This window comes from Camelus ferus, chromosome 29 (assembly GCF_009834535.1).
Source record: "Camelus ferus isolate YT-003-E chromosome 29, BCGSAC_Cfer_1.0, whole genome shotgun sequence".
NCBI classification, from domain to species: Eukaryota; Metazoa; Chordata; class Mammalia; order Artiodactyla; family Camelidae; genus Camelus; species Camelus ferus.
Window position 1 is genome coordinate 4,206,572 of NC_045724.1, and position 72,089 is coordinate 4,278,660.

Below are 72,089 nucleotides of genomic sequence, written 5' to 3' on the forward strand. Positions count from 1 at the left end.
CTAAGCCAAAACACTGAAGGTTTGCTCACTGGCACAGTGGGAAAGGTGGTGAAAATGCTTGGGTGCAACCCAAAAAAGTGCTTCTGGAACTCTAAAAGATCAGCTGAGAAAATAAATGGTGGAATATGTCAGCCTGGCAGCTCTATCTCTACCCCAAGGAAGGCATCAGATACTGTGTCTTCACAAATTCATTCCATTCCACAGTTAATGAACCGTTTATTGGCTGGATGGTGTCCATCCTTGGCGCTGTCATGGCGCGTGTTCCGCAAGTTATACCCAGAAGACGCAGACTTTGCACTCGGCTCGCAGCCTGATGGATGTATGCTCTGAAGTGAAAAGCCCCAATGTGGTTGTTGGAGGCAGCATATAGTCAGTGGCCTCTTTGGTGATGCATTTCCAGAGGGCTGGAAAAAATCCAGTGGATTTCCACGTGGTTGAGTCAGTGAATTTTTAATAACCTCAGCTAACATTTATCAAGCACTTGCCATGAGCCAGGCATGGTGATAGAAGTTTTACCTGGACAATCTGTATCTTTTTTTTTTTAATTGAAGTATAGTCAGTGTACAATGTAGCGTCAGTTTCTGATGTACAGCATAGTGTTTCGGTCATACATATACATACATATATTTGTTTCCATATTCTTTTTCATTAAAGTTTATTACAAGATATTGAGCATGATTGCATGATTTCCATTTACTTCTGACATTAACCCTCTGTTATTTAGTATCACCATTTAACACATGAAGGAACAGATTTGAGTCACTAAGCAACTTGTTCAGGTCACATCATTGGAAAAACATCTCTCAGTCGGACGCTAAAGGCTGTACTTCCTGCTCTAAACTTCTTTCGTTTTTATGTGTTTCTGGTATCTTACCTATCAAACCCTCTGGATAACAATGATGCCCATCAAATATCCTTTTCCTCAAGGCTGCTAGTTACATTTTCACATCACAGCAGGCTAAGATAAGCTAAGAAAATGCTCTCAGGAGTAGTTAATTTCCCCCAGTGAGGTAAGTAAGACAAGCAAAAATGCCAGTCTGAAATTGATTTGTTATCTCCTCTTCTGGTTGCATAAGGGCTTTCTAGATTTCAAAGCAAAGGGGAAAATGCTTGTTCTTTATCTATGTAGTATTTACTTCCCAGAGTGATCGGGACACACATGAATTCTTGGGAGCATCATCCAAAAATGCAGTATAGATGGTGTCCCGATACTTAGGAGAAAGAGAGGAAAGATGGTGCATTAAATCGTTCATAGATGCTGGTAGCTGCAGCCTGGTCTGGGTTGGGCTAATACTGAAGGCTTTTCATTTTGTGTCTCTTTCGGGGTTTATAGCTTCTTACTAACCCTACCTGATCTTTTTGATTGTCTTCTAAGCATGATAGTATTTCTTTTACATGGATTATCTTACAAAAATCTTATGTGACGCTAGTAGTGGAACCTTCAATTTACAGATGAGGAAAACGAGATTTAAACAGATTAAATAACTTGGCTCAATACATAAACAAAAAGCCAGGCATTGAATCTAGACAGTCACATTCCAGAAGCCATTATAATCAACCACAACATTTGCTGCCTTTAAATCCAACCCACATTCATGCCACAGTCTTGTCTAAGGCCCTATCCATCTTTTAGCCAGGTTGTAATTATCTGTTTTGTGGAAAATATGCCTATTTTCAAATGACAGGGGAGAAGTGAATAATGAAACAATGGCTAAGATAAAAGGAATTTACATTTGACTTTTTAAAAAAACTGTGATAAAATCCACATAAAATTGATCATTTTAATCATTTTCAAGTTTCCAGTTCTGTAGTATTAAGCACATTCAAATGGTTGTGTAACCATCACCGACATCCACCTTCAGAACTCTTTTCATTACATTTGACTTTTAAACACATTTATTCATTCATTCAGCAATATCTGTGGGAGGTCTAGCTGAGCCTCTGCTTTGAGGCAGGCCTTGTGCTGGCAAAGCCTGGCCCCCTTCACATTCTCAAATTCCCCCGCAAGGCTGCCCAGCCCAACCTGGTGAACCCTGTTCCTCATATTTGGCTCCCCCCAAACCTAGCAGTTTAGAGAAAAGGCAGGGCTGGGGCTGGGAGTTGACCAAGGCAGGGAACAGGCCCTGGGTCATCATGAAAGGGAGCAGGACCCTGTGGGCCCCCCTCCCCCAACCCCAGCCTCTTGTCTATAGAAAAGCTGAAGTCTCCCAGCCTCCCTGAGTCATAGAAGAGCAGGCTCACACAGTTGACCAGGACAAGCCTGCAGGCATTGGGGGATGTCAGTGACTCTGACCCCTATCTCAACGATTAACTGAGATTATTTCTTCATTTCCTTATAAAGCTTTCATGGCTGAACAAAATCTTTGGAAGTGGTTTTTTGAGGGGGATGCTGGGTGCACCAGATTGCAGGCATTCTGTTTAAAAGCAGCTTTCCTTTTTGTTACCAAGGCTGTTGCCCCCCAGGATCATATCTTGACCCTCCTTCAGACAGAAACCAGTTACTTTTATCTGTCTCAGGAGGCAGCTGCAGAGAAGAAACAAGAACTGGTTACAGCCCAGTCTAATATGGTCGAAGATCTGACTTCCAGTGGACCTTGAGCCTCATTATGTGCTCATTATATATTAGCATCCTAAACGACACACCCACCAGCTCCATGACAGTTGACAGTTGCCATGACAACCACCAGCAGAGCCCATACAAGGACTGAAAAACTTGAACAAGGCTGATTGGTTCCATCACACACGGAATGAGGACATGATAGTGGAAGCCTCCCATAAAAGTCCATGTGGTCCAGCCCAGGCCAGAGCTGTCCTTACCGCCCACCTTGGCTGACAGCTCCCCTCTTGAGCCCCTCTTCCTTGTTTGAGCACTTATCTTCTCCTCTCCCCACTCAAGCACTTTCCTTCCATTTCCCCTTCTGAGCAATAAATCAGCTGTTCACTTCGTCCCTCTGCCTCTGCTGTGTGAATTCTTCTACAGCCAGCGGCAAGAACCCACACTTTAGTGGCCTTCCTAATTTGGGGCCCCTCCATCGGCTAACAGTCAGGTAGCATCCTTCATGCAGTTAAGTGGAGGCATGAACATAAAGCTTTCTGTGTTGTTTGCTGTGGGAACTTGGATATATTTCCTGGTCTCCCTGAGCCCTCAAGCCTCCATTTGTAAAAGAAGAATAACTTTGACTTTACTGTGTTGAGGGCATGAAGGATAATACCTGTGTGATAGAAGAGTTAAAAATAGTGATGAGAAAAATAAATATGTGTGATTTTCTTGTCACTTATATGGAGAGTGGATCTGGAAACTTTGCTGGCCTTTAGCATGGTTATCTGTCATACAGTATTAAGAGAGAGATATCTGTGTGTGTATGCTGATGGGCACGCATATTCACATGTGCATTATGTGTGCATACACATATGAGTGTGTGTGTGTGTGTGTGTATGAGGAGGGAGGAGGGATGATGGCACTAAATTGTTCTATGTTAGAAAGAGGAGAAGGGGAGGGTATAGCTCAGTGGTAGGGTGCCTGCTTAGTATCACGAGGTCCTGGGTTCAAGCCCTGTGCCTCCATTAAAAAATAATAATAATAAACTAAAATAAATAAACCTAATTACCTCCCCCCCTCAAAAAATTAAACAAACAAAATAAAAATTGGGGAGTGGGAAGGAATAAATTGGGAGTTCAAGGTTTGCAGATGACTGACTACTATATATAAAATAGATACACAACAAGTTTCTTCTGTACAGCACAGGGAGCTATATTCAATATCTGGTACTAATGTATAATGAAAAAGATTATGAAAAGGAATATATGTATGTATATGTAGAACTGAAATACTATGCTGTACTCCAGAAATTGACACAACATTATAAACTTACTATACTTCAATAAAAAAAGAAAAAAATACTTAAAAAAAAAAAAGGAAAAAGAAATAGAGAAGAAAATGAGACCCAAGGGAAGCTGCAGGGACTGGGGACCACAGCCCAGGGAGATGCAGAGTACTTGAGGACAGAGGTCATGAAATGCTATGCACCGTGTGATGTAAACCTCAGTTCTTTTCTCTTTATAACTTCAGTTTGCATTGTCCAGCAAGACTTGACTTTTCTCCCTATTTTTGAGGGTATTCACATCGGGAGTGACATGGGAAGAGATGTAGCAGGAAATCCTGCTTCATTATTGGCTCCTGAAAAAACTAGGTGGCCCAGCAAGAGAGCTATAAATAAAGGACCTCACACATCAGAAACACACATGGACCTTAATTGTCATTGAATATGATTTTATCTCATGTATAGAAAACAGATGCTATGTAAGAATGTTGTATAATTTAACATAAATCCATTTAGAGAGATTATCTCTATTCATTCATTTTTAAAGTGCCTTTTTCACGAGTCAGCTGCAAAGTGTGCAATCCACAATATCTGCTATATGTTCAAAAGAAAAAGAAAAATATTCTGTGTGTTTAACAAAAACGTTTTTGGAATTCTCTATATATGCACTGGTCTCAGGGCTGAAAGGCATCATTCCTCCTGCCAGAACTTGCTGAGAAGATATGTCAGACAACAAAGAATGCAGACTTGAAAGCTTTTACAGAGGAGAAACTCAGGTGGGGTGAAAGGAGGGAGAGAAAGACGACGCTCTGGTAGCTGAGCATTGGAGAGCCCTGCTTGGGGAGGGCATGCTGGCTTCTGCCAAAGGAGCCAGAATCCTTCTTCTAAGAGGAGGTCCAGGAACAATACCCTGTCTAAAAACATCCAAAGACCAAAGGTGTGCAGAGGAAATTTTCCGATGCCTGGGGCTGCCGGCTTAGATGGCAGAAGCCGGAAGTTCCTGCCCGGGTGGAGGCAAGTGTGCTGGGGGGCAGGACCCACTCTCTCCACCTGATGCAATCGGAGGCCACCATCTGCCGAGCGCTGGGGATGTCTTCCTAAACCTCCTTCCAGGCATCTCTCCTTGTGAAACAAGTCCTCGACATCGGAGCCACCATGCTGCTCTGCATCCATCAGGTAACCTCATGAAGTGATTCTCTCCCAAATCCCACAGAGGGACCCCCCCAACCCCAGGCTGTCACACATAGGAAGGGAGTGGTATGATTACTTGTGGCACATGAACCTTTCAGTATCAGAGCCTTCAGAGGTCTCCTAATAATTCCTTCAAACCAATTATTAAAAATATATATATGACAAATGTTATGCAGTACATCAGAAATTGACACAAATTGTAACACAGTTGTAAACTGACTATACTTCAATTAAAAAAAAAACCTAGGTGAAATGTAATGATGCTACTTTTTGTGGACATATTTAAGCACTATTTATCTCTTATAGGGAAGGTAGTTTATTTCAGGATTTAATAACATTTTAAATATAATCACATAAAAAACAAACCTTTCAAAAAGTGAAAAATATTAGAAAGCTAATCAGTGCTATTAATCTTCCCATGCAAACAGTCTCTTAAGCAACAGCCCTTCTGTAGCTGGGAATTTGCATACAACGATACTACCAGAGTTTAAGAACTGGCTTGGTCAAGAGATGGCACATGATCCAACTGAAAGTGGAGCAGATAATATACAACTAAATAAAGAATTTAAATCAAGCTTACTACTCTGTGTAATATACATCCATGGTACCACCGCAGGTGGACAGGCAGATACAAAGGTCTTCTATAGTCACCTGCCCCTCACCACCGGGACAGAAGCACTTCTTAGTACAAAAAAAATGGTGAATCTAGCGATCCAGGGTGATGCTGTTCATCTTTGGTTATAGGAACTCACTCTTGTTTGTCCTTTGGTTTTCTCTTAAATAGTACTTACTCTGATAATATGAAGAGTAAGTTTAAATTTGAAGACAAGTTGATGAAAGCTTCCCTTTTAATATATACTGACTGCTACTTAATTTTCAGTACTGTACTTCAAACTCAAAGTTTATATATTAAAGAAAGTTAAGTATTCCATGTATCTGAAACTTTCTAGTGGCTTAATCAGCATTAGTCTATCAGCAGGTGGCCAAGGGAAGGCCAGGCTCTTTTACCACGGTAAGGTCACATCTTCACAATTTTGGGGATGTAAGCATCTTTGGAGAGCCACTATTCTGCCTGCTACAGTATCATTTATGTTACCCGCCCCCACTCTAATTCAGGGTGAATAATTAAGTTAGGATCCTGTTATCTAACTGCAGGAGAAAAATTCAAATATACTTTTAAAAATTTAAACATACTAATTCCAATTATGATATCCATTAAGGTATCAAGGTGAACAGTATTTAAAATTAACACTTCTCCTTGAAGAAATGAATATAATCAAAATCCTCAGTATTTAATTTTCAATTGTTCTTTCCTGCCTCCCAAAATCACATTATCAGTCCTTCTCCAACTGGGGCCACCTGAGTCCCTGCAGAAATACCTGATAACCAGAGAGAACAGTAAGTTGCAGAATAAACATTCCCCCAGTGCTAATTTTACTAATTGTAATAAGCCAGTTAAACAGTTTGTACTAAAAAAAATAAACGTGGCTATAATAAAGAGTAGAAGAGAAATTTTGAATAAATTTAATAAAACATGAGACTTTAAAGAAGCAATGGTTAGCTTCAAACTGTGCCTAAGGATATCCTTCTCTGTTTTAAGGAATATTTTGATGGAACATTTGACAAGCACTGGTATAAATTAGAATAATTTGTGGCACATTACAAATGCAACAAAACTTCTTTGTTTCTCAAGAAAAAAATTGGTATCTTCTGATTAAATGTAATTCCAGCTGAGACTGATACAAAATGTTTTCACTGCAGAATTTGGAGATCATCTCTTATGTACCAAGCACACAATAATCCATCTATATATAGAACCCAATTGTTGACATTTTTCTCTTGACTAAGAAAAGTCGACAGTCATACACACAAAAAAAATATTTAAAAAGTGTTATTTTTTAACTTCTACTTTATTTTTTTTTTTAATTCTTGTTTTTTTGGGGGGGGTGGTAATTAGGTCGGTCATTTATTTATTTATTTTACTGGAGGTACTGGGGATTGAACCCAGGACCTTGTGCATGCTAAGCTCTACCACTGAACTGTACCCTTCCCTCTAAAAAGTGTTATTTTTGACCACCTCTTGTACCCAAGACACTACCTCATATGATTATGAATATTTTGGGTGTTATCCTCTTTGCACACCCAGGATCAGAGAGGTTGAGAAGAGCTGGGATTTAAGACAAATCATCAGACTCCGAAGCTTGTGATCTTTCTCCTACACAAAACTCAGCTTAATTCTTTAGGAAGCAGGTGAGAGCAAGATTAGAGAGTTTTCTATCTCAAGTAACAAAGAGTTTTTATTCCCTGAAGTGAGGAACCTGAGCCATGTATTAAACTCGGCTTCCCAGGATAACTCATGAGCTGAGCATCCCATGGTTGGGGCCAGGAGCTAAATCCAAAGCAGCCATACTAGTGGGAGACTGGAATTTCATCCATCCATTCTCCTTCCTGGCTGTAATAGGCAGAGTGTACCCTCCAAAGGTTCAAATGACTCTTTTACTTCTGGGTACCACTTGGGTTCACTTTTTGAATTAAATGGATTTTTATTTATTGTCTGTCCAAGGAGCATGTGTTGATTCAGGACGCCCACCCTTCCCTCCTCCTGCTTTTGATGTCTTCAGTTCCTCTCTCTTTTGCGGGATTAATCCTCGTGGGGATCACATGAGTGAGTGCTCAGAAGGCACTTAAAACAGTGCTTGGCAAACAATACATGACCTGGGTTTTTCCCATTACGGAGACTCCTTCAGTTATGAGTAAGCCAACGATGATGGCTTATTATTAATAATGAATTAATGTGAATGATAAAAGGAGAAATTTGCTCCTCCGTTCTTACCCACTGCCCAGCATCAAATAAAATCACCCCAAATAGAATTCCAGATTTTTATTAGAGAATATATCTAAAATACAATATTTATGAAGTTATGATTTGTTATCTGAATGGAAATATACTCTGTATCACAACTATAACAATTTTTAAGATAGTACTTCATTTACAGCTCTGTAAATTCAAAAGTCTCTAAATTATAGCACAATTCCTATTTAAGATAACATTGCTGCAAATAGATAAAAATTAAAAAATTTTTCTTTCATATACTATTTTGGAATCATGGACATTTTCTTTATCAGGTTTACATTAGATAGCATCATGACTGTTTCACCTGATTTATTCTGCACAGTTCAGTCTGTCTCATTATATGGATTTGCACTCATTTTATTTTCCTGTGTTATAAAAACAGCCTTTTGGTGTGAGTGCACCTCACTCCACGTGCTGTGAACAAAATCAAGGCTATTCTCTTACTCCTTATACTATATTCCCTGTTACAGAAAGGCCACTCCCAAAACAGCAAAGCCCCAATCCCAGCAATTCTTCAAGCATCTCAGTTGGTCTAGGTTTTCACATTTTAGTAGTAATCATGTCAAGTGAGAGATGAAGGGCCTAGAAAATCAGACTCAAAGCAGCCAGGGTCCAATTCACCAAGGTAGATTTGCGCTTAGCTAAAGGGAAACCCAAACACTCCTCATCGGACCCTGGCTCTGGGACCCTCCTACTGGAAGGACGCTCTGACTTGTCTGCCTTTCAATGGCTGAGTCGGGCGCCAGTTGTCCACCATCGGGTCCTCGGGTTCGCCCCCCGCGCTGAAGCTAAGGGTACGGAATTTCGCCACCTAAAAGACAAAAATCAAAGATTGAAAGACTGAAAGGAAACATGTCACAATGGTATTCAATTATGTGCTTGTGTTGTCTCTTGAAATAGATTCCCCAACATTCACAGTACCACATATCAATGTCCAAAATGTAACTTGATTCCCAATAGATAAATAATTACATAGAGATTATATGTGTATACTTTTATCTAACAAATCCATTTCTGTCAAATACATACAAAATCTTGCTGTCATTTGGAAGGAAATTTTCAGTGAGTTTGTTTTTCCTCTTAATTCTTACAATCACACATCAAAAAGCCTGTCAAATACTTCTGAGAAGTAAAATAACAATAACAATTTTAAATCCAAATTAAAGTTTTGTTTTCTGCCCCAGAGAAGATAAACTACAGCATCTGGATGATCAGACCCTGTGATCCAGGATCTGTAAGCACCGGGCCAAATGATCATCTAACATCTCTGCTTAAATCTACAGAAACAGACATGAATTTGCCCCGGCTGGGATTTCAAATCCTTATCGTTAGTTAATTTTTATTCCCTGATAAATTTGTGTCAGTTCCCGGAGCAATGATGGGACAAAGGCAACTGGTCTCCTTCTCTGAGGTTGTTTTTACAAAGGAGCACATCTCTTTCCTTAAGTAAACTTGATGTAAGTGAAGAAGGGTGGTTTGGGAAGCAGTGTAGCTCCCCATCAATCAATAGGCTTGAACCTGATCTCTTTGGTCCAGTAATATCCCCTCGGTCATTCCCCAGGAAATCTGCTTCCATGGCAGTCAACTGCCGCAGTGCACTGATCACTTAACGACACCACTGCAGGAAATGTACCTGTGTAGGAAACGTATGTGTGTCTGCTCTAAGCTGCTAAGGCCACCTGGAGTGACTTTTAATAGCTACTTTTCTCCAAAGGATGACCCTCATCTTTGTCAGAATTCCGAAATGCATTCTGACATAAATAAAACTGCAGTAAGCTCTTAGGTGAGGGAGCAGGAGGCTGGGAATTATCACCAACACCTATGTACCCTTGAATGCAAAATCTCTTTGTTCTGGGCCTCAGTTTTCTCATAGCTTACAAAAAAAAAAAAAAAAGCATTTATTAGGTGACAGACACCTTTCTCATGTAATCCTCAATTTTATCCAATCTCAGAGTGAAAAAAAGAAAAAAACTGCCTAAGGTTACAGTTAATAACCACGAATACGTATTGAGTGCAGATTATTTGCTAAGCACTGTTGCAGGGGGTGAGTTCCGCAGCTAGAAGCAGCAGGAGGAGGATCAAACCCCTCTGTCTGACTCCAAAGGCCAAGCCTTTCTGCCTGGTCTGAAGGAATGCCCCATCTTTAGAAAACAGACCTGCTCACTGCTAACAGCGATGGGTTCTTTGAGCACAATCCAGATCACGCTTTCCTGGAGAGGAGGGGTGGTCAGTGAGCCCGGGTAGGTCCAGTAAGAGGCCAGGTTTTGAGGAAGGAGGCCACGAGGATCAAAGTTAGTGAAGTCAGCACTCTGACCCTGCAACGAGGCAAATACACAGGTTAAAAACGACACAAGATCAGAGGAGGCGGGAGGGAGAGGGCTGGGAAACAGAAATACTCCCCTGTGCTAGCCAGAGAACTTTTTTTTTTCCCCAGAGAAATTCCACGTTCACCAGAAAACAGAATAAAAAGAAATTAAAGAGAAGACATCGGACAGGGAAATTGAGCTCAGCAGAAATGAGCAAGAGAAACCGACTTAATTTCACATGTCCATTTTCTCCTCCTGCCCCCTAGAAAGAGCCCTTATAGTTTTCATCAAGTCATTAACTGCTCACATCCAGTGTTTGAAGTGAAACTGCTGCCCCTGAGATGATGCAGTTTTCGGTTGAGATAACGACAAAGACAATGTCCCTGATGAGGAGCCATTGTCTTGCTCTCCTATTTGACGGCTCGGTCAGAACGGAAGAACTGAATTCAGTTCTGGACGTTATGCTTTCAGAGGAACAAAAGCAGCAGGAATGAGTTACTGGGAGAGGAACAGGAGCTCTGCTGCAAAGAGAAAACTGTCATGGAAGCCTAGTTAAAGGGGACGTAAGATAATTAGCCTTGGGGAAGGTGAAAGGCCGACAGAGGATAGGGTCAAGTGGGAGGAAGGTTAGGGTGCGGTTTTTGAGGTATAATTGACATACAACATTATATTAATTTCAGGTATACAATGCAATAATTCAGTATTTAAACATATTGTGAAATGATCACCCACAGTAAGTCTAGTTAACACCTGTCAACTTATATAGTTGCAGATTTTTTTCTTGTGATAAGAACTTTTAGATCTACTTTCTTAGCAACTTTCAAATATGCAATCAGCATTATTAGCTGTAGGTCACCATGCTGTACATTGCATCCTCAAGACTCATTCATTTCTTAACTGGAAATGTGTACTTTCTGACCCTTTTCACCCATCTTGCCCTCTCCCTCCCACCTCTGGCAGCCACCAATCTGTTCTCTGTATCTTTGAGCTGTTTGTTTTGTTCTGTTTGTTTAGATTCCACAGATGAGTTCATACAGTATCTGTCTTCCTTTGTCTGACTTATCTCACTTAGCCTAACACCCTCAAGGTCCATCCATGTTGTGACAAATGATTTCGTTCTTTTTTATGGCTGAATCCATTGTGTGTATGTGTATATATACACACACACCATATTTTCTTTATCCAGTCATTTGTTATTGGACACTTGGGCTATGTCCATGTCTTGGATATTGTAAATAATGCTGCAGTGAACACAGGGGTACAGGTATCTTTTTGAATTAGCATTGTCACAGCAGGTTTATCCTATATGAATTAAGGGGGTCAAGCTAGGGGGTAACAGGTGAGCATTTCAGAAGACAGATGCTGCTTCAATTTGAGCATGAGCTTTATGAAGCCAGGCTGCCACTGGTCATGATAGTGTTGGACCAGATGCTCTATGACTTCAACACCACTATGCTGCGGAGAGGATATTTATATACGGGATGGATGAATTCAAAGAGGTCACAATATAAATCTCCATGAAGCAGGGCCTTATTTGTGGTCTCCACCACTGTATTTACTAGATTAACAATGTGACTGGCAGGCAGTCAGCACTCAAGAAATATCTGCCCTATGAATGAGCGAATAATTTGACCAGATGATCTTTCAGCCTCCTTGTAATCATGAGACTGTCTGACTCTTGCATACGGATGTTCAAATGATGGGGTGCAAGATGAAATTAATACAGGTCTTAAAATTATGCAAGCATTAGGATCAACTCTTGGACAAAGATAAGATAAATAAACACATAAGCAACATTTTCGCTTTATTAACTACTCATCCCAGCACCACGCGTCAACCGAGGCTATTCAATTGGAGCAAAAGAATTTTCCAAAACCGGTGGGGTATGGAAAATAGATACCGTACTGAGATGGCAGAAAGGTTCAACTGTACCTTTGTTTTAATGGCACCCAGCGCATCAACGACTTTCTGGAGGCCTGGTTTAGCATCGCCAATCTATAGAAAGACACGAGGAAAAAGATACTGTATTCCAGTTTTGATTTGGGCCCCTCTATCATAAAGTTTCTCCAAATCGTAAACCAAAACCCCCCACCGGCTCCACGCCACCCATCAATCTTAGTTTGATTCCACCGGCACCACACTTTCCTACTTTCATTGACCACCTCCTGCTTCTGCCTCTATAATTCCCCGTCACCAGGGACCCATCCCCCCAACTGCCAAGGCAAAGAGCCCCGGTCAAGTGCTTATCTCACTCTTCTTGCAGGATTTTACACTATCATCTTCCTTCCTTTTAAAAATTCTCCCCTCCTGTGGCTTTCCTTCTGTCCTCCAGCCTCCCAAATCTCCCTTGACTCCTGTATTCCTTTTAAGTCATTTAATTAGCATCCTTCCCACAGCTTTAGACGCCTTACATTTGGCAGTTTCTTAGGGTTGCTTGCTCAGCAGCTTTGCCCTCTCCTTCTTGGTGCTTTCCTTGGATGATTTCATAGACACCTGTAGCTTCCACCTTGACACGTGATTTCTGGACCCGTGAATCTGCTGCCCAGACCTTTCTCCACTGGGTTTACAACCGCCCAGAGGGCAGTTCAACCCTAATATCCTACTGCTGTTGCCTGAATCCTTCAATACAGAGTCAACTGCTCTTCCCGCCTCTAAAATTTGGTCTTAATTCAGCATTGTCTACCGTGATACAGTGCTATCTGGCTTAAAGGTGAACGGAAAAAAACAAAAACAAAAACAAGAAGCTTAGCATTCATCCAAAGCATACCTCCTTCTCATTTCACATCACACGTGTATACATCCTTTACCTCGACATCGCCATGGTACCTAATAAGCACCTCTCAGACTGTCCTTTTGACCTGCATCTCTACTGCTACTAACAGATCGAAATGGAAAGTAAGGCTAAAAATACTTCAGAGTCAAAGGCATTTCCTAGGCTCTTTGCCGAATGTCCTGTTTGTGATGAGTGTTCTGTCTGGTTAATCTTTCTTGAAAATATGGGGGGTGGGTGGGAAATGAGGCCATCAACTAACCTTCAAAAAAATACCCAAAACAGCCAGTCCATCAGGTTGTTGTACAGCTTTTCCAAAATCCCCATATTTGGTGTTCCAGTGAACAAAGTGAAGCTAAAGCAGGAGAGACAGAATCGCAAACAATGAATGATTTACATGATAAAAGCCTATGGAACTATCTAAGCATCTTTTCTTCGCAGCTAGAGGTTACAAAAGAAAGGGGGAAAGTGGATCATTTTTAACCTAAACTTAAAAAAAAATTTTCTAATTATCCACTCCTTGGCATAAAAGCAAGTGGTATTATCAATAACTCTAAGACAAAGAGTTGCATCTTTTTGAGAGAAGGCACAAAATTTATTTCTAGATGGACATTAAAACAGGACCTTCCAATCTGAATCCATTAACTTTTTGCAAATGGTATCCTTGGAGGTCACAGAGAAACTTTTGCAGCATTACTCTTAATATCACAAGTAAAGATTACAAGAAGCAAATGTGAAGGTCTTTGGTAAAAGAGGTGATTCCTGTGGTTGGAGCTGAATTTACAAAATTAAGTTTTTGGAAGAAAGAAAGTGTAACTTACCTCTGCAGCGTATTTCTTTTTATCCACGGAGTGCTCAGAACCTTGTCCATCAGACGAACCCCAGTGGAAGTGAAAGTGAGCCAATCTATAAGTGCCAGTGAGAGGTCCTCCTTCCAGAACTAAAAACAAAAAACAAAAAACCAAGCAAAACAAATATATATATATACACACACATTTACATATATATGCATACATACATGTGCACATGAAACACACACATACTTGCATATTACCACCTTATTCCCATTTTATAGTGTCAAATTTATGCCTGAAGCAACCTTTTCACTCTGTGAAAATTAAATCCTGAACAAAATCATTTCAACTGGTTTTTTTTTCTTTGCCCCTCACTTGTTTTGACTAAAGGATGGAGGCTTTTTTCACCTGTTTTCTGAGGACAGCGACTCTTGTCCTCCGGGTGTGTCCTGGAGTTAGAGGTTTAGTCTCAGAGAGGAAATTGTGAGAGGGGCTGTCAACTCCTCTGTGAATCACTGAGGAAGTGCCAGTGCAGCCGTCTGCGGACACTGGTCCCCTGCTCACACGAGCAAGCACCCCGGAACCTCCCTGCTGCCACAGCCCAATGCCTGTCCTTCAGCTGGCTTTGCTAACCTCCACTTCCAGAATTTGTGAAGTAATAAGCATTCCCTTGATCTTAATAGTATAAACTCAATTTTCCTTACACAGGCTTCCTAATTCTTTAGAATTTGTATCATCACTGCTACCAATGAACTTTATACCCTTAAAATGTTTTATGTAGCGTCTCTGACCTGAACTTCCTAATCTGTAAAATGGGTACATTCAGTTATTTACTACTTCACCGAGAGCTGATTGACCATCTAGGAGATGCAGTGCAGAGTGCTCGTTTAGAATTCTAACTTTAATAACTGTTCCACAATTCTACTGTTCTGGGATTAATGCAACTTTGTTACAGCAAAATCCATACTAGAAATCACAGTCTTAGACTACAGTCTATCTGTGGATAATTAACCAGTTGTGTCTTAAGAGAGGATTAAAATCATAAGAAATCACTGCTTCTATATCCCATCCAAAAAGCCTTTAATCTAACTTACATACATATTAATGAGATTTAATCAATATAGTTAAAAGCTTTTAAAATTAGTTTAGTTCTACTACTTCAATTTTATTTCTCTAGAACTAGGGTTAGAACATTTGTGGCTGTGAGTGTGTTTTATTAGCTTTGGTTTATAATTCTGTAGAATAAGGAGCCCAAACTTACTCTGGCTTTGTAAAACCAAGGGGCAAAGTCTGTACAACAAAGTTTGTTGACTCAACTTCACCTAAATGTGCTTAGATGGAAGCAGCACTCATTCATCTATTCAAAGAAAAGATAACGCTGGCTGGAAGACGTTCTAGGCGGTAGGGACTTTCTATGGGTCCTGACACAACCTGAGGCTGCCAGCTCTGTCTTACAATAGACCAGGAGAAGAAAAGAATGTGAAAAAAGAGAACAAATTATACATGGTGTTACTTTACAGATCTTTTGAGAAACTTGAATTTGGACGTATTCTGATAAAATCACATCTCTCGAAATGCAAATCAACTTAATGTAAAAGTGGTTTTTGAATCTAATAATTATGTAAGGAAAGAATTAGCCTTCTATTCCCCCCCCCAGAAATAGGTTTTTTCATAAATGAGGAAATTCTCATTTTTCACGATGACATACCCTTAAAACAAAATATATATTTATGAAGTAAACTGATACTGAAATTAATTCCTTTATAATAACTTTTTAAAACTACCAGCTAACTGGCCAATCATAAAAACTGTTTGTAACATCATTAATTGTACTGAATGGCAAAATCAGTTAAATAAAACCATATTGGGGAGGAGGGTATAACTCAAGTGGCAGAGCACATGCTTAGCATGCACTGGGTCCTGGGTTCAATCCCCAGCCTCCATTTAAAAAAAAAAAAAAAACCCTAACAATAAATAAACAAATAGACCTAATGATTCCCGCCCCCCCCAAAAAAAACCCATATTAAGCATCTGACATAACTGATATTATTTCAGAGAAAATTTAGAATTAGGCAAGATTATATGAGCTTTTATGGAACAAGGCTTGCCAATACTAAAAAAAAAAAAAAAAAAAATGCTCTGGGCTCAATGATTAAACACATTCAGAGCTAATCTGTCATTCCCAGATACCTGTCTGAGCTCCTGTTAAAATAAAACTATGTTGCCATGTAGATTAGAAGACCATTGTAATTAGGGAAGGTTATTACAGTCTTAAAGTTTAATTGCTACAAAAGGTAGCATTTCCAATCTTCTTCAACTAGTTGGTTACCTCACAGTAAATTCTTAGCATGGAATTTAGTCAATGAAATCCCCTGAAACACTGTTATAATAATAAATTGCTATAAATGCTAATAAAGGTAGCAGACATCTTTTTATTTGAGAAATACGAAAGACAAAGTTAAAGATAGGGAACTTATGCTATATTCTGGATGTGCTTTATTTACTTAATTTGATTGACATGTGTCATTTTCCAGACTATCCCAGTTTAAAATAAAATCCGTTTTTCTAGTGCAAAAATAATTTTTTAAAATAGAAGAAATTGCTGACTGCATTTCTTTTTCCTTCTGTAAAACCCAGCTACGTCAGTGGGGTTCTGAAGAGTCAGTGATTTATTGTATGATGGAAATGTGGTCCACTAGTGATGGAGATACATCATTGTGGTTTTCTACTCAAACACCTTCAAGCCTCTATTCCCCCAAACTTAATTTAAATCCAAATCTCAACACCAAGAGCCCCAGCAGATTTTCTTTTTCATGCTCTCCCATCAGTTACACATGTTTTTATATATATATATATAAATATATATATACACAAAATAAGCACTAAATATAACATTAGAATCTGTCTTCCTATACATATTACTTATATAAATTATGTCACTTGTGAAAATTAAGAGATTTACTCCAATAATGTTGAATTAAATCAGGTATCTGTACCAATTAAAAACTAAAAATGTAACATTAAAATTTTTTCCTTCTTACTTTATTACTTAGTATAAGATGTATCCAAATAACAAACTAATGACCTTAATTAATGTCAACAATCTCCCTTAAATACAAAATCTAAATACACTATTTCCAGTAATCCTTTAGTTTAAAACTAAAATTTGAGGGATTTCCTACCAATGCAGTAAATGGGTAAGTCTACTAAAAACACACTTCTCACAGATGAACAGTCTTCTCTATGAATACTTTGGAATTCATCAAATCTGTTTTGCTTTTTTTTGGCAGTGGCCAATAATCCTAGGGTTACCTACCAAAATTAAAAACAAAATGTCAATGTAGACAAATCTGAGAAAAAGAAGCCCACATTCCATTGCTTTTAAAGTAGTAGAATGTTTAGCTGTCATTTTTGCTAATGTAAACATAATTAAAATTCAAGAGAACAGAAGTTTTTAGTTTCAGGTATATGGCAATTATATGGGAGTTTAAAAAAAAAAAAAAGAAACTGTGACATGAACATAATTAAATACAGTGTTTAGAACGCTTTGGTCAGTTTTACAGACGTTTTGGGCTCTGCTCACACCATTAACATTAATGAAGGACAAGCCTTTTCATTTGCTGTTACCATGTTTCCTTTTAACTTATGACTGTTTGTGAAAGGAAAATGTTACAGCTTCAAAAGCAAGTCCCTGAAAATCAAGCAGGACTCGTGTATGAAGATCCACTGTGTCATACAGACGGCGGTCTGCCTGAAATGAACTCAGGTAAACTCAGATTCCTTCTTTCTCTCCCTTGAAATAATACAGATACAACTATTCCAATTTCTGAAAAACAGAAGTGATGTGAGAAATTGCATGTAGGTTGGCCCAATAATTGGAGCATTGGTTTTTCAATGATATTTGCCTCTAACTTTCAATAAAGCAGGAGAGGCTTAAACTCATTAATAGAAGTTAATAAGTTAGCAAGAGTTAATAATTTGACCACCATCCCTTTCTCCCTGACAAAATGAGTAATAAAAGATCTCAAGCAGGGAGAGTTATTTTTTAATTAAAAAAAAAAAAACCCTAACAGGATTAACAATTTTTCATTAATTTAAGTTGGTTTATTTTTAAAGGAATTTAGAAGATGGATGAGAGTTTTAACCCAAGCTTCTTGTTAAAGCCTATTAACTCCACATTTAAAAAGAATGTTCTTAAGCTTAAACATCACAAAAAATTCTACCAGTCAGTTCCTGGTACCCAAGTATTTAAGTTTGGGTTTAAGATACCATTGAGGATATATTTGAAAATCTGAATCTATGAGAATTTCTAGACGACTGAAATCTCACTGAGGGAATAAAGAAAGTAAATGAACTGAAGCATTTAAATGTAGAAGATAAAGGATATCTAAAAATGTTAACATCATAAAAATAACTCCTAATAAAAAAGGGGTTAAACGGTCAATTTTTTTAAAATTGAGAGACCACAATGAAAACTTATTTTTGTACTTAAATGTACAGAAAAGTATACCAGTTTTTAAAAACATGGTACATACACACCAAATACTAGCTATGATTATTGTTCAAAGATTCTTATTCAACTTCTGTTTTTAAGTGATTGTCATTTAGTTTTACTCCAACAAACGAGGAAGGGGATGACTAGTGAGTAACTTAAACTCTTTAGCATTCTGTTTCTTTATGTTTATTTTAAGTGGGTTTCACTAGTGTCTCTACCATTTGTTCTAACTTGAGAGTCTAGGATCTTAAAAATAAAAATCTAAAGGGTGTTTCTCTGCATGGTATAACTAAACATGTTTTGTCATTGTTGTTTTTTTGTTGTTGTTGCTGTGTGTGTATGTTTTTTTAATCTCGTAGATGTGTTTTCCCTTAATATCAACACTTAATATATTCAGCACTCTGGAAAAAAATGCTTCCTTGTTTGGTCAAAACACCTGAAAAAATGTTGAAGATGTAAGGACAAAATTACAAAAGAGCCTTTCATATGTAAAAGAGAACAAGTCTTTCTAACATTCGCTCCTCTCTCTTTTAAGGTACCTACCGCATGGCTCTCTCAAGTCCCCCAGGTCTCCTACGTCCTTGGCTTCTCCTCCAGACACTGAAATCCTTCAACCTCATCCTTCAAGCACAAGCCTTATTTGACCCTGAAAAGTCTTTTTCTGACCTGCTCAGGCTGACTCCAAGCCTGCTTTGTGCTTCCGTACGTCCTTGGACCACTTCCTTGTCGCACTTATCAAAGTCTACTTTTGCAGTGCCTTTCTATCTGGAGTATCCCCAGCATGGGTTCTGGGGATGGAGGAAAGGGACCAGGATCCCACCTGCCTTCAAGATGACTAGCTTATCCTGCATTTAACTGCTGTTAGGAGAAATTTTTTTTAAAATAAAAACTAGATGAAAAATACATCTGACTCTGAAGACATGAGTTTGAGCCTCTGTCTGAACCACGTGGTTTTCATCTATTTCACAGCCAGCTGCTCTGGTAATGTATGTGTCATTCACCAGGAGAAGTAGTTAGAAAAAGGCGGCTAGCTCTAATCAGTCACTGCTCATGTAGAAATCCATCAGAACGTGACATATTCGTGGTAAAACTTATTAACTATGTAATAACATCATAGATAAAATCAGTACATAGTTTTATATAATAAATGGGATGTTTGGGAAAATATGAAAGTAAAATTTTAAAATACCATCAAGTGATGGGAAGTCATCTAAAAACTAATTAAATACTTCCTTCAAAAATCTTATCAGAGGTGCAGTCGCTACAACAGTTGCCTAATAAAGGCAAAGGGCATGTAGCCCTGGCAACAGCAGTGGCCATTTATGGAGAAGCTGTTAGGTGAGGGGCAGTGGGCTTTATACGTCTGTCCTAATTAATCCTTCCTCTGTAACACATACTACTCTACTCCAATTTTACAGCTCAGAAAAAGGAAACCAAAGAGGTTAAGTTACTGTCACTCCTACAAGGGGAAGAAGGAAGAATTTTTTTCAAAACTGTACTGAATCCATTGGCTAGCTACTGCAAAATAATAATCAACTTGATCATAATGATTATAATTACAATTACATAATATGGGAGGAGTATAGGTTATTACTCCATTTTGACAGCATGGTTGAATGATGTCTCTATCTTTCCTCATTTTTGCCCCAATACTCCCCCCCACTCCCACATCACCACTACCATCGCACAGAAAGTGTTTGTAGCACCATTCACTCAATGCCTTTCAGAGGAAAGCACTCAGGAAAATAGGACACTGGCAATGAAATCAACCAGTAGCCAAAGAAGGCTGCTACTATGTCTGAAGGGGACTGTTCTATTTCTAAGTAAGAAAAAGGAAGCATTCAATGGGAGTTCTGTAAACAGCTCCACTACAAGTAAGTTATGGTAATTGGTTTTGTCATTAAGGGGTCAGGTATGCACTAACTCTGAAACATCTCCATTTGTGAATGAAGAATTTCTGGGTCGATACCAAGATGTAAGGCCACTTTTATCACACCAGCTCAACGCCAAGAAAATATTCATAAATACAATGTTTCCAAGACTTTCAGGATTTTAAACTGTCAGCTTTCCATCACTCTTCTCACTGCTACCTTGAAGATCACCCTAGGATGTGCTTTATATTGAATAGGCATCAATTCTGGAAGACAAGTATGTCAGAAAGAGTCTTAAAAGTTTAGTTTTTGCAAATCTCACCGTCGCTGATCTCTCTTGCCAGGGGACTTGCTGTTTGTGACTTTTCCAAGGCATATCACAATTCAATGCCCTACATAGAAACCAGGGATTTTTCAGGGAGAAACAGTCCCTGCCACGGCAAAGTAATTAGCCTACTTCTCAGAGACTAAAAGCTAATGAAGATTATCAGAGTGTAGTATTAAGGGGGTCCTGACACCTCCTGATTCTTGCTGTTAAACTGGGGAAACAGCTATGGGCCAAAAGGCACAAGTTATTTTTTAAACACTGACCTGCTTTGTCCTGGGAGTCATCAAACTCCACATTGAAAGAGTGACCGTTGTTGACAATTCTCCGAGAAGTCGCTTGATCATAGCGAACAGACAGGGGCTTCAGAGACGGGTCATAAAGGACGGCCTTGGTGTCAAAGTCCACAGGGGACTGGCGGTCTCCCTTGGCATTGGGGAAGTCCTTATGCCAGTGCTCAGGCCCTACGGTTGAGAAGAGACCAGTGAACGCCCCAGAGTGTGTGAGAAAGGGCACACTCAGACCCCTAGAAAAGGACAATGGTTTTGCAGTCCATCTGCTCAATTCCAGTTCGGGCCGCACCACTTACCAGCTGAATAACCTTTGGGAAAACGCTTATCTGTGCCTTAGTTTTCTCATTTGCCTTAGGGGGTAATAAGAGCTTCTAGGTTATGTAGGTTGGAGTGAGAATTAGAATCAATACATACAAAGCTGTTAGAATAAATTGTCAGTGCCATTTAAATATTAGCTATTTTTATGTTCCTTCTACTGAAACTGGGCAACTGATACTGGGCTTGTGGTTAGGATCCGAGGACGTTCCATCATATCAGAATCCCTTTCTCTTGTCCTCAGACTGGATGTAAGGGCAGAGTCACTGCCCGCGCCCGGGCACTCCTCCTTTAATGGTCAGGATCCCGGCTAGCTGGGAAGCCCTAAACCCCCGAAGACGCTCAAGGTGCACGAGACACATCTTTCTCTTGATTTTGCTGGCTCGGGAGAACCCAGATCTGTAGCCCCGATAAAGTCGGTTCCTGATGACGCCCTAACATGAGAAGTCCAGAGATGAAGAGAAAACTCAGTGCAAAGGATTCAAAGCAGCCCAAGAAACCCGCCCGCGAACAGTGCTAAGAGACTTAGCCACAGGTGGTGCTGGGTGTGTCGGGGGGAAGGGGGTCCCCTAATTTCTCTGCGATCAATAACTAAAATGTTCCGTTACAACCCTTCCTCGTTTCCTCCTGGTTCGGGATAGGACGGTCTCCGGCTCGTGACCCGGGAAGCCTGCCCTTGGGTCCGGCGCCTGCGGCTGCGCGCCCCCTTTCCCGGGCCCTGCGCGCCGCCGCGGGACGCACGGATTCCTCGACAGTGGGTCGGGCTGGGGCGCCGTGGGCATCCCGCGCCGGGGAGCCGCGGGCCGGGCGGGGCGGGCGCCGGGGGCGCACCTGAGCCTCCGGTGCCCCGGGCGGCCGCCGTGAACAGCAGGTGCGGGTGCTGCGGGGCCCGGAGGGGCCCGGGGCCCGGGGCCCGGGGCGCCGCTGCCGCCCCGCCCGCCGCCCGCACTCACCGTTGTGCTTGCCGTATCCCCAGTGATGGGACATGGTCGCGCCGTGGATCGGAGCAAGGCAGGAGTTGGAGCGGGTTTAGTGGCGGCTGCTGGGGCGCCTGCACCGTGTGTCCGCGGGTCGCACCGTCGCCGGCTTTTATAGGCTCCCGCCAACTTCGTGCTCGGGGGCGGCCCGGGGGAGGGGACCCTGGGTGGACCTGGGCGACGGGGGGAGGAGGTGGCGGGTGGAGGTGATCTCCTGGCGCTCGGGGCGGGCGGGCCGGGCGAGGCTCCGGTGGCGGGGAGAACGCCCTCTCGGCGGGCGCTCGGCCAGGTTCCGGAGCGCCTCTCCTGCCGCCCGGCTCCCCTCTGCCCTCAATCCCGGCCCCCTGGGCGGGGACCAGGCTCCGAGCTCTCGGCGCTCGCGGTGGCGGCTCCCGGGCCCCTGGGTCCGAGTGGGGCTGCGGAGCGCCTCCGCGCACCCCTGCCCCCTCCCGGGCGCTGAGGCTGGCGGCCGCGCTGACAGCTCGGGCCCCGGGCCCGGTGCCTTTCATCCCTTGTCCCCTTTGTGAGAACATCCCGCCTCGCCCCATCGGCCCCACCCGCGCCGAGGTCTCCAGCCCGGAGGGCTTGCTTCTCAGTGTCCGGGGCCCTGGGCCGACCAGCTCGGTTAGGAGCTATGACCTTGGGGCAAATAGGGATACGGTCCTTGAGACGCTGGGGAGCGAGCAGCTTCAGGCTGAGAACCACGCGCCCCCTGCTGGAAAGCCGTGAAATAAACCAAGAAAGAGGAGAGATGGTTTCTGCTCCAGTACAAACCAAGGCGAGCCTGGGGGAACGCCTTACCTTGCAAGCTGTCAAGGTCACGTATGAAGTGCTCATCTCCTAATGCCTTTTTCCTTCTCTTTAAAAAATTAAATTTGAGAGAGAGACTTCCTACGCGAGTACACAGTGATTTAAAGCAATCGAAACTTCTAAAAAAATTACTTTTCTCCTAGGAATTGGGTAAAAGAAAGAATTTCTTGCATAAAGATGAGAACTTTCTTTGGCTGACAAAGGAAACTTGGCATCCGGCACACCTAAGAACTAATTCAAAGCAATTTAAGAGAGGTTATTTTTCAGGCAAGACAGCATTATTGGCTTTCCTGGGTCTAGGCATTTTGACTTTTGGGTCCTTTTTTCACACACACACACATTTATGGCTGTATTAATATAAAGATTAATATCTTAATATTATATTTAAACATTTTTAATCTAAATGTTCCATTTTTTTCCTTCTGATTTTAAAAGAAAACATTTTCCTAGATTCCTAAAAGTGTTTTGGGCCAGGGGTATGGTTTTTCCTGTAGCAAGTGGATAAGTCAGGGCTGTTTTCAGGTGGGGTGTTTTCACAATTCACTTCCCTCAGGGGACTTTGCCACCCAAAGGGGTGAAAGACTTTCTGTCCTGTGGCGCTCTGATCTTTGAGAACATAGTATTAGAGTTAAAACTGGGGCAGCAGGTCACAGTTTTACACAAGTCTATCAGCCTTAGCATCATATTGCTTATACATAGGTACATAAAAAGGTAAATTTTAACATTAGTGTAAAACTCTGCAATATTGGTCTCAAAATCACTACTTGCTGTTTATTTCAGTCAGTTCCACACAAACTAATATGATTCCTGTTTAGATTTACTTGTTCGCATCCTAAGACACCAGAAAAGTGTGTACCTCTTTGTAGGGGGCCTTTTGGTTGATGCTACCATGAATTCTTAGGCAACGAGCTAGTTTTGGTTTCTAGGACCATCACTGAGTGTAGTTTGTTGTTACAAAGAACCTTTTATTTGCCTCTGTAGCTGCATAGTTTCTCGTGGAGCCCAGTAAAAATAATTTTGATTCTTGGCATAATTTTCCAGTACTTACTTAATTCAAAAGAAGAGGGCCTTGCTGGTGCTATGAGACTTCCCTAGGCCCTGGGGATGGAAAGTTGGTAAGTGCTAAGGGTTGAATACCAAGTCTATGAATGTAAAGTGGGTTCCAATGATTCTGTGAAGGTAACCAGGCTTCAGATCTGCTGGAGTCCTTCTCTCTGTCACCTTCTGTGAAGCTGGATTGTGGCTTTACTAACATGGATGTAATAGGAGCATAGTTTGACTCTTAAATATCTCTAAAACTTTAAACGCCATCAAACTGCAGTGCACCAAACAGATTCTTCTTATTCTGAGTTTCCCCCTTCTCTCTCACTTCTAGAAAATGAAATTTTCAGTAAAGCTGGCCCTCCCCACAGCCACGCTTGGGGAGAATGTCACATGGTCATTGCAGGGCAGAATGTGGCTCACCTTTGGATATTCAGCATAAATCCACATTTTTTAATTAACTTTTTAAAATTACAGTGATTGTCTTTGCTCTTTTTCTATACAGGTTTTTCATTTGTTTGTTTGTTTTTTAACGATGGAGATTGCTTTGTGCCTTCACCATTCAGAATGTAACTTTATTTTACTGAGAGCATTCTTAGCAGGCAGTTATGTTCCAGAGACTTCTCTAAGATTGGATTTTTTAAAAATAAAAATGTTAATTATCGCATGCCTGTGTTTCTCCTAGAGGGAAGGACTCGTTCATTTCAGAATAATTCTAAATAAAGAAACTGTCCAGTACCTGAGGAAAGGTACTTTTTTCTGACCCAGGAGGGAAAAATGTCAGGCTATATACTGTATTGTAAAATATTATACAAAAATCTTAAAGTTTGCTTTCTAAGTATCATAATAAAAAAGCCTCTAACGTATTAATCTTGGTACAAGTATAAAATAAAATGGAAAAGTATTTGCTTTCTCCTCCAAAAGTAAAGATATTGTTAGTGTATATTACAAAGTGAAATATACGTGGTTTATTAAACATTCAACTACAAAACTAAGTTAATAAAAAGCCAAATAGTCTCATGGTTGTTACAATTATAGTTTTAAAGTAAATATCTATAGAGGCCAAGAGCCACTCCTTTCTTGGGTATTTGCACACATACCCCTTTGTCCTAGGATTTTTGATACCACATTCTAATCAGACACTGCACTGTGGTCATCAGGTTGTAACCCACCGCCCAATAAGCTGTTGGCTGCTCGTTTGTAAAGCAGGAACAATGACACCCACCTCGGGGGTTTTGTAAGGATTCAATCAGTGACTGCGCAAAAATCACCTGCTACATGAAGGCACTCAGTAAGTGGTGGGTATTCAGTTCATCCCAGGCAGTGTTAAGCTGTTAGAATATAATGTAATACATGCAAATGTAAATACCTGGGCAAGGCACAAGGGAAGAATTAAGGAGAATGAGTCTCCAGCAGCCTGCAGGGGTTGCTTTGTGGAGAGAGGGAGGGAGGGAGGGAGGAAGGAGTGTTTGGGTCATGGAGAAGTCCATTCTAGCACACTTGCATGTTTGTTTTTCTTATTAAACTGAGCCACCTGAGGTTGGGGACTGCACCAAATTATCCACCTCTGAATCCTAGCTATCAATACTTTTATCTGGCCTGAGCCCCAGGACACACATAGTAACTGCTGAAGTAATGGGCTTTGAAATTATGAAGTCATTAATCCAAATGTAGGCGTGGGGTGGGGCTAGCTTAGTGGTAGAGCGCATGCTTAGCATGCACGAGGTCCTGGGTTCAATCCCCGGTACCTCCATTAATTAACTAGAGGTAACAGCAGTTTCTCTTTGCAGAAGCCAGTCAGTTAACAAATATTGTTGTGCTAAAATTAGAATTGGTTTTTAATCTGGGCCAATTGACTTGCTTTCTGACATTTGGAAAGCTAGGATAATAATAATACCCACCTCACAGAGTTACTGCGACAAGTAACATGTATAATTTGTATGAAGAGTTTAGCACAGTGCCAATGCTTAGAGAGTGATAATACGTACTAGTTATCATTACTGCTATTGAGTGATCTTTGAGCTCCTGTTGCGCGCTTAGTAATTTTTAGGTTCTATGTAGGCTGTAAAAGCTGCAGTGAGCTGTCCATTCTTTCAGTCAGCAAATCTGTCAAGTGCTGTCACGCGCCAGGCATCAGCACAGGGGCTACAGCCGTGAACCACGTGGACAGGATCCCTGTCCGCATGGAGCTGACATGGGGATGGATGGGGGCAGAATACAGTAAACGGATAAGCAACAAGAAGAGTGAATTTCCAGCAGTGGTAATTAGTCAGAAGGAAATAAAACAATGATGTAGAGGATAGCAAGGGGGTGGATGTTACTTTAGGTGCCGTGGTTATGGAAGACCCATGGAAGAAAGTGACATTTCACGAACCACTAAGGAAAGATCTAGGGAAGGACATTTCAGGCAGAAGAAATCGGAAATCATAAGTGTAAAAGCCCTGATGGAGGAAGTTTCTAGAACAGAAAAGTTTATGGCAGGAGCATTGTGTGACTGAGGGGGAGAAGACAAGGAGGTGAAGTCAGAGGCAGGCAGGGGCGGCCAACGGGCAGAGCCCTGAGGACAACTACCAGGGAAGGGCTTTGCAGTAATTGCACAGGGAAGCCATCAGGAGGTTGGAAGGAAAGGAATGACACAAATTGTAACAATGTAGTGTTTCAGAACTAAAAGGAGTTCAGAGATTATCTAGTCTGATTATTTTATAGATGAGGAAATTGGTAGAAATTCCCAGAATGCTTCTTGCTATCCCACTTCCTTGCCTTCGACCGTCTGACAATGACCTTTTACAGAAAAATGCAAACTCCTTTTCCTGACCCATAAAGCCGCTTTAATCCTGACTCTGGCTGTCCTCCTTAGCCTCTGAGTCTCTTGGCATTTTTCTGCCATAGCTTGGGAGGCAGTGTCGCACGGTGGCCAGGAGCCCAGGTTTTGTGAGTTTGGATTCAGCTTCTAGGACTTACCCCTACTTCGCTTTGGAGGATTTATTTCACCTCCTCAAGCCTCAGTTTCCACTTCTGAAATGTAAAAGCATACCTCAGGTTGCTGGGAGTGTTAAATGAACTAATTCCAGTGCTTTAGTCATGTAAGCTAGTATGATGCCTGGGATGTTGGCTGCCCTGCTAGGGTTCTTGCTACTGCAGAAGAGAGACGTGGAACTGTGCATGGGAATCAACGTTGTGAGCAGATGGACCTGAGTTCAGATTCTGGCTCCAACACTTAGAGACGTGCTGCATCACCTTGAACAAGCTAAGCAATTCCTCCAAACTTCACTCACTTTATGTGTAAATTAGGGAGCAAACTCTACTTCCAGAGCATTATGATGAGCGCTAGCACCTGGAAGACAGCAGACACTGTTCTAGCCGCCTTTCTTTATTAAATAAATGGTATAATTTTATTATTAGGGTACTTCCCATTGTAAAATCGTAAACTGGTTTTTCTGTTTCTCTGACTTGGATGAAAAAAATTCACCTTTCCTTGATAAACATTTTGGGAGTTCCTAGTTTTATAAAAATAACACTTTTTGGAAACTGATTACCCTCCCACATTTTGGATGTTTTACATAATCCTGAGGCAGAGACGTTAAGTCAGCTTGGCCCAGGTTCCACTGGGAAATGCCGGAGTCAGCTCGTCCTGCTCCCGAGCTCGTGTTCTTAGCCATCTGCTCTTCGACCTCACTCAAGGTGTCAGAGTAACGATGCATTCAGATTATGTGCTCAACACTACTCCGTAAAAACAGAAAGTTATATCGACATACTGATCGTTCTTAGGGCTTCCTACCAAAACCCGTCTAACCACTAAAGTGGCAGGAGATAGACTAACTATACATCTAATAAACAAATGAATTTAACTTCCCTTAGTGAACTGCTTTTCAGACTTTGAAAAATTTAGTTCCTAAATGTGTCTTTTTCTTTCATGGTAACTAGTGACATTTAAAATTTTCCATAAATAATTAAATCTATTTAGTTTGTTTAAGGGTAGCTGGTGAATTCAAACATCGTTACCTGGTTTCAATTAACAAGAACTAGAATGGAAGTATTAAGTATGACAATTACACAAAAAATGCAAATTATATGTTTAAAATATTTTATGTTCCGTGGCAGCTGCCACTTGTGGCACCATGAAATACTCAGTTTAATGAAAGTCCATCTCTCCTTAGAGCATTGTTTCTCTTTTCAATTGGGGGCAATACTGACACTGTCAGGAGACATTTTGGTTGTCACAGCTCAGCAGTGGGCGGGAGAGGGTGCTGCTGGCATCCAGGAATGCTGCTGAACACCCTATAATGCACAGAACAGTCCCCTGTAACAAGGAAAGATTCAGTCCAAAATGTTAGCAGTACCAAGATGATGAAACTCTGCCTGAAGGGCATCTGTAAAGTAATGCTTTTGTAAAAGGTCTGAAAAAGTTCCATGTATGCCCAGCAACACGTGAGCCCTAGGACAGTGCTTTGCTCATAAGATACCCTCACTCACCTTGTGTTGGTTGCATTCAATAGAAAAGCATAAAATCTCGCCTCTCCACCTTATTGTTTATTCACTTTGCTTCAGTATATCTCCAATAATGGCTTGCCTCCCCAAATCACGATAGCTTGATGATACCAATAGTAACTTCATCACATGATTAAACTTCTCATTTGCTTGTAAATCACCACCTTGTCCGCGGAATTTCTGACTTCCTTTTAGGAGCAAGAGCAATTTAACATTTTCCACACAGGGGAATTATAGGGATGACAAGTAATTTTTTTCTCCTTAAATCAAGGGCAAGAGTCAGGATTCCCTGGGGATCTTAAACTAGGAGCAAAACATACTTTCCCACCCCAAATTTCAGATTGGAATATATATTTTTTATGTTTTGTTTTTTATGTTTTTGCTTTTGGTTGTTGACTAGGGTGCCCTCAAGTGTCTCCATGTAGTAATGTCTTTTTCCCCAATGAGAATGTAGCTTTTAGCCATCATCTTAAGGACAAGGGCAAAGTAAATTACCTTATGCCTCCAGGACCTCACTCACCGGAGAAGAGCCCACGAAAGGCTTAAATCCAGATAAATTTGGTTTCCTGGAAACTGTCTTAAGAGTATCCAAAGGGAAAACCAGCACTTTTATTATCCTAAAATATATATGAATAGGCCACAGGAAACAGATGGTTACATTTCGTAATTCTATAGTTTGCTCATTTTGTACCTACCCAGGTTAATTCTAAAGGAGAAAGTAAGTCTATTTTATGCAAGAAAAGGTATCTTGAAAGTTCTGAACTGCTCAGAATGAGGGTCTGGGGATAGGAGAGTAGTCTGTAATCCAAAAATAATTGTTCATGCCTCTGAAGCTCCATAGCATTTTTTTTAACATTTTTTATTGATTTATAATCATTTTACAATGTTGTGTCAAATTCCAGTGTTCAGCACAATTTTTCAGTCATTCATGGACATATACACACTCATTGTCACATTTTTTTCTCTGTGAGTTATCATAACATTTTGTGTATATTTCCCTGTGCTATACAGTGTAATCTTGTTTATTTATTCTACAATTTTGAAATCCCAGTCTATCCCTTCCCACCCTCCACCCCCCTGGTAACCACAAGTCTGTATTCTCTGTCTGTGAGTCTATTTCTGTCCATAGCATTTTTTTTATATTTCTTTGCTTCGTATTACTTATGTGTATTTGTTTTTACCACTTTGCAAAAATCGCCTTGAATTTTCAGTTATTGCATACAAGTCTTCTCCATATTTCTCAGGGTCTCTGTCTCTTTTTCTTTTTCTTCTCCTTCTCCCCCATCTTCTTCTAATCCTTCTCTCTTCCCGTTGAGGACAGTGCCTTGTGCATAACACACACTTGAATGAATCAATTAATGTCATGTCTATTTCCATATTTTAATATTTTAAAGGGACGGAAAGAATAACACAGTAAATATCTCTTGACCTATCTTTGGTATGATGGAATACCCTCTTCCTTTCTTCTTTTTCTTGTTTTTTTCCTTCTGCCATCTTTGAGCTAAAAGAGTTTAAAATCCATTCAGAAAACCACTCAACCCAAGGTCAAAACCAGGCGGTCAAAACGTCCTGCTACACTTCTCGCAATCCGCCGCAGGGCTTATTTGCTCTCGTTTTCTAACACGTGTGATGGGATCATCCATCCTACCTCCGCCCTCAGCTCAGCCCCGCTAGGTGGGACAGTGCACACAGCAGGGGCCCAGCAGGGGCCCAGCAGGGCGAGGAGTCACAGAACAGAGCAAAGTCGATCCGTTGGCAGGAGACGGTCTAACCTGACCTTGCCAGCCGAAGGCTGCAAACCAGCAGCCTCCACGCACAATGCACACACTTCGGGGTGCACGTGAGGGGCCTCTCCATGGCAGGAAGGAAATATGAGAATTTCTCTTTACAGTTGAAAATTTCCATTTTGTTTATATTTTATAACGTGTAATCATATAATACTGTGTGTATATAATTTGTTTTTAGAAACCCTGTATCAAAGGCTACTGATCTAAAACTGGGCCCCAGTGGCTGCATTGTCCAAAAAGAGTCCATTGCTGGCCTGGAGGGCCCGGTGACCCGGGGCTGGGTTTTGCAGGTCGCTTGTCCCCTTGGTTCTGCTATCTCTTCCTTCTTTCTAATGACCCCGATATCACTGTTTACCATGTATTTCGTGCCCAGTGTGTTGGGCACCAGTGGCTGTGCCCGATAAGGCCTTTCCCTCAGCAACCACGACCACATTTAGCACAATTTCTCTTGAGTCCTGTTTGGAGGTGGCCCTTTTCTTGCTTTTTCTTTTTTTTTTTTTTTTTTTTCCCTTCTCCTTGGCGCTTCGAGGTAGTTCCTTGACCTACTTTCATTTCTTTCCTACTTGACACATAACCGCCTTGGAAAAGCATGAAATCCTTTTTGAAAGAGGATTTTTTTTGAGTCACTTCTGTTTACTTTAAAACATATACATCAAATATTGAATGCTTTTGCCCAGGCTGAAAGCACTGCACTCCTAGCAAGCTGCAAACTTTCTCCTTCACGCCTTGTGGTTATTTCAGAATCCCTCTGAAACGCCCCACCCCTCCTGGGGCTTAATCAATGTTTCATATCAATTAAGCTGCTAAGGACAAGAGGCTTAGTATACCTCACAATCTTGACAACAGGCCCTTTGTTAGAGAAAGCAAACTGAAAGGAAGAAGTTAGACCTCTGATGAAACAGCACTGAACTATTTCTTTAAATTAAAAAAAATTTATAGAGGCAACCAGAGATTCACACGTCAAGTTATGAACTGAATTGTAAAGGACCATCCCCTCCACCACCACTAAGAGATTAGAGTTTGATTTCTGGCAAATTCATTGTCTGAGTGAATGTTTCTGTTGCATAGTAATTTTTTAAACATTTTTATAGTAAGTTATATTATATTATATTATTATTGTATATTATAAAGTAAATCTAGGTGGTAATTACAAGTGTTTGAGGACGTATGTAGCATGTACGTCTGCATTGTTTGTGGAGAGCAGGACGTTTGCCTGAACTGACCACCTATCTGGTTGGGGTTGGGTGGAATGTGTCTGTTTATTGAGTTTTCGAAAGTATCCTACTTCACCCACTTCCGGCCAGAACGCATTTGAATTAGGAAGAGTTACTTTTATTCTGTATGTGGAATTGCTATGAGCACAAAGCTGAATGAAATGGAGAACCAAAATCACCAGTGAGAAGATCAAGGCAAGTTTCTAAAAGTCCCAGCGCCAGCATGCATCATGCCAGTTAGTATCTCCAGAGCCCAGGGACACAGGCTCATTGCCAGCCTAGCTCAATTTGCATACTAGAAGTACGAGTGCTAAAAGAGATAAATATTCTGATAGAGAATCTCCTTTTATGTCTTAAAGTAGGTGTCTTCTCTACAAAGTTAAATTCGCTTTGAGGATTTAAATTTGCAAGTGAAAAGGTTTGGACACGTGTAAAACTGCTTCTCGTCTGGAATGCACACCTTCCTTACAGAGAAGCCTGGGTGCTGCAACAGAAATCCCTGCGTTCCTCCCAGGGCCCTTGACAAGTCAGTCACTGACCTTCCTTGGAGGAGGACATAGCTCCCACCAGCTCATGGACTTGGACAGGCATTCACTGTTTTAGGATTCTTACTGCCCCATCCATCTGTCCTTCTGTCCATCCATCCATCCATTCCTCCCTTCATTCAACAAATACTGTTTGAGCACTGACTACGTTCCAGATTTTGTGTTAGGTACTGGGGCCTCAGTAGTTAGTATAAGGAGACAGGTAAAGTCCTTACCCTCCGAAAATCTCCCTGCCCCCACTACTCATCACATCCACACACACACAACTTACATCACAGATAGAATTCTCAAGTATTCTTGTTACTCCTAAAACTCACTAATTACTGGTGCAAGAACCTGATGTCTACATCTTCACTGGACAGCAGTTTCCTTATTACTAACTCCTTTTTTTTTTTTTTAAATTAAAGTATGGGGGATTGAACCCAGGACCTCATGTATGCTAAGCTCTACCACTGATCTAGAACCCCTCCCCTCTCCTTGTCACTAACTTTCTAACTGCACCTTTTTGCACTTGGTCCTCAGTTCTCCCCTGACTGGGCCCCACCCAGTTTGCTGTGCTTGGCTTGTACAATCTTCTGACCCCTGTCAGGCCCTCTCTTTGGGGTCCTGCCCTCCATTAAACCAATCACACACACACAGGAGGGAGAAGTGTGAATTTTTTGAGCCCAAACTTCATTGTATTTTCAAACATTCCCATCTGTAATACACTTTCATGGGATCCAAGTGCCCTCGGGGGAATGACTTCCCTTGAACAAATGTGTTTGGAAGCATCCAAATTTCAAATGAGATGAGTGAGCACGATTGAAATAGACAAACAAGTTGAAACAGGAAATTTGTACATTTAAAGGCCAAAATCGTCTTCCTGAGCTTCCAGGCTCCTCTTACCTGGGAGTGACTTAAATACAAGGGAGAATCGATTCCCTGTTTACTGCACCTCGCTAAAATTAGCTTTTAAATCACTGGGTTCTATGCTGCTGTAGTGCGCTCAGTCCCCTGTGGCTGCACCGTGTACTGGCTCTTACACCCGCTGATTACCTGTGATTATCAACCTGGCCAACTTGCAAAGTGGCTGCCATTTAATGTTTCAAATCTAAAGGAGTTCATTAGTTCTCTGGTCATTCCCTTGGTCCTAGATTTTATGCCTCAATTATTTTATTTCGTTTGGTACAACTGGAGTTGAGTTGTCCCCAAATGGATAAACTCAACCCCAGGATGACTTTGGGCGTCTCATTCAGGATTCTGATTTTCATGGCCTGCCCAGACAAGCCCCAAATAAATTTCATGGCAGAAGACTTTCCATACTTATGATGAGGATAGATTTTCCACTTCATGTGACACTCCAAGGGACTCGATCCTGCCGGCATTTGCCGGTCAGCAAAACAGAATGAACACTGCGGGACTCCCACTTCTTTATTTGGGTTTATTTCTGGATGTTTTGCTGATCATACACTTCCTCAGGTCAGGTGTGAAGCTTTGAAACAGAGCCTTTCTCTGGAAAAATTCTCTGATCCTCCCTGAATTCTCTCTTCTAGCCTTGTGCTAGAATGTGACCATGTCTTGTTTTTCCTGCTACAAAGTATAAGACTGAAGTTATTGTCATTGTTTTATTTTGATCTCTTACTGAAGTATAGTTGATTTACAATGTTTCAGGTGTACAGCAAATAATATATATATATATATTCTTTTTCAGATTATTTTCCATTATAGGTTATTATACGATATTGAATACAGTTCCCTGTGCTATAGAGTAGGTCTTTGTTGATCACCATTTTTTAATATTTATTTTTTTAAGTTGAAGTATAGTCAGTTACAATGTGTCAAGTCTCTGGTGTACAGCACAATGTCCCAGCCATGCATATACATACATATATTCATTTACATATTTTTTTCCATTAGAGGTTATTACAAGATATTGAACATAGTTCCCTGTGTTAATCACCATTGTTTCTAAAAACCATTTCCCCCAATGCCAAACTCAGAGGGGAATCCATTAGGGGAGCCCAGTATGGTAACTCCTTGGAATTATCTGAATTGATAAGATGTGGATTCATGATGCTATCCATAGACAAAGAAAGGAACATAATTTTAGGTATTGAATAAGCCATTAGAATTTTTCTTGGTTGGAGTAAAATTAATTTACAGAAGAAAACAGTCAACCCCTGTTGAGAGTTTTATTACATGCTAGAATAACTATTCTAGGAGATTTAGATTTATTAGCTTATTTAATTCATTTTAAATTAAATTTTCATTTTTTATACAATTTTCAAAGGTTACTTTCCATTTACAGTCATTACAAAATATTGGCTATATTCCCCGTGTTGCACAATACATCCTTGAGCTTGCCTTACACCCAGTAATTTGTGCCTCCCACTCCCCCACCCCCTTATCACACCCCCTTCTCTCCCTCCCAACCCCAAAATCACTAGTTTGTTCTCTGTATCTGAGTCTGCTTCTTTTTGTTATATTCATTAGTTTGTTGTATTTTTTTTAATTCCACATGTAAGTGACACCATAGAGTATTTGCCTTTCTCTGTCTGACTTACTTCACTTAGCATCATGCCCTCCACATCCATCCATGTGCTAAGGAGAGTGCGGCACAGACAGGTCAACTTGCCTGAGGCCACCTTTCTGGCGAGCACTGTGTGATTGGCATCCAGGACTCCAGAAGACTGAACGGGGCTGTGAAATGTTTGTTTCTCATTTATTTCAATTTTAGTGCAGCAACTACTAACTGTAGACCTCACTTTTGGCAATTAAAATGCTCAGAATCATGTAAGAATCTCTCACTATCTTTTCTGTTGTACATAGCTATTGATGGTTAATATTAAACATTTGAGAAAAGGAAATAGTGTGCTCAGAATTTTTTTTCAAATCCTCATTGCTCTGCAAATGGCGTTTCATGTGTCATTTTTGTAATTACTTTGCTGCCATCTAGTGCCCCAAATGAAAAATTTTAAATGTTTTGCCATCATCTAGTGATCTAAAAGAAAATAACATGAAACTTGATTTTGCCTTCTTATTTGCATTTTAAGTCTTTAAGTGCTTCCCTTAGGGGTAGTTTAAACAATCATTAACTCTTCATATATTAAATCTGAAATTCTAAAAATATGACATTTGCAGTTATTCTTTTTTTTCTTACCTCTTCTCACTTCCTTTTCCTCAGCTAAAATCATATACTTTGCTCTTTAACAGCAAATAAGAAAGCATTAGAGGAGAAACTAAAATCTAAGTTAATTTTATTTATGTGTGGTCTCTGATGTGGTTTTGGACCTATGTATTTCTTTTAGAACAATTTTTTGTGCCAACTCTTATCTGAATAGCTGACATGCAAATTTTTCACATGTATCCAAGCTTTACAGTCGACCAGCTTCACCCCTAGTTATTTCATTTCACCCACAGTTGTTTATTTTTCACATGTTCTATGTGGAATACTCCCTATTCGTCTACATAAATAGGTCACTGATTGCACATAAAGAATTTCGGACCAGTGGTCCTGAGTAGTTATTTACCTCTTCATAAATATATTGCTTCCCCATTAAAGGGGTAGGAACTATATTTGCACTCTCAAAATGTAATGGTGCCCAATATTCAGTACATTCTTACTGCCCCATTCATAGACTTTAAAGGGTATAGTCATCGGACTACTACAACGCAATTAATTCAAATTAGTTTCTGCCCTATGTTGAAATTTTAAAATACCTGCAATGATTATACCCTGAAGCGCACATTGGCAGGTACTGAAATACGTTCCCCACAGCAGCTCCTAGCCACGTCCCCTCCGTGGGCTGTGTGTGCCTGAAATGCAACGGTTTGGAAGCCTGCGCATGATTAGAAAGTGACACCCCCCTGCCCCACCGCCCACTGAAGGAGGACGCAAGTGTGGTTTCAATATTCCAAGGGACATTTGTAATAACTCAGCACTTTGAGTGCAGGCAGGAGTTGGGAGGAAGTTTTACGTTGGGTGGTAACTATGATCACGGGCAATGACTCGGAATGGTGGCGTCAAGGAATATGCTTTACTGGAAAGCTATCACCTGAAGCTAGAGGGATCATTTTCCTAAAAGGTCTAACTAAATGAGATGAGCAAAAAAGCGGGTGAGTCTTAATCATGTGCTGTTCAAGAAGAGGAGCATTTGTCCTGCGTTCAGCTACTTTCATGACATCATTTATGCATTAAATATTTATTGAGTGTTTATTATGTGCCAGACACCATGCGAGGCAAAAAGGGGAATGTTAGTGTACGCGACTTGTATCTGTGCCCTCACGGAGCTGGTGGCCCAGCGAGAGGCCCTCCTCTGGTTGGACACTTCCCCTTAAAACAGCTCCAGCCTTGCTCAGCCTGTGCACTTGAGTAAGCACACCCCCGTAGCTGGAATTCAGTTATGCTCCCTCCCCCCACAGAGTGTACACTGGCTACATTTTTTCAGTGCTCCCAGCAGGACTAAGTAAGTACCCTGAGAGAATCAGCTTGTGTATTACCACTAATTAATGAAAGCTCCACACCTCCTAATTTCAAGGGATTTAATTAACACATCCAGTTCGCACTGACCAGCCTGGTGTTACTTCGCCCAAGTGGTAATCTATTAAATAACGTTAGCCTCCTGGGACTCGGTCATATGGCTTGACTTCCGGCATCGCGGGATTCTCCTGACCCAACACCGCTGTCATTCCTTGGGGTAACTCGCTCATTGCTGCCATCTTCTAAAGTAAGTTAACATATTAGCCAGTGGTGTGATGAAAGTTGTGTCAAAGCCACTAACGGCAAAACCAGACTTGATGTCTAAAGATAGTAAATGTTTTGAGGGTCTCGATGTATAGAGTATTGCAGGGTTAGATTGATGTCATCCCAATGCACATTTAAAAAAATAAGGACCTCAAGGCTACATTTCTGACTTGATTTCATGCCCCTAAATTAGCAACCATGGTACTGGCATGAACCCCCAAATCCTAAATCAACTTTGAGGCCTCTGGAAACTAATCCACACTCTCAAACATCTACCCAAACATTCCTCTTCTTGTCTGCAATTTCCTCACAAGACTTCCACTAATCACACCACAAAGAATGTCTGTAGCGTCCAGTCAAACCAAACTCAGAACTGGAGTCCATTAGCACCACCTTTCAGTTATAAAAGCAAACTTAACAAAGTTCGCCCTCCTTAAAAAACACAACACTCAACTTCTGGCATTCACGGCTTTATTAGTTTTGATGATCAGTACAACTGCGGTCATTCACTCCCATGTGTTCTGGGAAGCATTAACCCCACCCTCACATTAGGAAGATATCAGAGGCAGTTTTTATTTGAATAAGCATGCAAAGATAAAAGGAGTAAAATGAAAAATGAATGGCTTTCCTTCAGGTAAAGAAAGATAATAGGATAAAGTCAACCATCTTTATGCAGAAAAAAGTTCAGATATCAGGTCAGACTGGTTGAAACGCCTGGTCAAATGTGTTTAACTTTCATAGATAATCAAAACCAGGCAATCTTTATAGTAGTTAAAATTTTAATAAATGATGGGCCTTTTGTTGGTTTCATTTAAGGGTTAAACGCATCATCTTCTCAATTCTTAGAGTCCACAGTCATTTTAATTTCTGGCTTATGTTGAATTGCTATGTGATCTTCATACACCTCTACTCCTACATAGAGAATTACTCATGATTTCTCGAAGACGGACAGACAGCCCACAATATGAAAATAGTAAAACTGAAGTTCTGTGAAACTCAAGATGCCACAAAAGCGGTGCCCAAGAGCCACTTTTCTCATCTTTATTCTTCCATCTGTTACTTCTTCTTCGAAACCTTACTAGAAGTGCTACTTTTACAGGAAAGATGATTATTACAAAGGCCAAATGCTTTCGTCCTAGATTTTGTCAACAGTAACTGTGGTTTCTCGGCGACTGCATCTCTCACCTTCACTGCTCAGTGTGGAAAACTGAAATAGACTTGGAGGAAGGAGCACCAAAAGGAGGAAGGACCCAGGCTCCGCAGTGGCCGGTGTCCTTTCCTGAAGAGGGCAAGCTCCCGCGGCCTCACTTGAAAGAAGCTTTCACTACCCTGCCCTTGAGAGGCTGGGGAGGGCGCCAGTTCCCCATCAGGGGCACTGGGGGCTCGTTCTCCGCACTTGCATAGAGGCTTCTCAGCTTGGCCATCTGCAAGGCAGGGGAAAACCGTCTGCATGCCATTCAGACCACGGGGACACGTTAAGCAAGCCACCAAAGAGCTAGACATTCGCTGGGTTTCTAAACAAGACACGCGAACCAAAACCTGGCTCCGACGCTCAGTCCAGAGTTATGTGGTTACCAGTTCCGGAGTAATAGAAACCTTTTCTGTATTTGTATAAAAGCAGTTTGCTTCCTTTCACACAGGATCACCCTGCCCTCTGGTCAAAATCTTTTCCTCTTGAATTCTGAAAGCGTTATTTTAATTGAGGGTCAGTATGAAAGCTACTCCTTATGTGGAAGGGGATGACAGTATTAGTGCAAATAATAAACTCAATCGGCCGTCACTGTGTAAGTTTATGGAGTCAGCTTAGATGAACACTGGGAAGCAAGGCCTGAGCAGAGAGGTTAAAAGGTACTGGAAGCAGCCAGACGGGAGACGGAATCTCGGACCCTGCACTTGGCTGTGTGATTATGAGCAAATTACTTAACCTTACTGAGCCTCTACTTACTTAGCTATGAAACTGGAGAAAGAGTATACACCCTCCGAGGATGTTCAGTCCCTTCCATCGGCACCTTCTCCCCAGGCCTGTACTTCTCACCCCATCTCCTAACCAGAGCTCAGTATTTGGCAGTCCTCCAAGTCAGCAAAGACTAACCCATATGCATCTGAGCCCTTACATGCTTGCAGAACACAAACGCGGTTATTGCTCAGCCTCGCCACCACCTTGACAAGCTCTGCATTTAGCCTGGTACCCTTTGGAAGTCCAGTTTTAGAAAGTTCAACAGGCTGATCGGAATTAACCAGGGCACACTCGAGGAGCGGTTCGCTAAGCATCCGGTTAGCAGCTGCGCATGTTCAGTTTCGCGTGCACGTGTCACGGAGCCCGCGGGCCCACAAGGCCGGCGCCGGCCGCCGCTCACCTGGTCGGAGCTCACGGTGATCGGCTCCTTCAGCAGGATCCACACGATGCACTCCTCGCAGGGCGGCGTGGTGAAGGAGCCCTGGTAGGTCCAGTAGTCCCGGCAGGCGGGGAACAGGGAGGACGGGTTGAAGTTCGTGAAGGGTGCCTCCTTGCCCTGCGAGCGGAGACAGCGCGCCGCGCGGTGAGCCGGCGCATGCGCACCGCCCGCCCCAAGCGCACCGCCCGCCCCAAGCATCCCACCGTCTGGGGAGGATGGATTTCAGATGCAAGAGAGAAAACCGCGCTTGGGAACAAAGTACGCTCCTTTCAGAAATAAAAGGCCGAGAAGGGATGCCGCCTGGCATGGTATGACTTTGGCACAGTCACTGTAACATTTTATTCCTTATTCACTGTAGGCAGAGTAATAAAACTATCATTTCTCAAGGAAAAAAAGTAGAAACTCATTCTAAACTGTAACAGAAGTATTTCATATAGGTTAATGCTGGGATTCTCGATGGTACAAAGCTGGCTTGCATTTTTATCGAACGTTGTACTCAGAAGAATACTTACTTTCTCTGGTGGTAAAGCTATATAGTGTTTGATTCGAACAGCCTCAAAGGCAATTAAAATGAGTCTGTTAAGTAGAAGAAATCTACTGTTAAGATTTAAAATATACAGATGCCCTCTTGGGGAGTGATGGCGATGTTAGCTATCTTGATTGTGGCGGTAGTTTCACAGGTGTATATACATCTATCAAAGTTCATCAAATTGTACATCTGAAGTATGTGTCGTTTACTGTACAGGAATCATACCATAATAAAGGTGTTAAAAAAATAAAATAAAACATACAGGTGCTGTTCAGGAGAGAAGGGACAACACTAGGATCCAAACATTTGGTACCTCTACAAATGTGTGTGCATGTGGGGTCTGTGTGGAGTGTGTGTATGTGTACGTGTGTGTGTTTGGCGAGGCAACACCTCTCCACCTCTCTCTCAAACACGTCCTTAAAAATGTAATTATCTAACAGGCTGATTATGAAGATTAAGTAAGCTTATATACATGAAATTGTTCTACAAACTGTAAACTATACAAATATACATACAGATATAATCGCATTTGCTTTCATATATATGTTTAACATATTAGTCAAACTTAGTAATACATTTTAGGTGAAAGAAAAACACCTGAAAATATAAAAGAGAAAAAACTGCCATACTCTGCTTTATGCCCTAGGAGGGAAAATGTGTTGTTGTTGTTGTTTTTTACCTTTGTCTTAATTTTGTCCAGTGCATCAAGGAACAATTGGAACTCGCCTTTCTCATGTCCTATCTGTAAAAAAAAAAAAAAAAAGAAAAGAAAAGAAAGAAAGAAAAAGAAAAAGAAAAAAGAAAGAAAGAAAAGAAAGGAAGAACAAAAGAAAACCAACAATTATATTTTCTCTTCTCCATAATTAGGATTGTCTTAAAAACTGATTTTAATCCATCCACCTACAACTAGTGTTTATAAATCTGCCAGCATATCTCGTACTAAGCAAAAACATAAGTTTATTTTCCCCCACCGCGATTTTAGAGTATGTATTTTCTGAACTAAACTTGGACTCCAAGCCTCTGAAGTACAAAACCACAAAATTACATGTTGATTTACTTCTGCGTCCTTGACCTTCTCTGTGAAGTCATTTCACTTTCTTTTTCAATCAAATTAGAGCTAGGATGGACTCAATGTAACCAACACTAGACTCACTGTCTTTCTGCTTAGACTCACTCAATTCCACTTCCTGTAGTACTGTGTTCAAGCACTCAAAATGACCCAATGAATTCAGAACATAAAACAAATTAGGTCATTCAAAAATAAAGAAGATAGATTTTCACCTCTGGCTTGAAATCTAGATTATGTTACCACCAGATTCATGTGTTAATGACACTAAGTCCTCTCTAAACCATGGCTGGCTCAACAACACACACATTCCAGGTGCTATCTTAGCCTGGGGTCATGTGAGTGGTGGCCACCCTAAGCCGCAGGGACATCCAGCCAGGGACTTGGCATCGCAGTGGTTCCCAACATTGGCTTTTCTGGTTTCCAGTGCAATTGATGTGGAGTAGGGGAAAGGGTAAAGAACAACACTGCTCATGCCTTCACCTTCACCATCATAAGCTCCTTCAAAGGCTCCGTCCCCACCACTCCTACACACACACGCGCGTGCACACACACACACACACACACAAATATATACATCCTGAATCCTGAGAACGTTTAGAAGTGCTAGGGGTACTGGAGTATGACCAAAGGTACACTTTTAAGGAAGAGCAAAATATTTTGAGCTGATCTTAGAAGAAATACCTTGACTGGCTGAATGAATACTGAAATTCACTCCTCTCTCTCCATTAAATACAAGGAGTGAGCGAAACTTAAGCATCGATAAGGAATTCAACTTTGAAAAGAATATGGTCAATTTTTACCTTACCTTCAGAAAAATGCCAATCACAGCCACTCCATCAGGTTTCTTCAGAGCACTTGCAAAGCTGTTATACTTTGAATTCCAGTGAACCAAATGGAGCTGAAACCATGGAACAGAGGTTATGAGGTAAATTCCTAGAATAAGGAAATAAGTATACAATTGTTCACAATAACCCCCATAAGTATACAATCTGAGGTTGCTGAACACTCCCAGAGAAGTTGATGGAATTCTGAAGGTTAACATGCAATATTTTGGTGAAACTTTGAATAGTTCAAATACAAAGTTATGATAGGTGGAATGAGTGAAAACAGAACTTTCATTAGACCAATTCAAAATATGTATTTTGGTTTGTATAAAGGAGTGCTCTTTCTGACCAAATCAAACAGTGAAACACAGAGCTATAAGCAGGAATCTGCTAACATTCTAAAGTCACAATTAATTGGGAGGAGGAGGGGGAAAACAAGAAGACACATTCTTGGGCGGTTTTATAACCATCTCCTTTTTAGCAGCAAGTGTCCTAGAACCTGGTGGTAAACTCATCTTAATGAGGTTAAGGTGCTAATATCTGTACCGGCTAAATTAGTCAAATTTCCCACTTTGCCTTAGAGAATGACAAGAGAATACAATAGTTCAGAGCAGTTAAAAATTCTTTGATTCAAGATGAAAAGTATGAGATCATCCCAGCTTGGCCAAGCTGGAAGCCATGCCCACATTCGTAAGGAATATTCTAGACTTTCCCTATTTGTGGGTGAAGATGTCTGGAAGCCATTCTCAATTACTTTCTCCTGTCACTGGCTTTCTGGGTGGGTTGTAGAGAAATGGAATCATCACAGGGAAGATCTCTGGGTCTCCTCCAGTTTAGTTTAACCAACAGTTAAGCTGCCAGGAAACTATATTCAATATCTTGTAATAACCTTTAATGAAAAAGAATATGGAAATGAATATATGTGTATATATATGCATGACTGGGACATTGTGCTGTATGCCAGAAATTGATACATTGTAACTGATTATTCTTCAATTAAAAAAAAAAAAAGGCTGCCTAGTGATCTGCCTAGCAGAGTGTCTGTAAGTGCCTCCAAGCTTCCTGTCCCAGCTCCTCTGTTGACCAGAGCCTGCCTCTGGGAAAGAGTCTGGAAGTACAAATGGAATTATCCTCACCTCAGGGCATCTGTCACCCCTTGGAGGCTTGGCCTGATACAGAGAACATGCAGCAGGCTTGTCTTATTTCCTTGTAACTTGATGCCTTGATCTCAGCTAAAAATCATGGGTTTTCTTTAATGGGTTAACCGAAACAGAGAGCAGCATTTGCTCATATTAAATCATGTGTGTATCTGTATCCATCTGTGTGTGTAGAAGTACTTAGGTACATATAGAGAGTCACACACATACACACACATGCACCCCCTTCAACACCGTTCATGAGCTTAGCCAGAATTACTAAGCACTATTTTTAAAGCACCATACTCTTGTAAAAGAGGCAGTTAAGGCACCGAACAAGACGGACCATGAAGCCAGTCTGCATAAGGTAAAGCGCCAGGTCTACCACTGAGGCTGTGTGACTTTATTATGTAACTCTCCCGTGCCTCAGTTTCCTCATCTGTAACCCATCTCACAGCGTGCTGGGAGGATCAAGTGACTTAACGCTTGTACGCGCTTAATAAGTGTTACTTATCCCTGTCCTTTCGGTTCCATTTGGGACCTTGGCTTTTCTTTTTTTAAGCTGCTGGCCAAGTTCTAAATATAACCTCGAGAGTCTTCATGCACGATGCTAACTCACCTATATCCCTTTAACTGCCTAGACCAGCATGTTTGGCAGCTTCAGTTTATGCTAAACCTACTGCAGCTCTTTTCACAACTCCAGGCTTGAAGCAAAAACAGTGTGTGCTATTCTGCCCTTATTTTTTGTTTTCACTGTGTGAGATCGAGAGTGGGTTACGGCAGCCTCTCCTACCTCCGCGGCATACTTGACCCCATCCACGATGTGCTCCGAGCCGTGATCATCCGACGAGCCCCAGTGGAGATGAAACTGGCGAAGCCGGTAGGCTCCAGTGAGAGGACCACCTCTCAGCACTGTGATTCAGAGAAGCAAGGACAGCAGTGAACTCGATGCTTCTTCTACAGAGCCCTGCTTTAAACACATGCTCTTCTAGCCAAGGCTTGACAGGCAAAGGTGATCCGTCTGCTGGGCTGACGGTGGCATCCCCAAACACACTGGTCTCTTTCTCCCAAAATAAAGTCTTGGGATGTATCAAAAGGAATGATTTCTCTTTCCTGTCTTTCTCATTTTGTTTGCTTGCTTTATAATTTTTTTAAAATGTGAAATAAACATCTATGAAAATAAAACCAATAGACGGGCATTTAATGGGTCTGTTGTGTGGTACAGTGGGGAGAACACGACAGCTGAGAGCCAGGCTGACTTGGGTTCCCCTCCCGGCTCCACCTCCTTGCGAGTTGTGTGATCTCAGGCAAGTTGCTAAACTTCTCTGAACCCGTTTTCGCATCCCTCTGAAGGTGATAATAATACTAACCTTTCAGAGCTGCTGTGAGGATTAAATGAGATTAGGGACTTTAAATTGTTCATGACAGTGCCCAGGACAGTAATCACCAAGCAAATGTGAATTCTTTCTCCATGTCTTGCCTTCCACCACAGTTCTCTTCAAGACAACAAGCAAGAGCTTTTCACCCACGTCCAATTCAGACAATGTATTCAAATGCGATGAAATAGAAAATTCAGCCGTTTCCCAGGGAATCAATCACTGTGGACAGCTATGATTCTCAGTAGCATGAATTTGAGTTTGCTGTCCAAAGACCTCAACCTGTCTCTTAACTTGGTTTCACTTCATTCAGCCGGGGGAGTGATTTAGCAGTTCAAATGTTTTCTAAGGGATATTGGAAACTGTTCAGAAACCCCGAAATCAAAAGTTAGCAATATAAGCTAGATCAAAACAGAATCCAGAGGGCAGCTATTCTAGAAAAGACTGGCCAGCTGTTGGTGCTGAAATGACAGACTGAAAGCCACAGTATAGGTCTAACACGACAGAACGAGGCTTATCTGAGCTCAGTCACGTAGGAATGAGTGGTTTCATTAATTGCAATTTTTCTGTCCAACCACTAGAAACTGTTACTATGAGTCCAATTGATTTGGGTGAACCATTCAAAATTGTCAATATTCCATCATTTTTATTTACAAAAAGGCATTTTCATGTGATTTGACCTAATAGACACTGATTTTGTTGTTTATCCTTCAGAATGGAACTGGATTTAAATGGAGAGAAAAGAAAAAAGTAACACCAGCCAGATGATTGTTTAAGAAAATATATATTTCTATGCTATTCCTTCCTTGGAACCTACAAGTGGGTAGAAATTATGACTATGACTCTTTTCTTACAACATTATTGAGAATATTCATTTATATATCAGCAAAGATAATTTTAATTTTTTTACAAATGCGGTTATACAAAAATGTATTACTGTACAGCAAACACCAAAATATTAAAGGTAGAGCCTTATCTCACTTACAATGAAATAAAGGATTTCTAAATAGCCTTTTTTTTATTTCACTGATTTGCTTAATAGCATAGGTGAAAAAAAATAGTGTAGGTGAAATAAAGAGGTTTTTTTAAAAAAATGCAAATTTTCATTTTCACACAAACGCAAATCATACTTTGAGAAGACATGGTCAGGTACTTAAAACACTCACCAAAATGATTAGCCGGGCAAACCCCACTCCAGCATTGAAGGCAAGTCTTCCTGACTCAGCTAGTAGATCTACTCTCTGCCCTGGATCGGCCCCTACCCACAGACCAGGGGAAGAGAGGGCCTACTTAAGTTTTTTGCTATGTTCCTTGCTTTGTAGACTAGAATCTGTTCCACATTTGGGAATGGGAGCCTTGCTCTCCAGGCCATGGTTAAGAGGTAAAAACCCCCTCAGGTGTAGACCATGAGAGCCTGAAGAACACTCCTTTGGACTCATTACTCACCTCCCTGTCCAACTTCATTTCAGGAATGCATTGCCAACTTTTAGCTTGGGCCTGGGGCCATTTTGCAGCAGCAAAGTGACCCGGGTTAGAGTGAGACATTCCTCTTCAATGCATAAACAGAATCCTCCATGACTAGAGCACAGTCAAACAGTCATCTCCATTCTCAGACAAGAAGTGACCCCTCTTCCCACTAATGCAGCTGCCGCAGTCATCAATCACATTTTGCCAGCGTGGACATTAAAAACGTCCACACGTCTCTACTTAAGTGTCATACTTACTTGACCTATCATAAGTGTCATCAAACACAACCCGGCAGGTCTTCCCGTTGTTCAGGATCGTCTTGGCAGAGCCGGGATCATAGGCTGCTGTCCATGGCAGCAGAGAGGGGTCATGACTGATGTCTTTAGTGTGCAGTTCGATCGGCGACTGGTTGTCTCCCTTGGCAATGGGGTAAAGCTCATGCCAGTGGTCAGGACCTAGGAAATCAAATTGAGGGCATTGCTTTATTTGGTGGCGCCACCCAAGCCCTCTTTTAATTGACCGAACCAGAAAAACACACAGAGGCTAGGCAGTGATTATCAAAGGTCTTGGATTTCAGATTGGGCAATGCAAGGCTTAGTGTTTAAGATCTGTTCATCGCTTTGTTAATGGTGTACCTGAAAACTATATTTAGCTCAGTTTATTTCCGCCCCCTGCTCAAGCATATAGCCTCAAGGCTTATTTTTGAAATGGACCTCATCACGTTTTACCAGTGCCACGTGGATTTCAAAGCATGCCCATTTTCCTGCTGCAGTGGGTTAGGCAGAAGCTGCAGGCAGAGCGGTTTATACCGACACCGGGCTCAGAGAGGTTAAGCGCTTGCCCGGTATCACGGGGCAGGGGACAATCAGAACTGGACCTCGGTGGTCTGACTTCTCAGTCGGAGGCAGTGTGATCCGGGCAAGTTCCCACGCCTCCCTGCGCTGCGGTTCCCTCCAGTGGGGAGTAATGCCGCTCCACACCAGGGAGAACGGAATGAGACCACGGTAAAAGCGTCGTGGGTGGGCGGTGGCACTTGGAAAGTGCTCAGTAAGTGTTAGCTTCCCTCGACCCCTCCGCCCACATCTTCCGGCGCCCTTGCCCGCCCGAGTGGCCCACTTCCCTGCGCACCGCCGAGCCCACGCTCGCTCACCGTTGTGGCTGGCGTAGCCCCACTCCTTGGCCATGGTCCTCCCTGTGGGCGCTGGACGGCGGCTGCCTTCTGTCCCCGGCGGCGTCGCGCGCAGTCCCGGCGAGCCCGGGCCTTTTATATAGGTCCCCCACACACACTGCACGGCCTTATTCGGTCAGCGAGGGTGGGGCGGGGGGCTAAGCTGGATTGGGGTGGTATTTCGGAGGCGGGGTGGGGGAAGCCAATGAATTCCAAGGGCTGGACAGCTGCTGGGATCGGGGGAGATGGGCGGAGTCCCTCCTCCCCCTTGGAAGCGAGTCTCCTGGCCCCTCCAGCCCTCCCTCCCGTCTGCTAAAGCTGCAGGGCTCTCTTACCCCGGTGCCGACGTGCAGAAATGCCAGCGGCTCTCGCCCTGTCCACCCTCCCCGATCCATGCATTGTGTGTGTGTGTGTGTGTGTGTGTGTGTGTGTGTGTGTGTGTGTGTGTGTGTGTGTGTGGAGGGGGCGGGGGAGATGGGGTTGTCGTGGTTGTGTTTAGGCACCGACTAAAATCTGCACCCCGGCGGCGTTTGCAGCCTCGCTTAGAAGTTGCTTTCAGCGCAGGCTGGCGGTCGGGCTGCGGCCTCTGGACGCTTCTGCGAGTTTATTTCGCTCCAGCGATCCGGTTACGGTGGCTGGAAAGAACACATTTGTTTGCCTGAACCACGTTTGACTCTCTGCAGGCAACTTGTAAAATCCCAAAAGCAAAAGATGAGAAGAAAGAGGCCGGAGGGCAGGTTCTCTGACTCCATTATCCTTAAGAGATTGACAGTGTCCGGTCCCTGGAACCACACCAACCAGCAACCCCCGAGCCCGCGGGTCCCTGTGGTCTGCGGGATGCAGTGGGCTGGGTCTCGGGAATCCGGGGAAGGTCTGGATCCAGGTCGCCGAAGAGCCAGGAGCCTGGGGCTGATTTAGCGACACTCCGTGAGCTGCTGTACCTCTGCTCACGGAAAGTCGAGAATATTCCGGAGTGTTGAAAGGCCACGAACACAGAGTGAGTCATATTGTTTAAAACATATGACCGCATTTTCCAAGACATAGTGAAAGATCAGAAGAAAAGGAGGAGAAAATGTTTTCCAGAATTGCTTTGTATTTTTCCTCCCCCTCCCAAGTTATTGTATAATGCAGTGACCCACGCTGAGGGTCACAGAATGGACGTATCCAGTGTGCACATGTGAAAGTTATATTTTTAAATGTCTAATTGTGGTTCACATTGAAGAAGCAGCCTATTAGATATTTGCAGGTCTAAGAGTATATTTTGAATGTTTTTCTTTGTCCCAGGTAAGTATTGATTTTGTTCAAAAAAAAAAAAAAGAGAGAGAGAGAGATGAACCTAATTTCAGTACTATCTTGAGCAAGGTTGAGATACATTTTCTTAATTACTTTGACTTTTATCGATGCTGGGATTTTGTATTTGGGGATTACAAACCTTGAAAAGGAAATCTCTCATCATGGTAAAGATAGCTCATCCCCAAGGCATGTGGAATAACTGACCACACTCATAACCTGGACGCCAGAGGAGTCACTCCCGGGCGTATTTTTGTGACCAGGGATTATTTGATCCACACAATAGCGATGTGGAATCAAGAACCAAGATGGTTTGGAAAAACCAAGCAAACAGCAGTGCAAATGCCCTTAGACTCTGAGCTCAAGTGTCTCAGTGTTGGATCAGAAAGTCTGCTACTGAATTGGGATGTCTGGGCCAGTTTTCCGCTTTATGGTGGTAGTGTGGTGTGGTAGTTTGTGGTTAATGGAGGTGTTTCACATTGTGCATAATTATTTCTATTAGTAAATTATGATCTTGTTCTAATTCATTAAATGATTTCGATCTCTCTTTTTCTGGTGTATGTGAGTAGGTCAGTTACTGAATTTCATGTTATTTGATACAATGTTAATAGAGATAAAGTTTTTAATAAAACCTTTATATCAAGCAAAGCCAACAATTTAGGAATTCATCATATTATTACTATTTATGCATAGAAGGAGTTTTTAAAGTGGGCTGTTATCAAATTTTTTAAAAAAGACTATGCACAATGCATAAATAATAAATTAAAGACATATAAAGTAGCACATAATTTCAAATAAACATTAGGTAGAACTTGCAAAGTGAAATACTAGTTTTAGGCGTATGGTCTTGAAAAATGATGATTGATCTTTTCATTGTGCTTTTGTACTAGAAAGTTAATAAAAATTGGAATTTCAAGACAGTTTATGTCAAATCATGTCACTTTAGACCATAATATATTTTTCAGAAGCACAAATTAATCATCTGCATTTTAATTGATTTTACTCCAGCATGTTTGTCTATAAATTTCAAAATTCCCTGTCAACAGAGCAAAGAGATCATTCTAAATTGTGTCCAAGACACTGAGATTTCTAAAGTTGGCTTAAAAAAAGGGAAAACTGTTAGGTACACACTGAGATAAATAATGCCGGAAAAAGAGCTAAGAATGATTAACTACAAATTATCCCCCAGCATTTTCACAGTATTTCTCCCAGCATTGTTATTGGAAAGTTGATGTATTGGGCAATTTGTAGGATTTATCTCCCTAAATGGGTGTGTTCATACAGAGAAAGGAAGAGAGGGAGAGAGAAGGGGAGGAAGGGTGAAAGGGACAGGGGGAGAGTGGGGAGAGGGGGGCAGGGGGAGAGAGAGACACATGCTCAGATCAATGAAGGGAAGATAATTTGGGTAAACGTAGCTTGAGGGGAATGGAGTATCTGAATGTAGACATTTCAACTAGGTGGTATGTTAAAATTACAAACTTGAAAAATCTAAGGTGATAAAATTGAATGTTCCATGTGCACTGGAAAAGAATGTATTCTGCTGTTTTTGGATGGAATGCCCCATAGATATCTATTGAGTCCAACTGGTTTAATGTGTCATTTAAGGCTACCGTTTCTTTATTAATTTTCTGTCCAGACGATCTGTTCTTTGACATAAGTGGGGTGTTAAAGTCCCCTTCATTTATTGTATTATTGTCAATTTTTTCTTTTATATCTGTTAATATTTCCTTTATTTAAGGGCTTGCATATCAAGTGTGGATATGTTAATGAGTGTTACATCCTCTTCTTGTATTGATCCCTTTATCTTTATATTATGCCCTTCTTTCTCCTTTATTATAAGACTTTGTTTTAAAGTCTATTTTGTCTGGTATAAGTATTACTACCCCAGTTTTCTTGTCATTTCCATTTGCATGAAATATATTTTTCCACCCCTCAATTTCATTCTTTCTGCGTCTTTAGTTCTGACATGAGTACCTTGTAAGCAGCATACAGATAAGTCCTGTTTTTTTAATCCAAACAGACACACTATATCTTTTGCTTAGAATACGTTTGTTCTATTGACATTTAAAGTGACTATTGATAAGTATTTATTGTGATTTTGTTACTGGTTTTCTGGTTGTTTTTGTAGTTCTTTATTCTTTTCTTCTTCTAGTTTCTTCCCTTGTGGCAAGATAATTTTCTTGTTTCCGTTCTCTCTCATTTCTGTGTGTGCATTGTAAGTTTTTGATTTGTAGTTACCATGGGGAAACTACAAATATATGTGTTATATATGTTGACTTATAGCTGTATCCACTTGATTTAGACTGATAGTCATCTAAGTTCAAATACATTCTAAAAGAGCTACGTTTTTTTACTCCCCTCCCCCACATTTTGTGTTTTTGCTGTTATAGCTTACAACTTTGCATTTATCTATTCACTATTTACTGTAGTTTTGGTTGACTTTATAATTTTTTTTTCCTTTAACCTTCACACTAGCTTGTTTAAGTGGCTGATTCACAGCCTTTACTGTATAATACATCTACCATTACTTCAGATGCTGTGCCAGGTTTGAGCTGACTTAGTCTCTCCTAACTGTGTACCTCCCTTGGCCATGTGGAGCCCTCATCCCAGTGTGGAGCTGGGGCAGAACAGGGGGGGCCTGAGTGGGCATTCAGCTCTAGCTGGGGTGCCTGCAGGGGCTGTTGCAGGAAACCAGTCAGAATCCCAGGCAGTTTCAATCTGCTTCCTCTGCCTTGTTTTGGGAGTAAGCAAACATGAGCACACAAGCGAAGTCTAGGCTCTTACAGCCCTCTGTTAGTCCCGTTGGTTTAAACCAGCCGAGGGACTTCTCTGGTGTCTGATCCCAGGGCTGGGGTGCCCTCTATATGGTTCAACATGCTCACCCCCCAGGGAGGGGAGATCTTTGAGCCCATGTAATCCCTCTGCTCTTCTGCATCTCCTCCTAGGGGCACAGGTCCTGATTTGATCGCTTCTCTTCCCTTCCTGCCCAACTCCATGTGGACCTTTCTTAAAGCTTTGGTTGTGTCAGAGTTTTTCTCCAGTCCCCAGTTTGTTTTCAGTGAGGATTGCTCCCTATGTAGATGTAGTGTTGATATGTTTGTCAGAGGAGGTGAGCTCCACATCCTCCTACTCAACCATCTTGATCTCCCCTCTATTTCTAATTCTGTCTACACTGCAGCGTGCTCAGCACCAAAAATTTAGCTTCCACCCATTACCATATAGTTGATCCCTTTTATCCATTTCTGCCTCTAAAAATCAAATTTTTAAGTTAATCTATTTAACTCTCATATATAACTTAGCTTTTACCTTCCTCCCTGACAATATTGTTTGTTTGTTTGTTTGTTTGTTATTTCTTTTTTCCCAAAAACATTGTCAGGAAACTTGGCTCACCAATAGAAGCCAAACCTGATAGGCCCAGTTCCTGAGTTTGTCACCAGCGACAGACAGCTGAGCCACTTGGATCAAATCTTAAAGTCTGACTCCTATTCATGGCAGTTTTATAGGGGAACAGCCTGAGAACTTGTCCCAGCTGGTGTCCCTCACTAAAATGTATTGCCCTGAGATAGTCACTTTATTGGAGAGCAGGAGCATGAGTCCAAATGTGAGGCGCCCCCCCTAGATCTATGCAGTAAGATTGGATCATCAGGGTTCATAAATTCAAACTGTTTCCTTCCAAATACAAATTCTTCTTTTGAAATACAGTGATAGATCTTAAACTGAGAAAACTCACTAGTTGAACTTTGGGGTAACTTTTCTTAGTATCAAATGTAGGTTATCAATTCTAGTTTTCAATAACTCAATGCTAATATTTGCTTGCAAAATTAACAAGGGGAACTGTGCTTTGTGTTGACATTTCATAGCATTTTGGTGGCCATTTGCTTACAATTTTCTTCAGCCTTAGCCATGTCATCTGTGAAATGGAGAGAATAATGCCTACCTTACAGGGTTCGGTGCGGCTTCAATGAGATACTTCAGTGAAGAACTTAGCTCAGTCTAGGCCAGTGTATTTTCACTCGGCGAAGTTAGTACCCTTCTCTGGCTTTGTTCATTTTATCCAATTTCTTTCTTTCTTTTTTAAAAATTTTTTTGGGGGGTAGCTAATTGGGTTTGTTTGTTTGTTTTAAACGGAGATGCTGGGGATTGAACCTAGGTCCCGGTGCATGCTAAGCATGCACTCTACCACTGAGCTATACCCTCCCCCTATCCAATTTCTCATTGGACAGTCACCTATCCTGACTAATCCTTGTTCCTTGTTGGTCGTAAACAGTGCCTCTTGTTCATGTCAGAGTGCAGGTGCTAGCCCACAGACATCACAGAGATGCAGGATGCATTCTGCTGGTGTAGGATAAAACGAACACCCGTGGCCATTCACCTTCTCCTTGAACTGTTTTGAGCTGCTCCATCTAATACCAGTTGATCCTTCCCACAGTGGGAATTGCACTTAAACCTTTTTTAACCACAAGTGACCAATTATGTGCAAAATGTACTAATCTCATACAACAAAATTAACTGAAACCCTAAGCACTGTGATAAGAACTAAGAAGACCCTAGTTCCTACAAGGCTTAGCACTTCTTTAGTATATTATTTGATAAACAAGTTTTTAAAAGTGAAATGCAAAGTCTTCTAAATGGCAACCACGGTCTTCAGAAGTCTGTCCAACCCACTTTCAGCCTTATCCCCACCTTTCCTTCCAAATCCACCAGCCCTCTGCGTCAGCTACAGAGCTGCCTTCACTCCTCCTATAACACGCTTTAGTCTTACCCCCTCTTTGCCTTTTCACACACTGTTCTCTTTGACTCCATTGTCCTCCCCATGGTCTATACCTAATACAGCTAAACCGTTTACATCAACAGCTCTACAGCCAGTGTAGGAAGTGAGTAAGATTTCACACTGAAAAGACATCGGTTCTCCCTTAAGATCAGGTCTCCATTCAATCTGCTTTCTTTTGATCTCTGCTGCCATTCTGATTCAAGGCCAAGCCACTGTTAGACTTCTTTTTTTTTAAACACTTTTTAGTGAGTTATAGTCATTTTACAATGTTGTGTCAAATTCCAGTGTAGAGCACAATTTTTCAGTTATACATGAACATACATATATTCATTGTCATTTTTTTGTTTTTGGTATTATTTTTATTGGAATGGGTGATTCTGTTTCCAATATAATGTAATTTTTTCTGCTTCCCTGAGAAAAATCAAGCATTAACCTCGCCATTCTAGAAGCTAGAAAAACCCCGGTTTCACCTCTGTCTTTCCCTGTGAAGTGTTGCTATCCTAGGCTGGACAAGTAACTTCACAAAATAGTAACAACTGCCTAGCACCCTTCACCTGATTATTAACACCAAACACTGTATGTACAAGCACTTGAAAACTAACACTTTATATTTGTCATTATTCTCACTTTACAAATTTAATTAAATAAATATTTAAGAACTGTGGGGTTTTCATGCAGGAAAAAATTCTAGAGTCATTTTTTTTTTTCCAAATTGGAAGGTACAAACCTGGTAAACACAAATTCATGTTTTTTAAAAGACATTAGGAGACATTAGAAATTGATTTGCGTCAAATTTCTGAATAACAGAGCAGAAGAATATGTGTATTAATTGTTTGAATTTTATAGGCTTTTAATATCATTAAGTATTTTTTTTAATTTTTTCAAAATTAAGGAATCAAGACTGACAGTAACCTTTGAATTAGTAGACTACACCCCACAGTTATTTTATCATACTTTTTCCAAATAAAAATGGAATTTAAATACTTTATTCCTGAAAGATTTTATATTGGTATAACTGCAGAATTTTCTGGGTTTTTTTTTTTTTTTTGGCTTTATTGAGGTGTAAGTGACAAATAAAATTGTAAGCTATTTAAAGTGTACACTGTGATGATTTGAAATACGTGTACATGGTGAAAAGAGCCCTCCCACCTAGGTAATTAACCTACCCACCACCTCACCTGTTCATCTTTTGTGTGTGTGAGAACACTTGGTTCTATTCTCTTAGAAAATTTCAATTACATAACAAAGTGTTATCAACTACAGTCACCATGTTATACATTATATCCCTAAGGTCTTATTCACCTTATAGCTGAATGTTTGTGCTCTTTTACTAAACTCTTCCTATTTCCAGTTTTCAATATTTAAAATAAAAATTCCTTCTATAAAAAAATGGTACTTAATATCTTGATTTCCACCAATGTAGGTACTATTAATCTTAGGATAAATGATTATTTTATGTCCCACTTAGGAAAGAATGCCATTAATTAAACCATCATGCACTGCTTTTTAAAAAATCCCATCAGTAGTGTCTCAGCATGCCTCATACCCTAAGACTAAAATACAATTAACTTTTACCTTCTGTCTTTATTTTTTTAAACATTTTTATTGAGTTATAGTCATTTTACAATGTTGTATCAAATTCCAGTGTAGAGCACAATGTTTCAATTATACATGAACATACATATATATATTCATTGTCACATTTTTTTTCTCTGTGAGCTTATCTTCTGTCTTCAGAAAAAGTTACTTGGACACTTCTGATTTTGCCTCTAAATGATAAGGACTATCTTGACATTGGAAAAAATGTAATTTCTGATAAATCCATTGCCATGTGTCTCACATTTCTTTATGTGATAGAAAATTCATCTCACAGTCTTAGTTTGAAAATATAAATGAGCCACTCATGGAGCTGGTAAATAAATTAATTTCATAGGGAAACCCAGATTCTAGACTCATCCTTAACTATGTGTGTAACTTTGCAAAGTTGCACAGCATCTCAGGTAGTGTTTTCTTGTATATAAATGAGAGGATAGACTAGAGACTGGGAAAGTCCCTTCAACTTTACTATCTATGATCACTGAATATCACATATAACAGTTGAATTCTCTAAACAGGTGGACCTTAATTTAACATTTGGAGGAAATACTTCTCACAAGTAATAAGGCTACTAAAGTGCATGCATTAAAAACTGTATAATGCTTGTTATCATGAGAACCAAAATTTTAAAAATAATAATAGCAAAAAATGTAATTTCTGTTCCAATACAGCTTTATAATATTGTCTATTATTTTGTTTAACTCAACTTAATATACCCTCTTGATTTGTAGTGATGTGGGGAAAAATTATTATTTACTGTGATATAATATTAATTTCCCTTATAAATTACAATCAACTGAAATCTCTGGCATATAGTTTGGTCTTTGTGATTCAGATAACTTAAAACCAGTGTGAAATTTTGAGGTAAATGTTTTCAAACCAGTAACATCTTTAGTTAACCATTATCACTGTAAAGAAAAATGAAACTATGGAATACAATATGGTAAGGTACAGAGTCTGCAAAGTGATTATAATATATACTCATTTTTATGAAATGTAAAATTAAGAAGGAAAAATTTCATTTGGTTAGTGAACAGCTGTACTGAACTATTGCTTTAATGTGGTAACTTGGTACATAAAATATCTACCTGTTTTAGTAGAGGAAGGTTTAGGATAAAAGTTTAATATATCCTCTGGGAATGTTAGCTCAGCATCTCCCAATGAAAAAAGTATACTATTCTCTGTGACCTTGAGAAGAATAACACAATATAATAGCTAATCATGTGAAACCCTATAAAACTAATAGTGTTGAAAGAGATCAATAAAAATATTGATGTCTACAATGAAGTTGACTTGTTACATGCTAGAATGAATATTTCCTGGAGCCAGTTCAGTGTGTAACTAGAATTGAAACTTTTGGAATTAAAGTTCCATAGCAGAATTAGCTATAGTAAAATGTGTCTTTTCTTCATACATCAGAAGTATCATGTGACTTCAAAAGCCTTTAAGGAATTTATATTTAACACTAAAATAGTTTCTTTTGTAAGATCCAATATATTTTAACCTTGAAACAAAGTATTACTTAATAGAAACCAGAATTAATCTTTACAACTTTAATTTTTCAGAATATCCTATTGAAAATGGAACATAACTGAATGAAAAGTTCTTGTACGACATGGAGAAGAAAATTGCATACGGAAGAACCATATTCTTTCTCAGGGCAATGGAAGCATTTCACATTCCACTCATCAGACCAGTGAACCTAATCATTATTGGCTAGCGTTTATGAATGTCAGCAACATGGAAAAGTTGGAAAGGCTTCAAGGCCAAGAAAGTTTCATCTAGACTTGATATGTAAGTGGGACAGACAAGAAGCAATGGGAAAGCAGTGGGTTGGATGGGTAATACTCTGGTCAGAGACCAGGAGCGTCCTGCTCCTGCTTGGAGATCTATCCTGCCGCCTCCCAGTTAATCCCTCGTTAAATAGCTATGTTCTACTGACATTGACCCTTAGGACAGTTTATCCCTCTGTACTGTCAGAGCTTGGATCCTCAAGGGTGGCCATTCTGACCAGATTTGTGGTTTTCAGTTTCACTCACAGTTACTAATCATTGATTACTGACCTTAAAGAAAGACAGTCTTCTTTTCAGAAGGTGCTCAGGACAGGGTAGAGGAGTCAAACAATTCACTCAGAGGAATCTCCATTCAGATGAGATGGGGGAACCTTGCTGTCCCTCTTAGGCAGAAGCACACACGTGAATACCTTGCTCACAGCCAGACTGATGCACATGGCACTTCCAAAATAAACAGGGCTAGACTCTCTGTTTGGCAACTATTGCACTCCGACTCACAATTCCTTTTCTAAGGTATTCTTTTTTCACACAGGGATCAGAACTGAGCCTGAGAAGAACAGCTGGTCAGATCTTTTCATCTTTGGCCTAAGTCATCAACTTCCCGGATTGATATTTGATTGAGAGGATGAGTAATGGGCATTGTTGTCCAGGGTTCAGTACTCAGATTGCAACCGGCAGCCCTGCCTCGTCTGGGACAGGGTGATGAGAGAAACGGCAGTCTAGCGTGTCTGATACTGCACCAACTTTCTCCTCACCATAATGAAAACATGGCATGAGCCCAAAACTGAATTAAAAAAAAAAATGAATCCATCCATTCTGATTCAAGGACAACCATTTCTTCACACTTTTCATGATGCTGAAGTGTGGCATTACTAAAATCTATGTTGTTTTTTTTTTTTTAAGGTACATTATTTAAGGAAGTAAAGAAGGATCTCTCTTTGGCAGTGGGAACCTCGAAAGAGCTGTTCATTATTACTTGCCTTGGAAAGAATTGTATTGTTCTCTTAATGGGGACATAGTAATTTTAAAAATCCAGAAATATAGTATTGAATTACATGGAAAAATATAAATTATGATTACTTATTTAATAAATTTAATATACTTTGATTTGAGCATCTTCAACCTAGATTTTACTACAAATATAGATAAATGATATGTCACATATCTTAGCACAAATCCTATCTCTCAGAAATGGTTTCTTTGCCAATCAACAGAAACTTCTGAGGCCACCACATTTCATTCTATAGTTTTCAAGTCATTACAGTGCAGAAGTGTATTTAATTTGTTCAATGACTGGTCCAACACTGTTCTCCATTCTGTGATACAGTGACACATCACAGCAACTAATCCCTCTGAAGTTCCTATTAGTACATTTAACAGCAAATTCAATGAATTCCATATGGAATAATATTTTCTCAAAACCCAATAGGTTTTTAAAATATATCTAAATAATATAATGGAAAGAATATCACTTATTCATGCATTCAACGTGGGTTTTTAATGCCATCTATGTGCTTCTATCAGCTCTGTTCTAGGCACTGGAGATATATTAAGGAGCAAGAGAGATTGTGCACCTCATTGAGCTTACATTCTAGTTGGGTGGTATTGACAATAGCAAGTAAACAGACAATAACCGTGTGGTTTACAGGGAAAAAATCCACTGGACAGATTGGAAAAGAAGGATCTTCTTTAGATATGATAATTACGGAAGACTTTCCTGAGGAGGAGAAATAAAAGAACTAAAGCCTGGAAAGGTATTAACCATTGGAGGAATTCAAGAAAGAGAATTTCAGGTGGAGAGAACTCCAAGAACACTTGGGCTGGAGGGAGGTAATCAAGGGAGAGGGTGGTACAAGGCAAGGTTAGAAAGGACGGGAAATGCCAGGCCATGTAGGGCCATGAAGGTCTCAGTGAAGAGTTGATCTTCAACTCTAGTGCAGTGGCACGTTTTTGGAGAGCGTAGTGCTGTTGAGGGATATGACCTGATTCACCTTTGCAGTCACTCTACCTGGAGTTGAAATGGAGGTAGAAAGTAAGAGGAGAACAATCATTTGCATTTTTATGATTCTAGTGGACCATTTCTTCCTGGGATGAAGCTACGGATCTCAAATAGAGTTCACAGTACCATAGTGAAATGTGTGTGGCTGAACATGGAAAACTGAATTCTGCACTTCAACCTGGTTACCATTAAAATGAGACAATGGAAATGTAGAAAAAAATGCCTTGTTTTCCTTCACATTAGGAGATAGGGAATGGCAATCAGTTCAAGACTCAGGTTCCCTGATAGGTTGTTGATATTACCCCGGCGATCTCCATTTTATGACTTCTCTTGCAATAGATCTAAAATGTGTGTAGACCAGAGCAGCCTGAGAAAGGGGACTTTCCTCCCAACTAAAGGAAGATCAGAGAGTCAGCTGTAGCTAGAAACAGCTGATGCTTGAGCAAGATTTTATTTGTTCATTCATTTGCTTTTATTTATATAGTTAGTTGCTTAGTTTTAAAATAGAATTAGAGAGACCTCCAAAGCACTGCAATTACAAGCTGGAACTCGGAATTCCAGAGAGCTGGTTGCCAACCTCAGCTCTGCCACTTACTTAGGGCCAGTAACTTCCCTGAACTTCAGCGTCCTCATTGGTAGAATGGACAGTGGGTTGGGGAGTGGGGATGTGTTTGTTTTAAGTATTCATTAAGATAACACTTGTAAAGTGTTTAGAATATTGCATGGGGTTAATAAGCATTCAGTAATTACTAGTTTTAAAAGTGCAGAAATGTAAGAGATATGATTTTGTCCTGTGTTAATTACCTCCCAATTAAATGAAAATTTCATGGAGGCAGAAACCAGGACTGTTTTGCTCATAACCACATGCCCAGTAGCTAGCCCAGGGCTTGACACCAAGTAGCCAGGTAATCCGTTCCACTGAAGGAAGGCAGGTGGGCAAGAGGGAAGGAATGCCAGGAGGAAGGAAGGAAGAGAGGGAGGGAGTTTCTAACTAATAGAGAGTGATTCTGTTTTGTTTTTATGTTCATTTTTTTTTTTAGATTCCACATATGAGCGATCTCATATGGTATTTTTCTTTCTCTTTCTGGCTTACTTCACTTAGAATGACATTCTCCAGGAGCATCCATGTTGCTGCAAATGGCGTTATGTTGTTTTTATGGCTGAATAGTATTCCACTGTATAAATACACTACATCTTCTTTATCTAGTCATCTGTTGATGGACATATAGGCTGTTTCCATGTGTTGGCTATTGTAAATAGTGCTGCTATGAACATTGGGTATTGTTTGAAGGAGGACTCCTTTCTCTCTCATAAGGAAAAGGAATTGCTTATTCAAGACTATTTGATAGAAGACTGAAACATGTTGACAATTTCTTGAGATTACATAGAATAAGGATAGGGACTCCAGAGAGATTTTTATGCATATATGTTACCCCTAGGATATTGCATATCTGTATAGTGTCCATTCTTGTGTCTGATCTCAATTTCTAAAATATCCCTGTGGTTTATCCATTTGTTTCCATTTTCACTGCTATCATCCTAACCCAAGACACAGACATCCTATTGCCACCTCTTCTGTGCATGCCTAGAATATATTAAACTCCTTCTAGCCCCGAAGCCTTTCTGCTTGGTGTACCTTCTCTCTAGAGTGCTCTTCCTCTAGACCCTTTCCCACTGCTCAGGCTACAGCTTAGAAATCACCAACTCAGAATGCTCTTTCTCATCCAAGAAGGTTCTCCCTCATTTTTATGATAGCATCATATATAGTGTCTTTCTTCTACTTATCAAAATCTGTAGTCATCTATCTGTTTGTTTCCTAAAATGAATGCATGCATGAATTTATTTCTGATTTGACATTCCCCCAATACTCTGAACTAGACAAGAATTTATTGAAGCAAAACACTACTGCTCTTCGTCTCTTCCAAAGACTTAATTGTGGTGGGACCTCCATGTTGAAATTAAACACGTGTTTTTCCAGACATATCAGAGAACACCTGTTAGTCACTCGTTCACTATTTATAGGAAATTAAAACCACTATGCAAGTTGCAGAAAAGTCATCTGCCTACCACAAGAGTAAATACGGTAATTTCCATCCCTTGCTCCTTCCATTCTTTGGTAAGCATCCGCTATCATGGCATGCATATTGAAATCCCAATTCAGGAATGAAAATCTGAAACCAAGCTATCTGCTTTTGTGTACTCTGGCACTGTCTCATTTGAAATAATCCAAGAATGAAAATATGAGCTAAGCTGTTTGCTTTTTTAAACACTGAACGTGTCGATCCTGAAATTCCACTGGACAGCCTTTTACTCTCCACAAAGATAAGAGTTCCTGTTGACCTTGAATTGTTCAAATGCCTAACCATATAATCCCCTCCAATAGGTTCAGGCTGAACAGATGGAATTTGAGCCAAATTATCTCAGAATCACAATCAATCTATTACAACTCTTCCAATAACAGAGATTAAAAGAGTTTTTAAGAAAGTGTTAAATGCTGAAGCTCTGAAATCATAGCACCCCAAGTCATGCATCCTTAGGAAAATTACTCTACCTGTCTAAGGTCCCTGTTTCCTCATCCATAAAATGAAGATAATAAAATATTTCAAGTTGTTGTCAAGGCAAAATATGATAACAAACATAGAATATTTACGATAGTAGCTTTTGCAATCCATATTCGCTGATACCATGATAATGATTATTATTATAATTGCTATTAGGTCTTTGACTTCAAATGAGTCTTATAAGTCTTTGAGTCCAAACGTCAATGAAGTTCCAGGAATCCCCAGTGTACAAATGTTTATCCAAACTTTTCTTAAATAATTCCCATGAGTAACTGCTCAATAAATTACAAGGTAGATTATTCCCTTTTCCACCACGGCAATTATTTGAAAATAATTTACGAATGCATATCTCTCTTCCTATTTCATGTGGGTCCTAGTTCTGTTTGTTAGAGAAAACAATTAAATTAAACCATCAGCCTGAAGATATCCTTTCAAGTCTTTGAAAATGGCTGTTATTCCCTCTCCCACCTCCACAGCACTGGTCAGTTCTCCAAGTTAAACTAAATATCTCCAGTCCTTCACATGACACAGTTTCATTCTGCTGACCTCTCTCCTCTGAACATCTTCCACTTTGTCAGTATTCTTAACACTAGTGGAACACAACGGAACAAAATACTTCAGCGTCTGTCTGATGAAAGCAATGGCTAGAAGTCCAGTTCCATCCCTTTTCCTGGACACTAATTTTCTTTTAATGCAGGCTAAGAATGCTGTAGCTTTTATTAAATCATATTGAGCTTGCTCTCAATTAAATATCCAAGTCTTTTTCATGTGAATTCCAGTTAAGCCAGTTCTCCCTGCATCCTGCATTACATGAGCCCAGAGTTCCAGTCTGTTGAAATCTCTTTGAATCCTGAATGTTTCTTTGAGCATATTAGCTATCACTTCCAGCTTTGTGTCAACTATAAATGTGATCAGCCTGCTTTCTGTGTCTTCATTTGTGTTGTTGATAAGACTATCAAATAAGATTCATCCATAGGAAGAACCGTTTGACCCCTGTGGGGATGTCCTTCCAGGTTGCGATCAGTCCTTGAATTCATACATAAATGTGTTTATTCTCTCCATAGAGTTATTCCACTCTTTGTAAATCTCCTTAATTACACTGTTACCCAGTTCCTATTCTTACCTACAAGGAAGCTGCTGTTGGAAGTGTGAAGTAATGGAATATCATTGGCATTGGAGCCAAATATAACTGGGTTCAAATCTTTGCTTTGTCGCTGACTACCTGTGTGACATCGGGCCAGTTATTGAACCTCTCTGAGCTTCTCCGTCCTACTTTACCAAACAGGTCTTAATTAGGCTTGTTCCATGAAGAGTTGCGTCATATTGATCAATGAATCTCCAACAGCCAGCGTACTTCAGGCCGATTCTCAGTAAATTTGCAAAATGAATTACTGAATAAATAACTAAACAATGATATGGTCAAATTACCTACTTATATCAAGATACATTGTCTATGTTTATGTCATTTCTCTGATCTACCTGTCTAGCCCACTTATGAAAAAATGGTAGTAAATGAGATTATTAAGGTATTATTTATTCTTAAATGATCCACTACTAGCTCCTAATAACCAATGTATCTCTCCATTTTTATCGAGATGTAATTTAAACATAAAATTCACCCTTTGAAAGTGTACAGCCTAGTGACTTTTAGTGTATTTGCAGAGTTGTGCAAACGTCAGAATCTTATTTCAGAATATTTTCATCGTCTAGAAAAGAAATCTTGTATCCATTAGCAGTCACTCCTCATTTTCTCTCAAACCGTCGGTCCTAGACAACCACTGATCTACTTTCTGTTTCTACAGACTTGCCTATTCTTAACACTTTAGATAAATAGAATCATTTAATAGGTTGTCTTCTGTGATTGGAATCTTCCACTTAGCATAAGCTTTGCAGTGTTCATCTAGACTCTGTCCTATATCATTACTTCATTCCTTTTTAGGGCCAAATAATATTGTTTGGATGTACCACATGTTACTTATCCATTCATCAACTGATAGGCATTGGTGTTGTTTAAATTTTCTGACTATTATGAATAATGCTGCTATGAGCATTTGCATACAAGTTTTGGGGTGGACATGTATTTTCATTTCTCTTGGATGTACACCCATGAGTGTAACAGGGACACACTGTTACACCTTTTTTTTTTTTTTTTTTAATTTAACGGAGGTACTGGGGGTTGAATCCAGGACCTCATGCATGCTAAGCATGCACTCTGCCACTGACATATACCGTCCTCCCTACCTCTCACCCCGTTTAACCTTCTGATGAATTGTTTTCAAAAGCAATTGCACCGTTTTATGTTCCCATCAGCAGCATAAGAGGATTCCAACTTCTCCACATACTAGCCAACACTTGTCCTTGTTCAACATTCTGATTATAGACATCTTAGTGGGTGTGTAGTGGTGTCTCATAGTGGTTTTGGCTTGCATTTCCATAATGACTAATGCTTTCGGGCATCTTTTCACATGCTTATTGGCCATTTGCACATCTTCTTTGAAGAATGCCTATCCAAAGTATTTACCCATTTTTCAATTGTGATATTTGTCTTTTTACTGTTGAGCTACAAGAAGTCTTTTATATTCTGGATCCTAGTCCTGTATCAGATATATGATTTGCAAATATTTCCTCCTATTCCATGGGTTATCCTTGGATATCTTAGGCAAACTGTTGACTAAGCCGAGGTTATAAAATTTATGTCTGTTTTCCTTAATGTTTTCTTCTAAGAGTTTCATAGTTTTAAATTCAGGCCTTTGACCATTTGGAATTAATTTTTGTATATGGTGTAAGACAGTTGTTCCATCTTTATTCTATTGCATATAGATATCCAGTTGTCCCAGCATGGTTTGTTGTGCAGGTTTACCTTTCTGCATTGAATATTCTTGGAACCCTTGTTGAAAATCAGTTGACTGTAAATGTTTATTCCTGTACTTTCAAATGTCAGCTAGTGTCCTATATGTCCTTCCTTAGGCCAGTACCACACTGTTTTGAATACTACAGCTTTGTAGTAAGTTTTGAAATTGGTAAATGTGTGTCCTTCATTTTTGTTCTTTTCCAAGATTGTTTGAGCTATCTGAGTCTCTTGCATTTCTATCTAAATTTTAGAATAAACTGTCCATTTCTGTTAAAAAACAAAAAAGACAGCTGGGATTTTTATAGAAATTGCACTGACTGTGAAGATCAGTTTGGGGAGTATTGCCATCATAACAATATCAGGTTTTTCAATCCATGACATAGGATGTCTTCGCGTTTATTAAGCCTTTAATTTCTTTCAATGAAATTTTGTCATTTTCAGCATATAAGTCATGAACTCCTTTTGTTGATTTTACTTGTAACAATTTTATTCTTTTTGAAACTATGTAAATGGAACTTTCAAAAATTTCAGATTTTTCATTGCTAGTGTTATAGAAATATAACTGATTTTTGCATAATTACATGTATGCTGAAACTTTGTTGAACTTGTTTATTAGCTGGAATAGGTGTTTTTATCCTGTCTTCCCTAGGATTTTTCAGATATAAGATCATGTCCTCTACAAATATGAGTAGTTTTACTTCTTCCTTTCCCTTTCTTGCTTAATTATGCTGATTAAAACCCCACAGTGCTGAACTGTATGTTGAATGTTGAAGCGGTGAGAATGGATATCCTTGCCCTATTCCTGATTTGGGGGGAAACATTTCAGGCATTTACTATTAAGTATGACGTTAGCCATGGGGTTTTGTAGATGACCTCTATCAAGTTGGGGAAGTTTTCTTCTATTCCTGATTTGTTAATTTTTTTTTTAATCATGAAAGGATACTGGATTTTGTCAAATGCTTTTCTGCATCTGTTGAGATGATCAGGTGTTTTCTGCCCTTTATGCTATTAATATGGTGCATTACATTGATTTATTTTCATATGTTGAAACAACCTTGCATTCTGGGATAAATCCTATGTGGTCATGGAATATAATCCTTTTTTTGTTTTTAATGTTGTTGGATTCGTTTTGCTAGTAACTCAATGAACCAATATTTTCCAAATGGCCAAAGGATGATATTACAAAATCACACATGGGTAAACAATCTATTTAAAGTACAAGATAGGCCATGAATTTTAATATAACAATGTGAAGAACTTATTAATATGTGTTTAGAGTCTACACTGAAGTTAATCTTTAAGAACCTACTATTTGTTGAGTTTTAGGGTAATCTTAGAAATTTGCCCTAGTTATACGAAAAATGTATAAAAGACAATCAGTTCTGCTTTAATGCATGTTTTGAAAATCTTAAGTTATTCCAACCGGAACTGTTAAGTGAGTGTTGTAGACTGCACTGGGCTGAATGGAGCTGTGTAGGGATGTTTAAAATGCATACAGGTACATACTTCATGACTACACTGGGCCACATCCATCCAAATCTGGTGTTACAAAGTTCCTTTGAACAGCTGTCACCACTTCTCGGAAACTCTCAAGCTATAAGCCTTCTGATGGCCAAAGCCACGTGCTCCTGCATTAAACTCTCCTTAATATTCCCATTGCCTCTCAGCTTGTTTTTATTTATTATTATTATTATTATTATTATTATTATTATTATTATTATTATTATTATTATTATTATTATTATTATTATTATTATTATTATTTTCTCTGTTTTCTCTCTTACTTTGCCTTCTTCCTCTGGTACACATGGTGATGGATGTGGGAGCCCAGACAGGGAAACCTGCTGGGAGTGCAGGCACCCACTTCTGTGAGCGCCCTTCAGATATTTTTCAAGGTAAAGTACAATATGTATTACAGTATTTATCCATTTCTTAATCTTAATATCTGTAAGACTATGCTACCAATTTTATTCGACTCCTATCGGTTTCATAAATTATATTTCTACCTGTTTTTAATGTGCCACTGAGGGATTTATGTGTTTATATCCCAAACCCTATTTTCCTATCAGCCTTGCATGTATTTTTATTGAGGTAAACTTCACCTAACATAAAATTTGCCATTTTAACCATTTCAAAGTATACACACCAGTGGCTTTTAGTACATTCTCAACACGTGGAACCATTCCACTATCTAATTCCAGAACATTCTCATCATCCCCCAAAGAAATGCCATATGTATTAAGCAGTCCCTCCCTAACCCCTCTCCCACCAGCACTAACAATCACGAATCTTCTTTCTCTAGATTTGCTTACTCTGGACATTACACATAAATGGAGTCATATAATATGTGGTCTGTCATGCCTGGATTTTTCATTTAGCTTAATGTTTTAAGGTTCACTCATGTAGCTTGTGTCAGTACTTCATTCCTTTTTATGACACACTAATATTCCATTGAATGATATATGGCATTTTGTTTATTCATTGTTGTCCATCAATTGATGGACATTTGGGTTTTTTCCATCTTTGGCGATTATGAACAACGCTTCAATAAACATTGGTGTAAAGGTATCTGAGTCTCTCTTTTCAGTTGTGTTGGATATATACCTGGGAGTTGGATTGCTGGGTCAGATAGTAATTCTGTGTTTAACTGTAAACGTATATAATTATATTGAGGAACAGCAAAAATATCTCCCCCATCTTCAAAGATTATTATAGCTATCCTAGTGAGTGTGAAGTAGTATTTCACTGTGGTTTTAATTTCCATCTTAATTCACAAGGGACAATGGTCTAAGTTTTCTTTTCTTGTTACCTATTTTTTCTCGTTTTGGTATCACAGTCTTATAGAATGAGCTTGGAAGTTTTAGGAAGAGTTTGAAAAGATTTTACTTTTTGATGAGTTTTGAAAAGGACTAGTGTTAATTATTCTTTAATGTTGGGAAGAATTCACCAGTGAAGCCGTCTGGTCATGAACTTTTCTTATTGGAAATTTACTAGTTACTGATTCAATCTCTTTACTTGTTATAAGTCTATTTAGATTTTTCTATTTTCTTTTTTAGTTATTTTTGGTAGCTTAGGTCTTTCTAAGAATTTGTCCATTTCATCTAGATTATTTAATTTGTTGGCACACAATGATTCATTGTATTCTTTTATAATCCTTTTATTTGTTCTACCCTTTACAATTTAAAGATCACTCCACTTGCCAAAAAACAGAAGCTGATCATTTTCTAGATGCTAGCATCTACTCTAAGAGGTAGCCAAAATCTTTGCAAAGAATCCTGGTTAGTAAAAATCATAAAGAAACATGGTGTAGAATTACATTTGACATGTCAGGCATAATAGCTAACATGTTGTTCTTTACATTTTTCACAAAGTTTAGCTCATTCCAAATGTTAGTATGATGTTAGTACTCCTACATATTTCTTAATTTTACATGTCTTTGCCCTTTTTGGTGTTTCTCTTAGTTAAGTGACTTTGTTTTTATCTTTAGCCAGAATTAACTGGCAAACAAGACTATGGTTGCCTCATATTCATCGAATAATAAAATTTTTACATTTTTTACTAATGTTCATAACCAGGTGCTTTTTATGTTCTGTCCCTTTGCAGGGGGAAGGAAGTGAGAATGAAGATGAGAATGTGTTCCAGAATATACGGCACATTCACCTCTCTTTCTTGTGTCTCTCTTCTCCATGTGACCTTGCTCCTAGTATTTGTGCTTCCCTCTCTGATTCTTTCTGGAGGTTAAAATCACACCGTTCTTTGGTCCTTTTATATCTGGGGCATGCACACTGCTATTTTTGTATGTATCGAATGGAGACAAATACACCATGTCAGTAATATCTACATCTGCAAAGAAACACAAATAAATAAAAACAAGCAAAATGCCCCCAAATCAACTTAATGAAGGATTCACTCTAAGAAATCTTTTGTAGGCATATATTTAGAATGAGAATTTTCTGGTTTTAGAGATCTTCTATCTACCTCATATTCTGCCAGAGTTTATACATGTGAGCGTATAAGTCAATAAATTTTGAATAAAAACTGCCTGCGAGATTTAGCAACAGCATGTCTTATTTATTATCTGTCTCTCAACTAGAATGTAAACTTGGTGAGGTCAGGGGCTTTGTCTGCTTTGATTATTGCTATAATCTCAGGTCCTAGAACTGTACCTGGCATGTAGTATGTGCTCAGTAAATAAGTGTTGAATTAAAGAGTGAAAAACAATTTTTTGAATAGAATTAACATGCAATATTCCTTTCTCCTAGAAGACACCATATTTTTCATCCTAAGATAGCTGGTTTACATGGACATTCATTCATCATTCATTCATTGAAGAAATCAGGATTACCATATGCCCCAGATATAAAAGTGACCAAAAGAAAAAATGGACAGTCCTTGCCCTCATTTATCGCAGCTGGGGGAGATGGACAATACACAGAATTGATAAGCAAGTTGTATAGCACAGGGAACTATATTCAATATTTTGTAGTAACTTACGGTGAAAAAGAATATGAAAATGAATATATGTATGTTCACATATGACTGAAGCACTATGATGTATACCAGAAATTGACACAACATTGTAAACTGACTATACTTCAATAAAAAACATAATCAGTACTTTCGAGAAGAAAATAAAAAGATGAGAGGTTAATAAAAAAAAGGGTGAGCGGTGTGAGAGCATGGGTGGTCGTTTTCTTCCCTGCCAGGGTGACGTTTGCACAAATAACTAGAAGATATTTCCCTGATTTAGTTTCTCAGTTCCAGTTGGTGTCGTCATGTTCCCCCTTCAAAGTCTCCCTTTCACATGCGGCACCTGCCTCTCTGCCCCCCACTGTTTTTGTGCTCCGTTCTTCCACTTCCAACACCTCCATGCATACTTGTCCCTTTTCCAGTCCTCATCAGATATCTTTCCACTGGGCTCCCAATGGAGTATGTTCTCCCAGCAGAAGATCTATCTGTTCCCTCTAAATGACATTTTTTAAAAAAACATTTGACTTATACCATGAATGTCTTATAATCAGTATGTGTCCTCTAAAGAATTTCCGCTTTTGGACATACTCTCCAAGTTCACCCTTCTAAAACTGTCTCACATGCTGCAATGTATTTCTTCCAGAATAAGGTGACAGTGTCTACTATTTTTATGTGGCCAGTATTGTCTATTGCTAGAGCAACCTGTCTTTTTACATATTTTAAAACCTTTTCACAAAAGTAACCCCAGCTAATTTTAGAAAGCTATATTTAAGTTAATTAACAAATGTTTAATCTAATACTTCATATGTACAGATAGAAACAGCCTACCAGCTTTTCATGTCCTTAAGCTAGACAACTTCACTGGAATTAGCCAAAGAGTCCCCAAATCTGAAGCCTAATGAACCACTGGTGTCACTCCAAGAGTATTTATGTTACTTAAGGATATTTATATTCAAAGATTTCTTTTATTGTAGGTAGTTTCATGGGGGTAAAATAAAATCCCTACAATTATAGAATCAAAAGGTTGGGACAGATATTTTCTTTAGCAGGATGAGAAGAGAAAGAAATTAGCATGAGTTCAGTATCTACCGGATATAAAGGCTTGTTATGGTCCCCACGGCACCATAAAGAGCTAGACCCTAATATCCTCGTTTGACAAACGATGCAACTGTGGTCTGAAAAGTAAGCAGCCTACGCCAGGTCACACAGCTATAGTCTGGCAAAGCTCAGACTCAAAACTGACCTGGAGACCACGGTCTGTCTTTCCAGTAGTTCATGGAATGAAGCTACATTCAAACTGGGCTCCTTCCAAAGAGCAGTTAATAAAGAAATCCAACCTAGTAACCAAACAAAGAATGGTTGAGTAACATCCAATTTGTAAAGGACCCAAGGATGGTTGATCAATGAGCCATCAATTTTCATGAAAAACGAATGCATAATTTATGACAGGAAAAGAGACTAGAGGCTTAAATCCCTGCCCCCCCCCCAACCTCAAGCAAAAAAGGTTCTGTCCTGGTAACTTTAAAAATTCTCTTTAAAACCTTTATTTTCAGCATATTTTAGGAAGTATGACAAATATTTGACAAATACTCAAGAATTGAAGTGACACTGTGGGGAAAATTCAAGACTGGCCTGAGAATTTTTGTTCAGGTGTAGAGTACACAGAGAGGGTGTCTCTCCTCCTCTTTGCCAAGGTTGCAGTTATCAAGCTGTGATGGGGGTCAGCTTCCCTCTTGGTTACTGCAGGGGAGTAATGGGTCCCCATGGTCATAATCCCCACACGGACGAGTCAGTCTTGCTCTGAGAAAAACTTGGTTGCACGACCACAAACAACAAACAACACTGTTTAAATTAGGCTAGGCACTGTGAGATTTCACATCCCTGATCATAAAAGGGATTGTGCAGCAGAGGGGAGATAACTTTGAGCCCACCAGAGAAATCACGACTGGAAAGCCAGCTCAGTTGCTCATGTTTAACTGAGGATCTCCCGTTCTCTCCCGTTCGCACTAGTACGGTGACTATATAATTTATCATCCGAAGTCGTACTCTTTAGAGAGGGGTGTTACTAACAAATACTCTGGGATAACAGGCATAAACTGGGGGTGTACCAGGAAATGGAGGACTTGTGTCACCCTAATTAGTAATATCGTCTCTGTAAATAAAAAGACAAACACCTCAATTGTGCATACACACCATTTAGTGTCACAGGCTCTCGGGGATCATTTTGGACGCAAGAAGCACATGTAGTAGTACCAGCTGGAAGCACCGTCTATCGCCTGGGTAACAGAGGTCCGTGAGTAAATGAGCCTCAGCACAGGTTAGTGTGCAGAAAGCGAGAACACTGTTCTGTTCTGCCTTTTGTCCCAAGAATATGAACTCTGTGACAAAAAGGCAGTAATACAGGGTAAACCAAGCCTTCTGTCCCCTTTCCTGTGGTATCATGGCACATTTAGGTACCAGCACTTAACAAATTCTGTGGCCCTTTGTCTTATTCTGTGTCTGTCTGTGAACAATGCAAGAACAAGGAGCATATTTTACCCATCTCTGTAGCCCCAGTATCCAGCATAGGGCTGCACCATGCATCTTCAATAAATGTAGGTCAATCCATTGAAAATAGTAGGATCGAGGTTCTTCATCCTAAAAACTATTGGATTTAGCACATTGACCAACATGGAATTTAAGAAGTGAATTTTCCCTGTTGGTTGTTAAAAACCAAACTGATTGAGTTTCAAGAAGACCCTCTATGAAAATCTGAGTGCTTCTAACCCTGGCTTCTACTTGACTTTGCTTTCATATGCAAATACAGAGTGAAACCAAACACAGATCTTTTCAAGTCTGTTCCAGCATTAACAACAGACTGAGAGCCTTTGCCAGTCACTGGTTCAGTCTCTGCAGAGGCTTTTTGGTTATTTCAGCTTTGTTCTCCACGCAGGGTATCGGCGTTACCAGCCTATTTTTGTGTCTGCTAAGCAGAAATTATTGCAGTGTTTCCTAAGATGGACTGGAATGGCAAATATTCTTTTTGAACTCATCCTGCTTTGCCATACCTTTCTTTCTCTTCAGCCACCATGGAATCAGAGTTCTAAATAAAGAGCTTACATGTGTTTTTAAGCAGCCAAATTCACCTCTGTTTATTTCACCTCCAGGAATACTCTGGCGAGAAGCTCTGGGAGTTTCATTTACTGGTAGCTCAGCTAAGACAGACAACGACATACTTCCAAGATGATTTTTTGGGCCGAATTCAACTAGAGCTGCTTTGAATTCCTTTCAAAATCAGACAGGGCATAAATACATATATTTTTGATAGCAACTATGGAAGAGTTGCGGCATCATATCTTTTTTGGAATGAGGTGGGATATAAATAAATAGATAACTATGCAGAGTTCCATCTCAGATATTTGTTTACAAGGAAAAGGTCTGACGCCTCCAATCCAACCTCTTCTTTGCTGCCAGAGTTATTTTCCTAAAGTGAGAAACTGATCCAGTCACTGCTCTGTCTCAAATCCTTTCAAGTTTCACTTGACCCTCCAGTTCGCGTTTCTTACCTCCATTTACAAGGCATGGGGTGCTACAAACTTTCCAGCCTCTCCTTCTCACGTGCCCCTTCCATTCCTACACGGTGACATAGATTGACAGCAAAAAGTGACCCCATTCCCTACCCCGCCACACTCTGCCACGTGACCCTGCAGTGCCTCCTGACTTTCCTACTCCTCAGATCTGCGCTGACCCGGTCACTTGCTTTGCCTAATAGAACGTGATGGGGCAGCTGTTCCATATCCAGTCCTCAGAAGCCCTCGTGGTGCTTTCATTCTGTCTTAGAACTGGTCTCTGCCACAAAAACAAGCCCTGGGCAGTTTGGTGAAGAATCAGTGTTCACACAGAGCGGAGACCAGCCATCCTAGCCGAGGCCATGTTAGACCACCAGCTCCCAGCTACACACCAGGAGATCACAGATGCAAGAGTGAACTCTGTTTCGATGGACAGAATGTGGCTAGATGAGCAGAACCCCTCAGCTTTCCCATAGATGCATGATGAATAATACATGGTCATTGTTTAAGCCACCAGATGTGGGGTGATTTGTTACAGAGCCTCAGTGTGGCCAAACAGAAAGGACAGACATACTATGTGAACTGAATTACTTGTAGTTCCTGAACCCAAATGTCCTTTCCCCTA

At 40.2% G+C, this 72,089-nt stretch overlaps 2 protein-coding genes and 2 long non-coding RNA genes across 4 annotated transcripts; 2 read left to right on the forward strand and 2 right to left on the reverse strand.

Annotated features, from left to right (window-relative positions):
- The first annotated feature begins 4,657 nt into the window (after positions 1 to 4,657).
- LOC116660526 lies at positions 4,658 to 18,901 on the forward strand. Its single transcript, XR_004316105.1, has 3 exons — positions 4,658 to 4,997; positions 17,399 to 17,502; positions 18,767 to 18,901. It is a non-coding gene; the product is annotated as an uncharacterized LOC116660526 (long non-coding RNA).
- CA2 (carbonic anhydrase 2) lies at positions 7,879 to 22,146 on the reverse strand. Its single transcript, XM_032470247.1, has 7 exons — positions 21,989 to 22,146; positions 20,694 to 20,891; positions 13,764 to 13,882; positions 13,205 to 13,297; positions 12,105 to 12,167; positions 10,023 to 10,181; positions 7,879 to 8,677 (listed from the first exon to the last, which is right to left on the reverse strand). Exons 1-7 carry the CDS (start codon positions 22,020 to 22,022, stop codon positions 8,558 to 8,560), a joined length of 786 nt encoding a protein of 261 aa, XP_032326138.1. The 5' UTR covers positions 22,023 to 22,146; the 3' UTR covers positions 7,879 to 8,557.
- Positions 22,147 to 37,074: 14,928 nt separating this feature from the next.
- On the reverse strand, positions 37,075 to 46,808 carry CA3 (carbonic anhydrase 3). The gene is made up of 7 exons (XM_006193944.3): positions 46,568 to 46,808; positions 45,675 to 45,872; positions 43,368 to 43,486; positions 41,420 to 41,512; positions 40,225 to 40,287; positions 38,978 to 39,133; positions 37,075 to 38,044 (listed from the first exon to the last, which is right to left on the reverse strand). Exons 1-7 carry the CDS (start codon positions 46,599 to 46,601, stop codon positions 37,925 to 37,927), a joined length of 783 nt encoding a protein of 260 aa, XP_006194006.2. The 5' UTR covers positions 46,602 to 46,808; the 3' UTR covers positions 37,075 to 37,924.
- Positions 46,170 to 59,011, forward strand: LOC116660525. Its single transcript, XR_004316103.1, has 3 exons — positions 46,170 to 46,464; positions 55,808 to 56,036; positions 56,568 to 59,011. It is a non-coding gene; the product is annotated as an uncharacterized LOC116660525 (long non-coding RNA).
- The last annotated feature ends 13,078 nt before the right edge of the window (positions 59,012 to 72,089 follow it).

Excerpts from the sequence above, each read along its gene's own strand:
- CA2 (XM_032470247.1), bottom strand. The coding sequence starts at position 22,022 with ATGTCCCATCACTGGGGATACGGCAAGCACAACG. Across the intron at positions 20,892-21,988 it reads GGGATACGGCAAGCACAACG|GGCCTGAGCACTGGCATAAG; the intron begins GTGAGTGCGGGC and ends TCTCAACCGTAG. Across the intron at positions 13,883-20,693 it reads TGACTCCCAGGACAAAGCAG|TTCTGGAAGGAGGACCTCTC; the intron begins GTCAGTGTTTAA and ends TTTTGTTTTTAG.
- CA3 (XM_006193944.3), bottom strand. The coding sequence starts at position 46,601 with ATGGCCAAGGAGTGGGGCTACGCCAGCCACAACG. Across the intron at positions 45,873-46,567 it reads GGGCTACGCCAGCCACAACG|GTCCTGACCACTGGCATGAG; the intron begins GTGAGCGAGCGT and ends TTGATTTCCTAG. Across the intron at positions 40,288-41,419 it reads TGATTGGCATTTTTCTGAAG|ATAGGACATGAGAAAGGCGA; the intron begins GTAAGGTAAAAA and ends TTTTTTTTACAG.